The sequence below is a fragment of the Papaver somniferum genome, chromosome 7 (genome assembly GCF_003573695.1).
Source record: "Papaver somniferum cultivar HN1 chromosome 7, ASM357369v1, whole genome shotgun sequence".
Classification (NCBI taxonomy): Eukaryota; Viridiplantae; Streptophyta; class Magnoliopsida; order Ranunculales; family Papaveraceae; genus Papaver; species Papaver somniferum.
In genome coordinates, this window is record NC_039364.1 from 143,518,859 (window position 1) to 143,590,947 (window position 72,089).

A 72,089-nucleotide genomic window follows, 5' to 3' on the forward strand; every position below is an offset into this window, starting at 1 on the left:
GTTGTATAAACTTCATGGTTTGAGTTTATTGTTCTTTTGTTCAGAATTTGATATATATTTCAATGTGATTGAGTTCTCATTTTGATGATGATGCGTAACATGTGTAACTGTCATCTACACATCCAAATTGCATATGTAACTTGCGTCTGCACATCCAAATTGCATGTGTAACTATTGCTTACATATCCAATTAGTTTGTGTAACTTTCCTCTACACATACACTATATATTTCAACTTTTAATTGATGTGTATTTGCTAGTTACACATGCTTTGAAATATGTATGAACTTTGATTTTACTTTTCTTATCTTGAGTCTTAGACTACAAATATGGAGTTTGATTAAAGAATTTGTGGTGGTGTTGATGGTGGAGATGCAGGTTTTGGAGGATGATGAGCAGGCAGTGGTGGTGGTGGTGGTACCGGATCAGGTTTGGAAGATAATTTAGATTTCGAGTTAGTGGTGGTGTTTTTGTATGAAACTAAGAGGTTTGGTATGGATGCTGGAGCTGTAGTGGACAATGTAAGTTGGATCTACTTTACATTCTGCTTGTCTTAGTTTTTTTTTATATACGTTGGTAATCATGATCTTGATAGAGCATGTGTGAACAATCGTAAGTTGATACTGGTTCTTCATGTCGACTATTTATTGGTTTCAAATGGTGTTTTGTTGGTTTTTTTCTGGTATTAATTTTGCAGTTCGAAAGTTCTTGCATATGTTAGACATTGAAAAACACATATTAGGAATTGTTTGAATATCTTTACCGTAGTCGTTCATTTCCTGCAGTTGAGTATTCTTTTCTTTTCACTCTTTGTACGTTATTCTTCTTAATGATTGATGTCATTGATTTCAATTCTATTTTTTGGTCGACTTGTCTGTTATGAAATCTAGTTTTGATTGACTATATAATTTTTCAGTCACTAATCATATGCAAGTGTAACTGAAAGTTACACAAGTCTGATGCATGTGTATCACCTAATTACACATGTTATATGCATGTGTAACTCTCAGTTACACAAGTCAGCTGATGTGTAACTCCCAACCACACTAGCATTACACATTTTTTTAAAAAATTCCTCCATAAAATATCTATGCAAGCGTGACTAATAACCAGATTCAGTCTTACTAATTTTATTCCTTTCTGCAGGTGAGAATAATGCTCAGGCTGAGGCATCCCAATATGCTTCTTTTCATGGAAGCAGTCACACACCATCCTAATCTTTCTCTATTAGCAGATATTCTTCCAAGGTATGTTGTGCTTTCTCAGTTTCATTCCACATATTTCTCCTCAGATTTTCCTTGTATATCTCTCATATGATTGTTATTCTTATACTGATTTTTTTAATTAGTAACTATACGATTACTACTTTGAAACTTACAAACCAGTTTAGTAATTATATGATTAGCCAAAGTAACATGTATGGTTAGAGATAGAGATGGTGACGTAGGATGAATGTTGAATATTTGGTGTGTATAAATTTAAGGTACACTAGCCAAAGTGAAATTAGATTTATGGTAAGATGTATGTGTAACTGCCTAGTACTTTAGCCATATTTTGGTGTGAATTCAATAATTAGTAGACCAGTCATATGCACGTGTAACTCGTAATTACACAAATCATATGCATGTGTAACTTCTAATTACACTAGTTTAATGCATGTGTAACTCCTAATTACACATGCTAAAATGGAAAAATCTTGCACCAAAAAATTACAAAGGTACACAAGGTTTTATGGATGTGTAACTGCTGAGTACATTTCATATTTTATTAGAAGATGCATGTGTAACTCCCAGTTACACTACACAAAGTATGTGTAACTCCTAATTACACTTTCTTAAATAAGTCATCAAGTGTCTTTCTGTGATCTTTGTTATTCTCCTTGTAATTATTCCATAGTTTTGCTTCTATAGATTTTTTTTAATCAAAACTAACCCTTGGATATTTATTTTGTTGCAGAGACACAAGCATTTTGGAATCGAGGAAGATAAGAAGGGAAGAGAACATTTTTATTAGAAGATCTCGTAGATTATTTCCAGGATTTCGTTTTACGTATTTCGTGTTTTAGCTCGTTTATTGTGTTCAATAACAATTGATAAACAGAGAAATTTTTGTAAATGAAACTATTGTTTCAATAACAACTGAATATAGATGTATAACTTTTAGACACACATTTTGGCTAAGTCCTATGGTCTTCTAATCTAGCAGCTAGATTAGCATTCCACGTCAGCTAGGGAAACCTCCTAAGTCTTATGGGAGTGCTAATCTAGCATCCAGATTAGCAGTCCACGTCAGCTGGCACCACTGCCCAACGCTGTTTGGTTCAGCGCTTTAAATTTCAGCAGTCAGATCGAATTTTGTGATTTTTGTGAGCGCTGAACCGTTCAGCGCTAAGGTCACTTTTTGAATGCTGAACCATTCAGCTTCAATCTCGCTGCTAGTTGAACTGCGAGCACATGCTAGGAGAGAGAACTAGTGTTAACTTTTAGGCCACACTTTTTTTTTTAATTGCAACACTTAACTGCCAATCTAGCCCATAGGACTTAGCCTTATTATGGATGTGTAACTTCAAAATACACATGCCATATGCATGTGTAAGTTTTTGTTACACATGCCATATGTCCATGTTAAATGTTTTATGACATATGAATGTGTAACTTTTTCGTACACATGCCATACAAATGTGTAACTTCTCGTTACATATGCCATATGAATGTGTTGGGAGGTGGTGGTGGTGGGAGGCACTGGTGGTGGTCGACGGTGGAGAGTGGTGGTTGGAGGAGGAGGTGGTGGTCGGCAGCGGCGGTTGGAGGTGGTGGTGAGAGGTGGTGGTGATGGAGACATCATTTTACTATTTTTAATAATTTGGGCCTAAATTTTTTTAATTAGGGGCTTGACAATATAACAAGGGTATGAATGTCTTTTAATAATTCAGGGCCTAGATTTAAACTTCTTTTAATCAGAGGCCTCATATTATGGGTAATTTATGGATGGGGCCTTAGCCTAATTTTTCAATAGTTGATTTTAGAGGACCCGATAAATACCCGGACCCGACGGGTATTTAAGGTTTTTATTGGGTCCGTTTCCGGATCCATTAATTTAGAAACCGGACCCGGAACCGACTAAAATTACCAGTTCTGGATAGTGTACTACCCGGACCCGATAGAACTCGTTGTCACCCCTAATTTCAGCCACGGTTTTTGGCCTTGGGAAGAGCCTAGGCATCTCCATAAGACCCAATCTTACACCCTCCCTTCCCTTCTCCTCTTTCTCCCGTTCTTCCTCTTCTCCGTAATTCTTGTTTCCTTCTTTCGTTACTCTCGTAGTCGTAATCAACCAGAAATGTCTTACGATGGAATCCTATTGGGAATGGGGAATCCCCTTCTCGACATCTCCGCTGTCGTAGACCAAAAATTCCTAGAAAAGTAACACTCTCTCTCTCTCTTTGTAAATATCAGCAGTTATCTGTCTTTTAATTGTACGTTTGAGCTAGCCATGCCTAAATGAGTATAAGATGATTTTCGCAGGTGAGCTGTTCATTAATTGATCCCAGGGCATCGTCATCTTCGTGCTGATATCGTTAATGATTAGGCTTATCTATTCCTGAAAATGTTCTATGTTTCCATTTTGTGTCTTTTGAACGTTAATGATTTGTGTCTTTTGAACGCGTTAATGATTTGTGTCTTTTGAACGTTAATGATTTGTGTCGTTGTTTCTGTAGTGAGATTTCTTTTTTTTATAATAGCATTTCTTATATACAGTCGTACAATACGTTGTACTTGTTCTGTTTTGCTCCATTCTAAGTGCACTTCATTTTTGTTTGGATTGTCGCAGTTGTGTAGTATTAGAATATCAGCTTAATCTTGTGATTAGAGTATGTGAGCATTTATGTAAGTGTGTGAATTGAGTGTGAGAGTGCGTGTGTATCTTGAGCATGCGAGACTACTGGCAGTTGGCCGTTTTGTGTATGTTGTTGTACCGGCCAAACAAGTAGCAGTTAAAAGTTGTTTAAATCTCTCAGTTGTCATTCTGAGATTCTTAAGGAAGAAAATCAAAAACTCTGTAAACCTAAAGAAGATTGTCTAACGACTCTTGTCTTCTCAATATGGTATCAGATACCGAATCATCAATCTAAATTCAAATTAAATCAACAAACTCATATTTAATGGCAAAATCAGATAAACGCATTCCATTAACATTCAAACCTCCATCAAAATTATCTGCTACAAATTATCCTCTATGGAAATCTCAGATCGCTCCATTATTACGCAGTTACAATCTACTTCGGTTTGTGGATGGTTTATTTCATTGTCCAGTAAAATATGTTCGCAAAACATCATCAGCTGGTATTGAAATTGTAAGTGCTTCTGATTTTATTGATACTGATCCTGAGAATGAATTTGTTTTCAATCCTATGTATGAATATTGGGTAAATCAAGATTCTGCTCTGTTATCATGGTTATTCTCTGCTTGTACCGAAGAGACTCATTCTCAGGTTATAGATTGCACTTTCTGTCACGAAATCTGGAATCGGTTAGAACAAAATTATAATTCAACTACTAGATCTCGTCTTTTGCAACTCAAAACTGATTTAATTTGATTGAAGAAAAGCTCTGATTCAATGATAGTTTACTTTAATAAAGCTCGATCAATCTCTCATCAATTAGCTCAAATAGATAGAACTGTATCTGATGAAGATCTAGTAATTCATATCTTACAAGGTTTACCTTCTGAGTTCAACGCATTTAAAACTTCAATTTGTGCTCAAAAATTGAAGAATGAGAATCTAATTACTTCATCTTAGCTCTTAGGTTTACTCTTATCAAAAGAAGCTAGAGTTAATGCAGAATCCAAACAAGATCTCAACACTGCTTCTGCCAATGTCACTCAGCAACAAAGGTTTACCTCAGGACCTAATTCTTCCGATCAACAATATACTAGCTCCAATGTTTATTCACACAATACATATCCACCAAATGATTATCCACATTAATCTAATTCATCATATGCTGGTAACTTTGGAAGAGGTAATAATTCTGGTTTTAGAGGAAACGGAAATGGTGGTAACTTCAGAGGAGGTTTTAGAGGTGGATGAAATGGAAATAGAGGTGGAAGACAGGATAACTCCAACTTTTATCCTTCAAGGTACCCTTATTATGTCAAATGCTAGCTCTGTAAGAAAGTTGGTCACTTAGCTCTAGAGTGTAGATACAGATATGCACCAAGTGACTATTCCATGAAAGCTTATTATACTTCCAATGATAATTATGGTGATGATTATGATGATTATTGGTGTCCTGAGCCAGAAGCTTTTGCTGCTTACAATGATGATTATGCATCTTCTTATTCTTCTGGTTGGGTACCTGATTCAAGGGCTACTCACCACATCACTTCTGATCTGTCAAATCTAAATTTACACTCTGAATATCAAGGCACTGATCAAGTCAGAGTTGGAAATGGATCAGGTTTGCATATTCTTATACTGGTTCCTCCATTTTACACAATGATTCTGTTAAATTTACAATTTCCAATGTTCTTCATGTCCCATCTATAACCAAGAATATAATATCAGTTCTTCAATTTACTAAGGAGAACAATTGCTATTTTGAATTCTATTTTGACAAATTTCTTATCAAGGATCTGGTCACACAAAAGGTTCTACTTCATGGTCCTGTTAGAGATGGTTTATATCACATGGAGTTTACTGCCACTCAACTCAAGCAAGCTCTCTCCTCTGGTATCTCTTCTTCAGCACAATGGCATAATAAACTTGGACATCCAGCATATCAAACACTCAGGAATATTCTCGCCTCAGTTCATCGAGTGATTGACACTCATTTGTCCTCAACAATTTGCTCCTCTTTTCAGACAGCTAAAAGTCATGCACTGCCTTATCCTACTGGTACAAGCTCTAATAATGTCTATGGTCCTCTAGATGTAGTCTTTTTAGATGTATGGGTATCACCACTGTGTTCCATTAATGGTTATAAATACTATGTTTCTTTCATATACTCATTCAGTAGGTTCACCTGGTTGTATCCCCTAGCTTATAAATCTGAAGTTCTTGAAACTTTTGTCAAATTTAAGAATCTTGTTGAAAATCAGCTTAATAGAAAAATCAAGTTTGTTCAATCTGATTGGGGTGGTGAATACAGGAATGTGTCTACTTATTTGAATTCTTTTGGCATAGGACACATGGTTTCTTGCCCTCATGATCATGCACAAAATGGTACAATAGAAAGAAAGCATAGACATATTGTGGAAACTGGTTTGGCTCTATTACATCATGCTTCATTACCTATATCATTTTGGTATTATGCATTTGAAACTGCCAATTACCTTATTAACAGATTACCCACACCAAATTTGGACCAATTATCACCTTTGGAGTGTTTATTTCATGTCAAACCTGATTATCTATTCTTACACACATTTGGTTCTGCTTGCTATCCATGCTTAAGAAAGTTCAACCATAACAAATTAGAACCAAGATCTGTTAAATGCATCTTCCTTGGTTACAATCTTATGCACAAAGGTTACAGGTGTTTTAATCCCAGTACCAACAAGATTATCATTTCCAGGGATGTCAATACATTCCCTTATGTTACACTGTTTTCTTCTTCTGGTACTTCTACAGCAGTATCTGTCACACCATCTGTAATACCTATACCTGCCACTTCAACTCCACCGGCAGCTATTTCAAATGAAGTTGATGTTTCATCATCTACCACTACATCTACACCAAGTGACTCTGTTTTACTGCCAACTTCTACTACAACATCTACTGCAGCTTCTCCATCTGTCACTAATGCTCATCCAATGCAGACAAGAGGAAAAATGGGTATTTCTAAACCTAAACCAAGAGTATTTGCATCTGGAGCTCAGAGTGTGTGTGAGGATATCAAAGTACCTACTTTCTATTCTAAAGCTTGTAAGGACCCAAAATTGAGAGATGCAATAGATGAAGAGATTACAGCATTACTTCAGAATGGTACTTGGAAGTTAGTTCTAGCTTCAGATGGTCACAATGTTATAGTTTGCAAATGGATTTTTAGAATCAAAAGAAGAGCAGATGGATCTATAGAGAGATACAAAGCCATATTAGTAGATAAAGGTTACAATCAAGTGGAAGGTATTGACTACCAAGATACATTCAGTCATGTAGTTAAGCCTACTACTGTCCAAATAATTCTTTCTATTTCTCTCTACAAGAATTTGCAGGTAAGGAAATTGGATGTCAAAAATGCCTTCTTACATGGACATCTAACTGAGGAGGTATTTATGGTTCAACCACCTGGATACAAAGATAAAATTCATCCTAATCATATGTGTAAGCTTCAGAGGTCCTTATATGGTTTAAAACAAGCTCCTAGAGCTTGGTTTGAGAGGTTAAGTAATTTCTTATGTTCTCATGGATTTCTACCCTCCAAGACTGATACTTCTCTCTTCTACAGAGTAACCAACAATTCAACACTTTACATTCTTATATATGTAGATGATATTTTGGTAACTGGCAGCTCATTCAAAGATATTGATACTCTCATTACTGCTCTGAGTCAAGAATTTGGAATTAAAGACTTGGGGTTGCTTCATTTTTTCTTGGGTATTCAGGCCATCCACAACTCAGCAGGTATCTTACTTTCTCAAGAGCAGTACATTACCAATTTACTTATCAAGACTAAGATGAATGCTGCAAAACCCACATCCCATATTTCCTTCTAAACCTGATGGTGATACTACACCTTTTGAAGATCCAGTTCTTTATAGAAGTACAATAGGTGCATTGCAATATGCCACAGTCACTAGACCTGATATTTCCTTTGCAGTAAATAAAGCATGTCAGCATATGCAGAACCCTACAAATGAGCACTGGTCAGCTGTCAAGAGAATTTTAAGGTATCTAAATGGCACTGTTTCCTTTGGTCTACAATTTAAAAGAGCTTCAGCATTGCAATTACAGGCTTACTCTGATGCTGACTGGGCTGAAGAAATGTCTGATGGGAGATCTACAGGTGGTATGGCTCTTTTTCTTGGACCTAATTTGATTTCTTGGTGCTCTAGAAAGAAGAAGATTGTATCTAGATCCAGCATAGAGGCTGAGTATCGTGCCTTAGCTGATGTTACATCTGAGATTGTGTGGGTTCAATCTCTTCTTACTGAGCTGCACTTCTCCATACCAAGAGTTCCAGTCCTGCGGTGTGACAACGTGGGTGCCACTTACTTAACTTCCAACCCTATCTTTCACAATAGAATGAAACACATTGAAATTACATTTCATTATGTGCGTGAGCTTGTTACTGCCAAGGCCTTGGATGTTAGATTTCGCTCTACACAGGATCAAAATGCTGATATCTTCACTAAGGCTCTGTCAACAACTCGATTCTCTGTATTGCGGCTCAAGCTTAGTGTCATTGGATTCTCCAGACCCTGATCTTGCGGGGGTGTTAGAATATCAGCTTAATCTTGTGATTAGAGTATGTGAGCATTTATGTAAGTGTGTGAATTGAGTGTGAGAGCGCGTGTGTATCTTGAGCGTGCGAGGCTACTGGCGGTTGGTAGTTTTGTGTACGTTGTTGTACTGGCCAAACAAGTAGCAGTTAAAAGCTGTTTAAATATCTCAGTTGTCATTCTGAGATTCTTAAGGAAGAAAATCAAAAACTCTGTAAACCTAAAGAAGATTGTCTAATGACTCTTGTCTTCTCAATATGTAGATAGTCTATCTAGTTGATTACTTAAGATTAAGATTAGTGTTTGGCCGAAAGCTTGTATTTGAGGTTCAGTGAGTGTTTTCGATTGATCAAGTTAAGATGGTTCTGAGAGTCTTGTATTCATCTGACAGATACGATGTCAAGTTGGCCAATGCCATTGTTGCAGAGGATAAGCACCTACCTATGTAAGTTAACTATTTTGATCTTAGAAATAGTAATGTTCTTCTAGTTTCATGCGTAAGTACATCTGACTAATTTGCTCCTTTTCTAATCATTTTATGTCCTATGATAGAAAGAAGACCTTGAAACCTGTTATCCACACCCAGTTATGCGAACATTGATGGCGAATTTGGATATTCACATTTTGACTATATAGTTCTTAGTATGACTTTACATTAACCTTAAATCTCCAAGTCAAAATAAGAATAGATTATGTCATCATTATAAATCATTCACTAATTATTAGAGCAGATTCCTATGATCTTCAACTGGACTATTGTTGTATTATTGTCCCAAGAATTGTAATGTAACCACATAGCCACTCCTCTTGATATTTTCGTAAAATAAGAATCTTTGTATGTGTATTCTTAGGTACGATGAACTGGCTTCTAAATACTCCGTTGACTACATTGCTGGAGGTAACACAGAGCCTATTTCTTAAGCTGATTACGCTTATTCGATGGGTTGTCATTAAACATAAGTTAACTGAGTTTTACATTATCTTAACATACATACAGGTGCAACTCAAAATTCAATCAGGGTAGCCCAGGTATCGTTACCCTTATGGTGTGTAATCGCTACAGTTGTACCGTAATGCAAGCTGACTAGCTGAGTGAATATACTGTCTTTCGCAGTGGATGCTTCAAATTCCTGGAGCAACTAGTTACATCGGGTGTATTGGAAAGGATAAGTTTGGGGAAGAGATGAAAAAGAACTCCAAACTTGCTGGTGTTAACGTAAGTTGCCTCTCAGTAGTCCTTGACACTTCAATCGTTTTCTTGTATGTACAAAATTAGTGTGAGCATGTTTCGCAATCTCATCAAGGATATCTAATGCCTATTAATATGATCCACAATCTTCAATCAGGTTCAATATTACGAGGATGAGACTGCACCAACGGGTACATGTGCTGTTTGTGTGGTGGCTGGTGAAAGATCAGTTCTGAATCTCACTTCTCTTCAGTTCTTTATTGTCTGATCATGCATAATGGTGATGAGAAATCTGTAGCCGAGGAGTTATTGTAAGATTAGTTAACTGAACTGAGTGTTGTGTTCGAACTTTGAAATTCAGTTTTCAAAGTAGTGATTTAGTTGTAGGTGGTTTTATTAAAGAGGTGTGTCTGGTTGGCTACTTATTTCACGAATCTTATTTGGTCCATGCTATTTTCACCCCGGGAAAAATACTCAAACAGCCATGTGTATTTTTGGTATCATTCAAATCATTGTTGGGGAGCGCAATGGAGACCATGACACAAGGTTGATAGTGCTCTGATTACACGCATGAGCCCTGGTGATGATTTGGATATCTCTGACACGTCTGTAGTTAACATAGAAGGTTTATGTAATGTCAGGGTTTGGTATGGTAGCTGTAAGCCTGTAAATGGGGATACAATTCCGTTTTAGGTCTGAGATAAAAAGTCCTTTTTGTGAAATTCAAAATGGCAAGTGAGTCTCCGCAATTTATTGATGAAACTTAATACTTGAAATTCAAAGGAAATGGACCCCTTGTTTTATTCTTTTTCTTCTTGCGAAGTATAATGTTGAGAAATTTGGATTCGATGCATTGCAATGTATGTGCAGGTCTCTTATTGCAAACTTATCAGCAGCAAATTGTTACAAATCTGAACATCTTAAGAGGCCAGAAAACTGGGCTCTGGGTATTTCCTCTTTACCTGCTTTTCATCACTATTCCTTTCGACTTTTGTTGTACCCGAAGTTATATTCTTATCCCGGACAGTTGAGAAGGCCAAGTATTTCTATGTTGCTGGGTTCTTCCTCACAGTGTCTCCGGAATCCATCCAGCTTGTAGGTGAACATGTTGTAGCTCAAAACAAGGTAATTGCTGATAGGTTAAGTTGCCATCCAGCTTGTTTGTTTTCCCATGTCTTAGTAGTGTTGGAGTATGTGGCGCGATGTAAACCACATATGTATAGCTAGGATAGTCCCACATGGAATAAGAGGAAGTACATGTGGTGCCTAATAAGTTTGGGATCTCCTTACATAGCACCGAGATCTTTTAGATTAAAATTCCACACCTGCTGCAACAGGTGGTCAAGTGGGGACAATATCGGTGCTATGTGGTCGGGCCCAGAAGTAGGGTCTGACGGTCCGTGAAGATCCTAACAACTGGTATCAGAGCCTATGGTTGGTGCTACTGTCTGAACGGAGAAGTGGTTGTGGATGTCACCCGGTACGGCGCAGGTGGAGTCAGACTCAAGGTGGAGCAGTCAAGGCCCAAGGTAGAGCTGGCGCTCAAGGTGAGTTTTCTGAAAATGAATTTGTCATGTGGGTAAAAAGTTAGTAAATAACCTGAGCAAGTTAGGTGTCCTCCCTGAATTTTCTGAAAATGAATTTGAAAAATGTGAATACTGCAGTCAAGCAAAAATAACCAAAACTTCACATAAATCTGTTGTAAGAGAATCCAAACCACTAGACTTAATACATTATAATTTGTGTGAATATGAAGGTATCCTAACTATAAATGGTAAGAGGTATATCATGACGTTCATTGATGATTGTTCTAATTATACCTATGTTTATTTGTTGAGCCATAAGAATAAAGCTATTGAAAATTTTAAGATCTTTATTGCTGAAATTGAAAATCAATTTGGTAGAAAAATTAAGAGGTTTCGTAGTGATAGAGGCACTGAATATGATTCTGCTCCTTTAACTGAAATTTATCAAACTAATGGAATAATACATGAAAGAACTGCTCCATTTAATCCTCAAATGAATAGAAAAGCTGAAAGAAAGAATCGTACACTGACTGAACTTACTGTTGCTTGTTTGCTTAGTTCTGGTGTTGCTTCCCATTGGTGGGGTGAATGTTTGTTGACTGCTTGCCATGTTTTGAATCGCATTCCCAATAATAAAACCAAGATATCTCCTTATGAAATCTGGAGAGATAGAAAACTTAATGTCTCTTATTTTAGAGTTTGAGGTTGTTTAGCTTTCGTTAGAAAACCTGATCCTAAAAGACATAAGTTAGAAAGTAGAGCTTATGAATGTGTTTTTATTGGTTATGCTCAAAATAGTAAAGATTATAGGTTCTTTGATATTAATAATAAGGTTATTATTGAATCTATTCATGTTGATTTCTTTGAAGAGAGATTTCCTTTTAAATCTAGAAATAGTGGGGGTTCTTTACCTAGTACTTTACCTAGTCCTGATTTTGAACCTAGATTAGAAGAACCTAGAAGTGAAGAAACTAGTATCACTGAAGTTGAACCTAGACGTAGTAAAAGAGCTAGGACTGAGACAAAAGATAAAGATCCCGATTTTGAATTTTATGCTATAGAGGAAGAACCTTCTAATTTACAAGAGGCGTTTAGTTCTGCAGAGTCTAGTTTCTGGCAAGAAGCTGTAGATAATGAATGGGATTCTCACATGTCTAATGGAACTTGGCGTATAGTAGATTTACCTCCTGGTTGTAAGCCTATAGGTTGTAAATGGGTTTTGAAAAGGAAACTCAAACCTGATGGAACAGTAGATAAGCATAAGGCTAGACTGGTTTCTAAAGGATTTAGGCAACGAGAAAACGTAGACTTTTTGATACTAATTCTCCTGTTACTAGATTAACATCAATACGTGTTTTGATTGTTGTTGCTGCTGTTCATAATCTTGTTATTCACCAAATGGATGTGAAAACTGCTTTTTTGAATGGTGAACTAGAAGAGGAAATTTACATGGAACAACCTGAAGGTTTTGTAATTCCTAGACAAGAACAAAAAGTATGTAAGCTAGAAAAATATCTTTATGGTTTGAAACAAGCTCCTAAACAATGGCATGAGAAATTTGATAATTTAATGATTTCAAATAACTTCAGAATAAATGAGGGTGACAAATGCATCTATTATAAATCTGAGAATGATGTGTGTGTGATTGTTTGCTTGTATGTGGATGATTTGCTGATATTTGGTTCCAATTTATCTGTTGTCAATGAAACTAAAAGCATGCTTAGTTCGAATTTTGACATGAAATATTTGGGTGAAGCTAGTGTAATCTTGGGAATAAAAATAACTAGAACTGATAGTGGTATTTCTTTAGATCAATCTCACTACATTGAAAAAATTCTGAGGAAGTATGGATATTTTGATTGTAAACTTGTTTGTACTCCGTTTGATCCTAATTTGAAATTGTTTAAGAATACTGGAGAAAGTGTTAGACAATCTGAATATGCTAGTATAATTGGAAGTATGCGTTATGCAACTGATTGTACTATACCAGACATTGCATATGCAGTGGGAGTTCTGTGCAGGTTTACCAGTAATCCTAGTTTGGAACACTGGGATGTTATTGAGAGGGTTATGCGGTATCTGGAAAAAACCACAAACCTAGAATTACACTATAAGAGGTATCCCGCAGTCCTTGAAGGATTTAGCGATGCTTATTGGAACACTCTTTCAGATGATTCCAAGGCCACCAGTGGATATGTTTTTACTATTGCTGGGGGCGCTGTATCTTGGAGATCAAAGAAACAGACAATTATAGCCCAATCAACGATGGAGGCAGAATTGATGGCACTAGCAGCAGCTAGTGAAGAGGCAGGATGGATGAAGACTCTGTTGTCAGACATTACAATATGGGAAAAACCGATACCAACCACTTTGATCCACTGCGATAGTACTGCAGCTATCGGAGTAGTAGAGAATTGTTATAATAACAATAAGAATCGACAGATACGTCGAAAGCACGACACAGTTAGAGAATTTCTCACAACTGGCGTTGTTAGAGTAGATCACGTGAGATCTGAAGGAAACTTAGTTGATCCTTTGACGAAAGGATTAGCAAGATAAAAGGTATGGAATACCTCTAAAAGCATGGGACTTTTGCCCGTTAGAAGTTGATTCATTTGTAATGGATACCCAACCTAGAAATAGGTTCAAAGGGACTAGACGAAGTTATAAATGATATGATAGAGTCATGCATTCCCATAGAATGATATCCTGGAGTGGGAAACATGATGAGATTTTAACTCTTAATGATGTCTATAGCTCTTAAGTTAGAGTGGGATACACAGGAGTATTCTTAATAGACTCACCTATACGAATGTGAAGGTGTGGCCGCCTTCTATGAGAAATTGGGCGTTTCTCTAGATCATTTGTTAAAAAAAGGGGATCAGCACATGGCGTTAATGTGCGAACTTAAGGACTTTACTCTAGATATAGTTGTGTATGTGTTAAACAATCTAATATTAGTTAGAGTTCAAGACGCAAGTCACTCTAGTAACCTGGTACTTAGAAAGTTTAACATTATGAAGAGGTTCAAGTGGAAAGGCACCTTTGCAGATGTACAACTATACAACACTTGCTCAATGTTTTTAAAATATAAGTGGGGGATTGTTGGGAGATATATATATTTAAAAACATAGTTTTTTAATTTATATCAAACTTAGAGAAATAGTGTGGTGGTATCATTTTGAGCTCCCACACTATAGACTTGGGTTCAAGTCTCACCCCATGCATTTGACTAGGTATATTTACATATTTATATTATTTATTTAAATCCGGGAGAGCGGGGCCTTGGGGCCTTGGGAGGTCTGGTGATTCAGAAACTGATTTTTTGTATATTTAACTCTTGATTTCCAAAAACGGTGTTTTCAACTTAATATTCTCCAATTAATTCTATTAAATTTTGGTAATTATATTATTACCGTTTTGTGACTGTTACGGAGGATTTTCAGTGAACACTAATTGCAAAATTGATTTTCATTAAAACCGCATTAATTTCTTTTGAGTTATAAAAGAACAGTTTCTGAAAAACAATTGTTTTTCATCTATTTCGAGTTCCGAGCAAGTGTAGAAAGAGTTGTTGTTGGTTCGATTTCTCACAGTGCAGAGAAATCGAACAAGAGAGTTATTAGCTGTTTTATCCCATAGGGTTTTTGACAAGAATCGACTGCTAGCACACAATCAAGGGGCAGAGTCGCGAAACACCTTAAAGATAGCGACCTTGTCCGCGACTCAGCTGTTTGAGATCCGCTTTGATTTTGTAAATTGTTTCCAACAATTTTAAGGTGTTTTATTTTGCTATGGAGGTTGAAAAGAAGCGCGTTGATGATACCAACAAGACTTTCAAATTTGAAGGGTTGCATTTCAGAAGATGGAAGCTGAAGATGTTCTTTTATCTCAAACTAATGAAGCTGCATATGATTGTGTCGAGTGTTCATCCTGGAACTCTGGAACTCTCAAACTAATGAAGCTGCACAGGCTCATGAATTTCAAAAAATTTACCACGAAATTGTGGCTGAAGGTATGAAAACTGATGAACAATTTCAAGTTTCTGTAATGATTGACAAGTTACCACCTACCTGGAAAGATTTTCGTAATACTTTGCATCACAAGACTAAAGAATTTTCTCTTGAAAGTTTGATTGTTAAGATCAGGGTTGAGGAAGAAGCTCGGAAACAAGATAAGAAGGAAGAGATTCTCATTGTTTCTAACAATAAGACTCATCCCAGTTTGAAACCTAAGAAAAAGTATATGAAACCTAACCCGAACCAGAAGAAAGGAGGAGGAAGGCCTAATCAAAACAAGAACCAACACCCATCAAAAAATGGACAGAATTCCAATTCTGAGTATCTTTGTTATACCTGTGGTAAACCAAACCACATGGCTAGGAATTGCAGGTTTAACAAGGAAAAGAATAACGCACAAGCTAATGTTGTGAGTGACGTTATAATTGCCATGGTCTCTGATCCAGAGTTCTACATGGTTGGTGGATCCGATGGGTGGTGGATAGACAGTGGTGCTTCGCGTCATTGTTGTTTTGATAGGTCCATGTTTAAGACTTATGTTGAAACCAAGGATAAGAAAGTGTTGTTGGGAGACTCTCACAGCACTATGGTGAAAGGTTCTGGTACGATAGAGTTGAAGTTTACTTCTGGGAAGACACTCATGATGAAAGATGTCCTTCACACTCCAGAAATGAGAAAGAACCTTGTTTCCGGCTATCTTCTTAACAAGGCTGGGTTGTTTCAAACTATTGGGCCTGATATTTACACTATAACTAAGAATAAGAGTTTTGTAGGAAAGGGTTATGCTACTGATGGAATGTTTAAGCTTAATGTTGATGTTATGAATAAAATTGAATCTTCTGCTTATATGGTTTGCAATTTTAATGTTTGGCATGGTAGGCTTTGTCATGTGGGTAAAAAGTTAGTAAATAACCTGAGCAAGTTAGGTGTCCTCCCTGAATTTTCTGAAAATGAATTTGAAAAATGTGAATACTGCAGTCAAGCAAAAATAACCAAAACTTCACATAAATCTGTTGTAAGAGAATCCAAACCACTAGACTTAATACATTATAATTTGTGTGAATATGAAGGTATCCTAACTATAAATGGTAAGAGGTATATCATGACGTTCATTGATGATTGTTCTAATTATACCTATGTTTATTTGTTGAGCCATAAGAATGAAGCTGTTGAAAATTTTAAGATCTTTATTGCTGAAATTGAAAATCAATTTCGTAGAAAAATTAAGAGGTTTCGTAGTGATAGAGGCACTGAATATTCTGCTCCTTTTAATGAAATTTATCAAACTAATGGAATAATACATGAAAGAACTGTTCCATATAATCCTCAAATGAATGGAAAAGCTGAAAGAAAGAATCGTACACTGACTGAACTTACTGTTGCTTGTTTGCTTAGTTCTGGTGTTGCTTTCTATTGGTGGAGTGAATGTTTGTTGACTGTTTGCCATGTTTTGAATCGCATTCCCAATAGTAAAACCAAGATATTTCCTTATGAAATTTGGAGAGATAGAACACCTAATGTCTCTTATTTTAGAGTTTGGGGTAGTTTAGCTTTCGTTAGAAAACCTGATCCTACAAGACATAAGTTAGAAAGTAGAGCTTATGAATGTGTTTTTATTGGTTATGCTCAAAACATTAAAGCTTATAGGTTCTTTGATATTAATAATAAGTTTATTATTTAATCTATTGATGTTGATTTCTTTGAAGAGAGATTTCCTTTTAAATATAGAAATAGTGGGGGTAATAGTGGGGGTTCTTTACCTAGTTCTGATTTTGAACCTAGATTAGAAGAACCAAGAAGTGAAGAAACTAGGATCACTGAAGTTGAACCTAGACGTAGTAAAAGAGCTAGGACTGAGACAAAAGATAAACATCCCGATTTTGAATTTTACGCTATAAAGGAAGAACCTTCTAATTTACAAGAGGCGTTTAGTTCTGCAGAGTCTAGTTTCTGGCAAGAAGTTGTAGATAATGAATGTGATTCTCACATGTCTAATGGAACTTGGTGTATATTAGATTTACCTCCTGGTTGTAAGCCTATAGGTTGCAAATGGGTTTTGAAAAGGAAACTCAAACCTGATGGAACAGTAGATAAGCATAAGGCTAGACTGGTTACTAAAGGATTTAAGCAACGAGAAAACGTAGACTTTTTTGATACTTATTCTCCGGTTACTAGATTAACATCAATACGTGTTTTGATTGTTGTTGCTGCTGTTCATAATCTTGTTATTCACCAAATGGATGTGAAAACTGCTTTTTTGAATGGTGAACTAGAAGAGGAAATTTACATGGAACAACCTGAAGGTTTTGTAATTCCTAGACAAGAACAAAAAGTATGTAAGCTAGAAAAATCTCTTTATGGTTTGAAACAAGATCCTAAACAATGGCATGAGAAATTTGATAATTTAATGATTTCAAATAACTTCAGAATAAATGAGGGTGACAAATGCATCTATTAGAAATCTGAGAATGATGTATGTGTGATTGTTTGCTTGTATGTGGATGATTTGCTGATATTTGGTTCCAATTTATCTGTTGTCAATGAAACTAACAGCATGCTTAGTTCGAATTTTGACATGAAAGATTTGAGTGAAGCTAGTGTAATCTTGGGAATAAAAATAACTAGAGCTGATAGTGGTATTTCTTTAGATCAATCTCACTACATTGAAAAAATTCTGAGGAAGTATGGATATTTTGATTGTAAACCTGTTTGTACTCCGTTTGATCCTAATTTGAAATTGTTTAAGAATACTGGAGAAAGTGTTGGACAATCCGAATATGCTAGTATAATTGGAAGTCTGCGTTATGCAACTGATTGTACTAGACCAGACATTGCATATGCAGTGGGAGTTCTGTGCAGGTTTACCAGTAATCCTAGTTTGGAACACTGGGATGCTATTGAGAGGGTTAATCTGAAAAGAACCACAAACCTAGGATTACACTATAAGAGGTATCCCGCAGTCCTTAAAGGATTTAGCGATGCTAATTGGAACACTCTTTCAGATGATTCCAAGGCCACCGGTGGATATGTTTTTACTATTGCTGGGGGTGTTGTATCTTGGAGATCAAAGAAACAGACAATTATATCCCAATCTACGATAGAGGCTGAATTGATGGCACTAGCAGCAGCTAGTGAAGAGGCAGGATGGATGAAGAGTCTGCTGTCAGATATTCCAGTATGGGAAAAACAGATACCAGCCACTTTGATCCACTGCGATAGTGCTGCAGTTATCGGAGTAGTAGAGAATTGTTATAATAACAATAAGAATCGACAGATACGTCGAAAGCACGACACAATTAGAGAATTTCTCACAACTGGCGTTGTTAGAGTAGATCACGTGAGATCTGAAGGAAACTTAGCTGATCTTTTGACGAAAGGATTAGCAAGATAAAAGGTATGGAATACCTCTAAAAGCATGGGAGTTTTGCCCGTTAGAAGTTGAGTCATTTGTAATGGATACCCAACCTAGAAATAGGTTCAAAGGGACTAGACGAAGTTATAAATGATATGATAGAGTCATGCATTCCCATAGCATGATATCCTGAAGTGGGAAACAGGATGAGTTTTTAACTCTTAATGATGTCTATAGCTCTTAAGTTAGAGTGGGATACACAGGAGTATTCTTAATAGACTCACCTATACGAATGTGAAGGTGTGGCCGCTTTCTATGAGAAATTGGGCGTTTCTCTAGATCATTTGTTAAAAAAAGGGGATAAGCACATGGCGTTAATGTGCGAACTTAAGGACTTTACTCTAGATATAGTTGTCTGTGTGTTAAACAATCTAATATTAGTTAGAGTTCAAGACGCAAGTCACTTTAGTCACCTGGTACTTAGAAAGTTTAACACTATGAAGAGGTTCAAGTCGAAAGGCACCTTTGCAGATGTACAACTATACAACACTTGCTCAATGTTTTTAAAATATAAGTGGGGGATTGTTGGGAGATATATATATTTAAAAACATAGTTTTTTAATTTATATCAAACTTAGAGAAATAGTGTGGTGGTATCATTTTGGTCTCCCACACTATAGACTTGGGTTCAAGTCTCACCCTATGCATTTGACTAGGTATATTTATATATTTATATTATTTATTTAAATCCGGGAGAGCGGGGCCTTGGGAGGTCTGGTGATTCAGAAACTGATTTTTTGCATATTTAACTCTTGATTCCAAAAACGGTTTTTTCAACTTAATATTCTCCAAATATTTTTTATTAATTTTTGGTAATTATATTGTTACCGTTTTGTGACTGTTATGGAGGATTTTCAGTGAGCACTAATTGCGAAATTGATTTTCATTAAAACCGTATTAATTTCTTTTGAGTTATAAAAGAACAGTTTCTGAAGAAGATGAAAAACAATTGTTTTTATCTATTTCGAGTTTTGAGCAAGTGTAGAAAGAGTTGTTATTGGTTCGATTTCTCACAGTGCAGAGAAATCGAACAAGAGAGTTATCAGTTGTTTTATCCCATAGGGTTTTCGACAAGAATCGACTGCTAGTACACAATCAAGGAGCAGAGTCGTGAAACACCTTAAAGATAGCGACCTAGTCCGCGACTCAGCTGTTTGGGATCCGCTTTGATTTTGTAAATTGTTTCCAACAGGATGGAAAGGTGACATTGTTCCCCCTGATCTTATCGCCGAACGAAAAGCTTGTTGATACCAATGGAGCAGGTATATTTTCGTATTAAGTATCAAGGGCCTTGCTTTAATTACTGTCGTTTACATCCTCCAGTTTCACGCATCGACCAAGTTGGTGCACTACCCTAAGGACCAAATGAAACACATGGTGATAACCTGAACTCTCTAAACTCCAAATAGAAGGTGGGAACCTTTTCTATGTGGTTTATAACCTAGTTTCAATATGTAAAGCCTGGTCTTTGAGCTAGAAAATGAGCTCCCTGAAATTCTTTTGAAAAAAAAAATGCAGTTTATATCTATATTTTGGTTTGCAGGAGATGCATTTGTTGGGGGATTTTTGTCCCAGTTGGTTAAAGAGAAGCCCATGGAGGACTGTGTGAAAGCTGGATGCTACGCTGCAAATGTCATCATCCAAAGATCCGGCTGTACCTACCCCGCAAAGCCTGATTTTGAGTAGGACTAATATTCTTATCTCTCTATACCTTTGATGTATTAGCTGGTGTATTTGTTTAGCGCGGATGGGAGGGTATAGGAACTGGGTGCAGCTTCATATGTTTTTGGTCAATTATCCTTTGTAGTAACTCTTTGAAGTCCCACATGGGAGTAGCACTTTTTGTTGGGCCACATTCTTGTTTTAACTAGAGAAAGAGACCGTAAGTAATAAAATTAGTATGAACTAAATTGATGAGTCGTTTTGTTTCTATAGCACAAAGCTGCATTGGATGTCTGTCCTCCTCTCTGTTTTCTAGTGTTTGTTGGATTTCAAAATATTAAGACTTCTGATGTAAAATTGTAAATATGATGGGAAATTCAACCAAGCCTTCGTGTCAGTCCTGGGTGGAACTGCAAGACTCCTGGTTCCACATTCCTCTGCTCTATAATCCAGCTGGGCGTAACTGCAAGACTCCAGGTTCCACATTCTTCTGCTCTATGAATCCAGCTACTGAATATGCGCGTGAGATTTCAAATCTAGTCCTGGTACTTGTTATACATATATAAAACCACTGTAAATGACATTGGAGATGAATCCCGTAGATAGGAAAGCTCTAACTGTTGCACTTTTCTTGTCAATTTTGACTTCGCATGGGTACACAGGTGGTGTATCCGTCTGTGATTCGCACTGTGAGGCTTTTCAACTATACAAGCAATGGTCACCTCTTCACAGAAAATCAACATATTTTAGTAATCAAGATTAGCATCATTTCTTGTGTGTTATGAAGTACAGCCAGACAAGTGTCCTAATAATCCCCTCCTGCTGATATAGACGCTAAACGCAATCACTTAGCCAAACTTGGATCAATTGATTATCCAACCTGTGGCATTCTTAATTTATTCCTGGAACGCATTTAAGTCTTTATGAAACCGAAGTAAATGAATTTTCAGAACTTGGGGGATCCAACCAACCTGATTTGGTCCGAATTCATGGATCATGGTCATGACCTTGATCTAGCTCTCTCTCTCTGACTCTGTCAGCTGAATCACTCTTGCATGAGCCCATAACTATGGCTTTTATGAGGGGTGGAAGATGTGATGAGAGTGAGATTTCCCAGACAATAAATATGCTACTGGAAAAGTCTATTGCATTCATTCATTCACGAATGCCTTGAAATTGTGTGCAGACACCTATTAAGAGAGAATATACTGTAGTACTCCTTAAGAATAAGTACGTTGTTAAGGTGCAAGAATAAGTACGTTCATTAACAGTAGTAAATAATTAAGCAAAAATAAAATAGAATTACAATAATTAGTTTAGAATTACAACAGTTAGTAAACTATATGCCACAGTTCTCATAAAACAAGGTACATGAGCATCTCATCACACAACTCTACTACTTAGACTTCGCCTAAGACTTAATCGATCATTAATTAAACAAGGGGTTTTAATAAGAAATATAGATGAAGCGGCCGATCGATCGCCGATGGGTGATAAATATGTTCTGTGACAATCTAGTCCCACATCCTCAAGATCGGCATAACAAAATACTCTGCTTCGCTGGCGTGTTAGCGCAGCGAATAACACTAAGGAAAACTTTCTCTTCACAAGGGATACATAGTTTGGAATGAGGATGAGTGAAATTATATTCTTCTCTTGATCTATCAAGCAACGCCTTAAACAAAGGATGTTTAAGTAAACTGATTTTTATAACAAACCTCTTGTAGTCTTCCCCAACATATACTACCAAATGACCTTTTGGTACATCCTTCGGGATACCAAGGGAGGAGGATGTTCGTTTCATAATGATTTTCTCCTCCCTGATACTGTTCTCTTGATCATCTTCTTCTTCTGCATGGAGTAAAGTATCGTTAACACATGGCCCCCTCAATATTGCCCAACATTGTAAGAAGCAACAATTGTCACCATCTTGATCATAACTGGTTGACGATGAAGACGGAGTAAGTCCTAATGTTGTAGTGCCCAGTTGTCTCCACCTGTTCAAGTATGCTTTGATAAACCTTCCCTTGGCCATTTTTTTCTTTCTTGAATGGAATAACTTCAGGCTAGAGATGTGTTTGTTGGGAGAGGGAGTGGGAGGGACTGAGTGAGAAAGAGAGAGAGGACAAAGGGTGGTACGAAAGTGAAAGTGCTGATGAGGTATATAAAGGTGATGACTCATGATGGGATAGTGATTAATATTGTGGGCTCTAAATTGTTGAAAAATCATTCATGATCATGATAGGCAGCTAAGAGGGTGAGGTGAGGATGATTGTGATATTTTGCTTTGTACAATAAGCAATACTCCACCTGCGTTTTATGACCGAAAACATTTCTTACCCAACAAAAATTTATCTTCCTAACTGAAATACTATGATTGTCAGTCATCGGTTGCACATTGCTTATGTGTGCGACTTGCCTTATACTGGTACTCCTTTGCTATTTTTCTTGACTTTCATTAAGGAGTTTTTGGGACGAAATGAATAAAGATGAACGACAAACGTACGCCTTTGCATATTGCAAAATAACATATATGCAAATTCATCGAGTCAATTTTGACAAAGCTCTTTGTTGAACTTTCTTTATATCACAAATACTTTTTTTACAGCGATGTTGAAAATCACAATAACGTTCTTACCATCTATTTGAGAGTGAAAGATTATTATGCAAATTACAAAAAATAAAACAAAAAAAACAACAACAAGTTTTTACATCTGTATCATGCAAATGCCAACTAGAAATACACCAAAATTATATGATAGGAGGCGCTATAGCTGTTGTTTTTTTCTCTATATATTTCTTTTCGTCATTCGACTCTTTTTGTGTTTTCTATCACGCTGTGTACCGTATATTGACTACGAATACAATTACTAAGTTCGTTTGTGGTGATGCAACGGGATTGTACGTAGTGCACTATTGATACGAAAATGTACGATGCACCGTTACACTTCCATATCTCTGTCAAGACAGAGGTAACCAGCTAACATGTCTTTGATTTCGATTAGGATTTCACGAGATTAAGATGTACCCCAGTACCCCACATTAAGTTGGGAGTAAGAGGATAAGATGATGAACAGGATATATATGCATGATAGAGGGATGGGAAATAGGCCTTCTCCCTCGGGTCTAGTGCTTATTTATCTATTGTACTTGCGATATGCATTCATGCTGACAACAAAAAAAAAAGCCCAAAGATTAAAGGAAATTGAAATAGAAATTTCCAAGAACTCATTTATCATCACAAAAGTCTTTCTTTTTTGTGTTTGCCGGATGCAGCTTCTTTCTTTATCCACACATTTTTGTCCTCGAAACAGAGAAATTCCCTGGAATATTGCAATTGATCAATAGACTTGAGTTTATGATCTCGTATTACTTCAGACCAGCCTCATGCATATCGAGTTATTGAACCAATTTGTGGTCTAGGATCTTCGATTTGGATATTTACAAAAATATCAGAGCGAAGCATGCATGGGTAGAGAGAGGCTGAGAGGAAGGCAAGTCTTTAATGCATCACATGTTGATAAATACACGAGGGACCAATCATTTTAGGTTTTGATTCCATGTGCTTTTAACCTTGAAAGGTAAATATAAGGGAAAATAATCGTTAAGTCTTTTTTTTAGGTGGTCCCAAGTCAGTTTGGTTTTTGGGGAAAACATCTTTATTGTTTGTTTGGTCCATAATTATTTAAAATATAAACAAGACAAAAATACTCTTCCGTGTTAATTTTTACTTATTTTCTTGTAGCGGTTCATTCGTCAAAATGAACTCCTGTTAATTTCTACTCATTTTTCAGAAATCACCTTTTATCAGGAGTTCATTCGTCAAAATGAACTCCTGATAAAAACCTATATAAACCAGAGTTCATTCCAGAAATGAACTCCTGATAAAAACCTATATAAACTAGAGTTCATCCCAGAAATGAACTCCTGATAAAAACCTATATAAACCAGTGTTCATTCCAGAAATGAACTCCTGATAAAAACATATAAACCAGAGTTCATTCGTCAAATGAACTCCTGATAAAAACCTATATAAACCAGAGTTCATTCCAGAAATGAACTCCTGATAAAAACCTAAAAAAACAGAGTTCATTTGTAAAAATGAACAACATCATCATCATCATCTTCATATTCCTCGACGTCTTCAACAGCAGCAACAACATCATCGTCTTCAAATACCAGCAACAACATCATCTTCCATCGTCTTCAAACACCAGCAGCAACATCATCTTCCATCATCGTCGTCTTCGAAACCGAGTTCGTTTTCATCATCGTTATCCTGTTCATCATCTTAACCAGCAGCAGCAACAACAACAACAGATCTTGAAAGTATTCATCATCATCATCTTCATCTTCATCATACAGCAGCAGTAAGAAAAAAAAAGGAAAAAAAAAACATCACGAGTTCATCTTCAATAGCAAAACAACACGAACTCTGTTTCTTGTTTACATCATCTTCAGATGTTTCTTGTTTCACATCATCTCTGTAAATTAAAAACCCAAGAAAAATAAATATTTTCATTGATTCTATGCAGCAACATAAAAGAAAAAAAAAACAGAAAAAAGTAGATCTATAAAGAAAAAAAGAGGCGAGAGAAAGTAAAGCCGAAAATGATTTCTTTTCTCTTGACTTTTCCTATATATATGGTCCTAATCTAAAAGGGTATTTCTGGCACTACAAGATGACAATTACATCACCCATGACATCACCCTAGGACCAAACCATAATATTTAGGACCAAACAATAATATATATATTAAAAAAGGACCAAACAGAAAGTTGCCTCAGTCAACTGGACCAATAATATATTATTTCTATGACCTATTAGTATTTCCTACAATATAATTGATTTTGCACGACACTTAACGAATGAATGCGCATTCGAGTTTCTTTCGTAAATATAATTGATTTTGCAACAGTAATTTTATTCCCGGAAGAAAGTCGGGACCCGAGAGTAATACTAGAACACCGTGTCACGGTGGAGAGGGTCGACCGAAGAAAAACGAAACAAATAACCATTTCCTCCGGGTAGGCATATACTATTTTCATTTCAAGAAAAAAGTGATATTCTCACCGTTTCATTTTTGCCTAAAAATATGCCAAATTGAAAAAGTGAAAATATCACTTTTCCTGAAATGGAGGCAAATTGAAAAGGTGAAAGTATCATTTTTACTGAAACGGAGGGAGTACATCGTTTTATTAGTTGCAACGGAAAATTAGTTGATGCACAACTAACAAAATATGGATGTATAATGTGTTATGCATCCTTTGTGGTGGTTTGCATAATGAGTTAGTATAATAACTGGACTAAAAGGAAGGGGTATTTTGGTATTATCAATTGCAAACTACCAAACCATTTACAATCTTTTTATCAAATTGCACTCGTTATGCTTCATTTTACAAAAAAGTGTCCATAAAAGGGACTCCCTCCCTTAGGGCCCTCCAGTCGGTTGGGCTCAATAATCACAAGGTTCAAAACTTTAAATCCAAACGCTAGATTACGTTTTTATAGAACATGATTTTTTAATTTTTGTTTCCGAGAGAAGTTAACATTGATTTCGTGTGCTAAGGAGGCACAAAAAATAACAAATATTCAATCATCGAAGAGGCTGGAGGTGCCAAAATAAAACCTTGCCAATGGTAAAGTTATATATAAATTTTTTCCACTCTACTGTGAACCATATCATCAAACTACAAACCTTTAAAAACTCGATAGAGAAGTCCGCATTAAAACACTTTATAATGATAATTATATCATTTGGTTCATGATCTTCTGTTGTGTAAAGTCTTTTTGTTTTTCTCAATTCATAACGCCTATTAGATCGCGTAAAGAAGGTTGTTCCATATAAAGTAATTATGAACTATGTTTGGAAATTTCTTCTTCCAGGACTTAATGTAGACTTTTGTTATCTCTCTCGTTGCCAAATTCATTTTCCAGTATCCAAAAACACATAATCACACACCTTATACGAAAACATACAATGAAGTAGCACATGATAAATTGCTTCGTCGTTAGCTCTATAGAAAACGCATTAACGAGACATCACTCTAACACTTATTCGTGCTAAGTTATCTAAGATTGATGTGGCATTCCATATGATAGTCTCAATAAAAAGGAGACCTTGGGAGGTACAATAGCATTCCAAATCACTTTTGGATACGTGAAACCATGAGTATCACTGGTCGCCATTTGAATTTCATGGAATGACTTCGTGGGGAAGCTACTTGAATTTGAAGGAAATCAATTTCTATCGTCTTCTTACGTAATGATGAGATATGATTTCCTATATGTATGCTCTACCATGTTAAATGCTTCGAATGCTTCCAAAACCTCAAATTTCGACCGAAGTGAAAATTACATGCTGAATTCAAGTGAACCTATGTTATTGCTTGATTTATTGCTTCTAGCTCCACTTAGCCCTTATAAAAGAGGATATTTTTCATTAACCATCATGTGGAAGTTATTTTGAATTAATTGCTTATATTGCATAATCCCCTTCCACATCCCACAACCATCCGTTATAGAAACGTATTTTGGTAACCAAGGTTCCACAATATTATCCCCATACTTCCTATGGATAAGCTTTCTCAGTAATTGATTCGGTTTTCCCGTAAGGATTCGACCATCCATTGATATTGTCCCCACGTAGTCACTGTTGCCATCCGGCAGTGTGCGGTTTTCAACATGCACCACAATGGTCATCCAACAGCAGCTTCGTAAGAGATCACCCATCCGTGGATAACCTCTGCCTGAGCACGCTTAACTGCAAAGTTTTATGGTAACTTTGGAGTCGATAATCCTAAAAAGGCCTCGATATAATGTATACGTTCCTTGCCTCTTGAGACAATAGTATCTGGCATAACCTCCCAGCACATTCTCCCACCTGAGCACAAGCGACCTGTCCCTAGTTTTATCCCAACTATCTCTCATATTGTTCCCACTTACTCACTACGGTTATCCAGCAGTGTGATATTTTAACGAAAATACTGCAGTCATCCAGCAACAACTTCTTGAGAGGTTCTTAACTGAGAAAATTTTCCTATGACTCAGTCAAAGGTATCTATCAGTCCTCGGTGTTAGTAAAGGAAAATCCATTACCTACATTCCATTCGGTGAACCCTACTTGCTGAATCGGGATATTACAATACCACCACCTTAAATTGGAATTGTCCATGGGTTCGGAATACATACAAGCCCATATCTACGGCGTTGCATGTCACTATGATACTAGTACCTTACCTTACCCTCCAGCGTACTATCTCAGCCTCCACAGGTGACCCATCGTCGATTCTGATACCATTTATAATGACCCGACCTTCCACCGATATTACCCCACTTAGCCATTGCGGTTATCCGACCGTGTGGGGTTTTCAACGAGAATCACTACGGTCATCCAACAACAACTTCCCGGGAAGTCACCTATCCATGGAATTACTCCCGCTTGAGTGTATATAGTTTTCTACCAACTCTGGAGCCAATTGTGCAAAAAAGACCCTGGTGTTAGGAAATGACAAACCATTACTTATATTTATTCGAAGAACCATATTTTCATAATCGTGGTATTAAATTACCTCTGAAAAGATTAGGGTACCCAAATACACCATAATATTTTTGTTTCAACCTATAATTCATCTTACCAAGTGTGATCGTCTATAGACAAAGTCGAGACACTACAACAACTTCGGTATTCACACTTTGTGTGATCGTATGTGGATACGAGATCGAGACAATACAACAAAAAAAATGTGATACTTTTTAATAGGTTCAGTAATAACCAAACTCTATAGGATCACTATAAAGTATAACATAGTTAACGTTTATGTATTTTACTTTATTATAATAGACAATTATAATGTGAAAATCAAAGTAAAAGACACAACAAGATTTTGTTAACGAGGAAACGGCAAATGCAGAAAAACCCCGAGACCTAGTCCAGAATTGAATACTCTCAGAATTAAGCCACTATACAAATTCTAAACCAACTTCGTATAGTTGAGACCAAGCAACTACCCCTAGCTCATTTAGTTTCCTCAGTATCCCTGCGCTTCCGACTTCGAAGATCATGTACTGGTACAATTCCTTTGGATTGCATTCCAAACAACAAAGGAACAACGAATCTGTTTGGTAACAACTTCTTAGATTCTTTTCAAGATAAAGATATCTCAAGTAATACGCAAAGGTTCTTCCGTTTAATCTAATAAACTCCTTTCCCTGGTTAGATCAATCTAACTTTATCGAAATAGTCAAATCTATATTCGCACTCAATCAAACTAAATCTCAAAAGTGAAATATCGAGAATGTCGATCCACGCAACTAATCAATCGAATAAATCTGATTCTAGTTGGATCACAGCCGATCAAGGTTTGTGTAACATAAAGATATGAGAAACCAATAAGAAATCTTCTCCGTCTTCAAATCTTCTTTAATCTTCAATTGAACACATGCACAACACCATTTGAATCTCTTGTGATCAATCACGCACTGAACGGAGTCTGTTAATAATGGATTATCACAAGATGTCTTAGATCTACATACAGTTCTAAAGATCCCGTCGATACTTCAATCTATTTTGAGTGAATCTTATATCAGAAGAGAAGATTCTCAAGAATAAACTAGGTGCAATCAAAGTTCAACAACCGTTAGTCAATCAAATCAATCGAAAACTAATAACACTACAATTATATAGTTTCCCACCAACGGTAATCATAGAGCTTCTTGATCCCACAGAAGTCTCTAAACGAGCGGTCGTAAGATATTCCGCCTAATTAGGGTATTTTCCTCTCCGGATAGACGGCTCCACCAGAAACAACAAAAAGATGAATTTTTCCTGGATCTTAGATGGTTTGCTAGAAATGCAAACTTAAGTATTTATAGACCAAGGATCTTTGGACATCAAGGAATTTCCAAAACCGAAAATATTATCAAGATTTGCAATGAATGGCAAAATTCGGTTTTTCTAATTCAAACAAATGCTTGTCCAATATTTCCGAAATCTCTCAATAGAAAATCTCCAATTTGTAAATGCAAATTACTAATTTTTATTCTATAGATGTATGCATTTAATTGCTGGTAACTAAAGCATATAAAACCAAAAACCATAATTAAAAGATTCTCAATTTATTTCGGTACATGATCTCCTTGAGTACTAAGGAATATCTTTGAACGATAAATGATAAGAGTTATTGCTCGTGTTCAAAGTATGTTGACATCTTTTCACTGCAAATCCTTATTTCATATTCACATGGATTTACATTCTTGGTATCGGTCATACCATACTTCCAAACAAGTTTAGTATTGGTTTCCCTGTATTCCGAGACAACTATGTGGTTGATTATATACCGAATCACATACATGGGTTCAATCGGTTCTACCAATCACTAGGATCGGTTATACCTCAATATGGAAATACTTGTGATCGGCCACACAAGTTACCAGGACCGGTTACAAGGTTCGACTCCATCTACACATGGTAATTCTTGTGATCGGTCACACCAATTACCAGGACGGGTTACCAATTACAAGGATCGATTATACAACACTCGTGATCGGTCACACAAATTACTAGGATCGGTCACACCAATTACAAGGATCGGTCATACCATACATGGTGATTACTTAGGATCGGTTACACTAATTAATAAAAACCAGTCATACCAAATCATAAGTCAGGCATTGTGATTAGTTATACCAAGATACATAACATAGTTACGATCGGTTCTACCATCTCACACATATTGGTCATCCAAAGATTTGCAATGAATAGCCGGACCAATAAGCTTAATAATTTCCCTTTTGATTCACGAAACAAGTTCATGAACGTACTTCCTTTAAACAAATGTAAAATATTATTTCATAGGATGAAATCTTCACCATAACCCATTCACATAATCATAACAATGTATACAAGATTATGTCGATGTCATATCAAAGAAGTTCAAAAGATAAGCGTTACACTTCGTAGTCTAATTCCCTAATACTATGATCATACTATTATGATCATGTCACGTCACTAGAGTATTCTACAATATGTTCAGTATATACAACTTCACAGTTATGTTTTCAGTATAGCACGACTTGAAAGATACGTTAGGAATGAAACAGTTCAAGTCAATATTACTAACCTCAAGTGGAAGGATGATGTTGTCGTCGTAGTTCGCTACTTCTTCACATTCTTCAGGTTTTTGGAATAATACTTGTATATCTCAACATTCCTAGAATTTCTAGTCTAACTTAAACGAAGTTGACTCTAGAATTTAATCAAGCGACTTTAGATGAGTTTTGACACACTAAAATATGACAACCAAACTTGACATACCAACGCTTGGTGAGTTCAACCGAGTTATGCTCTAACGACCTTCATATCGCCACACCCACTTTGCCTCTATTTAAAAACCTCGCTATTAGAATCAACAAATTCCCAAACCATCACCAAATTTTGTAAATGTGCCTTAAAGTGAAAAGATACGCTTGGTTTGTCCCACAAGAGATGGCAAAGGAAGACGGGGTGGGGGGTTAGAATAAGACTTTGAGCGTAGTCATATCTTTAACATATTTGCGTTTCCCTATTAATTTTATTTTGAATTCTTTTCGATAATTCCTTGCAAACTGACCTCACATGTGATTGATGCACTGAAAGTCCCATTTTTTTTGTCAAATCAAACTAAATATTTATTTGCTCATCACTAATAGTTAGTTCATCAGATTTCGAATCAGAGACAATTTCTCCCTCAAGTTGTAGCGGTTTTGTCTTGGATGAAATATAATTTAATAGTAGTTTTAAAACTGAAAAACAAACGACTTAAAGGTATTGGGTGTTACAGAAATTTTTTGTGGACCGAATCATGAACCACTATTAGGTGATAGTAGTGTTAAATATATGCGTACCTGAATGACTATGACTGAAGTGGTCCTTTCATATTATATTTAGTGTGTATTATGCGATATTATCCCCACCTCCCCCACCCCACTCCCCACCACAATATTATGAATCCAATCAATAGAGTTAATTCTCCAAAAACATCATCTTAACAAAAAAAAAAAAGAGTGGGATTTGAAACACGGCAGCAAAAGGGCCATAAGTCGAGATGGAAAACAAGTGGATTTATACCAGCGTACATAAATTTTTGATAAATAAGTTAAGAACTACCTAGAAAATCAAATCTACTCTGAAGGCAAAATTCGAAACAAATAAGTAAATAAATTGGCTTTTCTAACCAGACAAAGCCGTAAAACAGTGGAAACAACCAAACGAGTAAGGTGGGTTGAGTGCCGAATTTGTTAACTTTAGTTTTTCAAACCTTAATTGATTATTTGGTTAAAAAAAACAACCTTAATTGATTAATAAACTAAACTAAGATTTACAAGTAGATATTCTGATAAGCTCTCCAACTTTTCATTATCTCCAGTTTAAGCATGATCACTTGTTTATCATTTCAAATATGACTATGCATGATATGTCACCTAACGTTGCTACTCTCTGGAATACAGCACATAGTTATCTTTTTCTTGTTTTTTTGTATACCCAGGAAAAAAATAAGTTGACTCCATTACTGTTTACGGTCTAAGCAAAGGAATGTTCGATAAATAATAATCTCACCAAATGAATAATTTCATTCGGTCCCTATTTGGATAAAAGGGTAAATGAATAACCTCATTAAATATATGAATGAATAATCATTGAATTTCATATAAAAAATATATATAAATAAACCAAAATATCTCATTCCAGTCAACAATGTTCTTATAAAAAGTCATTTTTTTCAAAAAAAAATGTATCTGTTGATTGTTTTTTCCTTCCACCAAAACTAAAAGGCATCTCATCCTTAACTTTTTTGTAATACATGTATAATTTCTGGAATATTTTGATCGTATTGTAGCAAATCCCTTTTTATGATACTTACTGCTTGAAATGCCTCATTTGATGACACATTTCTTATGGTGCTACTATCATCTAGTTCATGATCATTTTCAGGATTTAATACTGACTCTATAAGTTCTTCGTTCATAGGCGATTCCATAACTGCATAATTCTCGTTAGGAGACTTCAGAAAATGTTCGACATCCATCACATTTTTTTAGCGTAAGTTAGAAATGACATCAGTTAGTTCTTAAATATCTTCTTTTAGGCTGCGTTTGGCATGGAAGTAGTTTGAATTTAGGGAGTTCGAACTACCTAGAATTCAAACTACCTAGAAATTGAATTCCATCCTTCTAAATTTATGTGTTTGGCATGAGCCGCATGATTATTAATGAAATTGGTGATTACGTCATTCACCTTTTCCGAATGTTTATTTGTCCAAAGTATTTATTTATAATATATTATTTGCTGATAAATTTATTCCTGAATCACTAAATTTCTTCAAAAAAATTATATTTAATTATTTTTAAATAATTTTTAATTTAATTATCATTAATAATGTATATTTTAATAAATAACTACATAAAAGACTAGTAAATTAATAAATGTGATATTAGTAACTAAATAAATATAATATTATTTATATTAATTTTAAATATATTTAAATATTTTAAATATAGTATTAATTAAATATGACATAAATATAATATAATATTAAGTAAATATATTAGCATATTAATATAATATAGTATAATATTAATATAATATAGTAATATTAATATTAATTAAATATAATATACTATTTATTTTAAACATAATATTAATAATATAAATGTTATTTTGAAGTGAAAATGTTATTTAAATTACTATTTTAAGTAATATAATATTAATAATAATCAGTCTTGACATTGTTTAAATAAAATTACTATTTTTTAATGAAAAATAATTTATCAACAATAATAACTAATTATTTCTATAAATATAATTTTAGTAAATAATTTTATATTTAATTGAAAGTTTATTTAAATTATTAGTTCAAATAAATATAATATTAAATAATAGTCAGTGTTGGAATTTTAAATAAAACTATTATTTTAAATTTTAAATTAATAATTTATCAACAGTACTAATGTTGCTTCAAAAAAAACAGTACCAATGTATTTAAATAATAAGAAGATATTTTATTTCCATTTTTTAACATGCGAAAAAACAAAATATTATTAAAGTATTAAATATTACTAATCAAAAAATATTATAAATTTTAAAATAAAATATAATTACATTTTAATTATCATAGTAAATTTATAAATATCGGAAATTAATTATTGTTTAAAGAAAAAAAAAAGAAAACAAAATGTCAAAATGGTCAACGGGAGGAGTCCGAAGGATGGAGTTCGAAATTCCATGGGGAGGTGTCATTTGATTTTCCACTGAATGAAGGAGTTTCAACTCCCTGGAGTTCCAATTTCACATATGCCAATCTTGGAAATCAACTCCATCCTTGACTGCTCCCGTTGACTGAACTCCACCCTCAATCACCTCCGTCCCAAACGCTTTAATGGACAAACTTCTGGTTCGGAAGTGTCAAGATTATATAGATAAAAACCTAAACATACTCTCTAAGTAAATAACCAAACCAAACAAATATTTTTTTCGGATCCCAAGAGTACTCATATATCGATGTCAGGTCAGATTGTATCTTATATTGGCCACGGTGCTCAGTTATCATTTTGATTAAATAGAACTAATGACTAACTAGTGTATCATAGTTTGACTCTTATCTTTTACGTATATCTCATCATTTTTATTATTTTATTTTTTTTACATTCTCCAAAAGGAACAATAACAAAACTTTCAAATATTGTTGAAACTCCATTGATTAATACTTGATTATTTAATAAGCTCTCAAAAATAAAATTCCCTGATCTAGCTAGGCTTACAAAAAATTAAATTTTAACTAGTTTAACTAATGATCTCGTCCCATTAACAAATTTTGTTGGTCCCAAAGACATTAGTTTACACAGTTTCAACTATATCAGAGCAACTAAACTAAATCTAGCGTTTCGTTTAAATTTCACAAATTATGTTGCTTTTATATGACCCCATATGCATTCTGTAGGGTTTTTTGGCGATGTAATTCGAAAACTCTATATATGGGACAAATTTTATGGTCCAAATTTGGGACAATAAATCTAGATTCTTGATCATTTCCATCTCCAGCCCGCTACTAATCCAATACCAGAGTCATTTCCCTTTCGACCATTTAGATTGTGCCACGTCTTGTCTCATTATTATCCCAAACACTGTTATCCCAGTTGTACGAGAGTTTGCTAGAACGAAAATGCTAGACCCACCGAAAAAGAACCGAAAACGACATTCAGAAGGATCGAAGGGACACAATGTTGCGTTCTCAGCATTGGGATAAAAAAGGACATGAATGGACCCTACCACCCTCTGACCCGGTGCATTCTTAAAAAAAAAAAAATAATTTCCAGTCAATCAATCATCTCCGTGCTGGAAAGCACTGTTCTTACTATAAACGGATAAAGCTTAGTTGCTGTAAATTTCATTTCAAGGTTGATTATTTAAAGGGAAAACTGCACGTACGCTATCAGTGTCTGATGTGATTTTGAGGTTTCTGTCGACATTTTTTAATTTCCAATTAACAGACAAATATTATTTTATGAGTGCACGATCATTTTTATACTGATGCAATTTGTTTGCTAATAATAAGGAGATGCACGGTTCTATGTCTTCCTACCGAACTACTTTCCGCCGAAGGACTTGCGTATACGCATTTCTATAGCGCATCCATTTAGTGAACAATGACGATCCCATAAGCATTGGTTTGTCACTGCTTTGTAATGTGCCAATGTTTGTGGTGAGCCAAACAGAATCAGACTCTCTTACCTTTTTGTGTACGGCATCCAAGACTTTTGCTACACAAAAGAAGGAAAAACACCATGCAGGATAGTTTGAGTCTTTGAGATGCGATTTAAAATGTGTGCTTGAAACTGAATTGTCTCCGAGTTCTGCAATTCTCGGATTTTAAAAGAAGTCCCATGTACATCTGAATTGACTACCCGATTCACGTGCACTAAGCTAATTAGCGTGTGAGCATCATCGGATTTCCAGGCAATCATTCCAATAGATTATCCATTCACCTGTGTATGACTAGTCGATTGGGTGCTAAAATGGATAAAATGGTTATCTTAGTGAAAGTCAACCTTGTCCTTCCACCCATTTCGTTCCATGAACGCCGAAAAATGGTTGGATATTGGAAGTTGTTCCGTAAGAGGCGAAATATGTTAGGGTGGTTTAACGCAAAGCTGCAGGTCGGGTTGTTAGGGAGCTTAGTTCTTGGGAGAAGGCTAGGCACATGAAACGGGGCCTCCAACCCATTTGCCAAAACAGTTGGTTTGGTGACCCCTCATACCCTTAAAGCCAGGACAATTCAAATCTATTTCAATCATGGCCCAGTTTATCATTTGATTTAGTTTGGTCTTAGTTGCACGTGTAGAATAGGCCATCTTATAGCTGGCATATACTTGCCATGCCTTCTCATCTTGATCGAGTTATCGATTTCCTTTTTCTTTCTTTCTTTTTTTCTGTTTTTTTTTTCTTTTGAAACATTTTATTAATAGAAGATTAGGTTACAATTTTACGTGGGTATCGAGTCATGGAAAATAATCTGACTAATAAAAATTGGAATTGTCTGGTTCCAAATTTCGGTTTGGTCCCAAATTTCGGTCGGAAAATTTCATATTTGACTTTCATCTGTCACATGATTGGCTAAGCCATTTGCTGCTTGATCTCCTTCTCTGTATCTGCGGAATCTATCGTATTCTATTCTTTATTTTGTTTAACCAGTTGTTCTTTCCTTCTTCTTTTTTCTGAAAAAGAAAAAGGGTATATATAAAAAATCAAGGTTATTTTTATGTCTTTACCCTTAGGTCCTCTTTTCTCTATGTATCGCGCAATCAGAATGAGTGAACTGAGTGCTTAAATCTTTTTCAGTTTAATGATCTTTTTTTGGTTCCATTAAATTTTTGTTGTTGTTCTTGATATTTTCTTTTCACTTTTCCTTGTCTTTAAGTCTTTGTAATCACTAATGATGCTTATTTAAGTTATTTAGTTTTCAACTATCTTTTGTTTCTCCAATTTATAAAATCTTATTTTTTTCGTGCATTATGAGTAGCGAACTTTCTTTGTTTCTCCATTATGTGTATGCAGTTTGTTATATCTTTACTGGCATTTTCTTTTTTGTATGTTGAGTATGTCATCAAGCTTTTGCTAAAAAGAGTTGTCTGTATTGGTACCTCTGGATTATGATGTTTTGTGGAAGAAATTACGGCTTCGGTTCAACTAATTGATTCAGATCTTTAATTTATCCAGCGTCCTATCCAGTGCAAAAGAAAAAATCAAAATTCAAAAGGAAAGTTTATTTCATGTGTTTACTCGGTTGGTCAATAGCCAGTTGTTACACTTACCAAATAAACAAATATCTTGTCCAATTTGCTTCCCTGATGATAACCAAAATATTTGCACATTTCCATATCAAATGTCTTCTTCAATCCTAATCCTTATAACCTCTCAAAACTTATACTTCTTTCTCATCATTCTAGTTTCAGAACCTTTAAAAAAAATTGCGGAATGAAAGAAGGAAACACCAGTCAAGTGGGTGACTTAGTCAACAAGTTTAAGCAGGCAAGTTTGGATCTAGGAGACTCCAACAAAGTTTTTGGTATTTCAGCAAGATAACAATAATGGAGATGAGGAGGAATCAAAATGGGAAGCAAGTGCTATTGGGAGAGTAACTATTGAAGGAAGAATGAACTATCAGACCGTAGAGAAATATATTAAATTTACATGGCCTTTCATGGCAGTAGAAGATTTAAAGATAGTATAGGTTGAACCTAACACAATGATCTTTAAGTCAGCAACTGGAACCTCTTGAATAAAGTTATCGAACAGAGACCATGGAGCATCAATTAGCACATACTAGTTGTCCATGACTATATCCCAGACTTGTTTTACACTGAAAAGCACTGGGGTTTTTAACAATTATGGTTTCAGCTCAAGTATCTTCTGCCAGAGCACATGAATGTGGTCTCTGTCACTAATATGGGGGAAGTAATAGGAGAAGTCACAGGAATTGAACCTAAAGATGTTATACCTGTTGGTAGTGACCCCGTTAAGGTTTGTGTAAACATTAACCTCTCTGTGCCAATTAAAAGAGAAGTCAAATCTATAACTAATGCAGGAGTTACTCGTTGGCAGAAATATTTCTATGAGAGACAACCTTACAACATATGCCCAGAATGTTACGCTCATCAATCATTCTAAGGGGGTATATAGAGATGCAGCAATTTTCCTGGCCAAAGCTCATGAAAAACCATATTTTTTGCGGAAAGCTATCAACATCAAGAAGAACATTTCGATTATCACTGCCAATGCTGCTCCTGCATCTAATAAGAACCATAAAAAATTTGTGAAAAAAACTGTTTTTGTACCTCCTAAAGACGGTACAACCATCAATATGGATTTCTTACTCAACAAAGATTTAGCAGAAAATACCGATGATACCAGACTTAGAAAAAAACATAGAATTGCTGATGACTGCACCTCCTCTGGTAATGAAATCTCTCCATGCTGATAGCAACACAGATATTCAGATTACTCACAGGGTCACAACTTGAGATAAGCAAACTACCAGCACAAAAAAGGAGAATCAAGTATATACCACTCTTTCTAGTTTAAACTTTTTTCATTTAATTTTTCATCTTTACACTCAAGCGCCTTTATTAAGTTTAATTTCCTAGTTTTCTCTATTATATGCTTTGTTACTAGGGCTTAACCCGTGCCGTAATGGCACGGGCATAATTTTATTTAGTTATGCATTTTCCGACATATGAATACTAAATATAATATTTATTAATATCAAGCTTACCCTTCTTATCATTACAAAAGTAAAGAAAAATACGATAAATATTTTTACTCTTCACTCCACAAATCTTTTTCATCATTTTTCGCCTTGACATTCTGGTATACCATGCCCATTCTTTCTCGAGTTGCATCCTCAAGCTAGCCATGAAATTATACGGAATTAATTCTCACATATTTTGTCCCCCCAAAAAACAGTATTTTATATGTTTTTTAGTTTACAAAGATATCTTATTGATCCTTTGAAATGGTATTACCTTTCTGCATCTTTCTTATTTTAGTGAAACATGTTACCTACTATATATGGGCCCAACCACATAACACCGATGCTATCCTTACTTGACCACTTTGGGATAAGAGGTATTCGGTTTTATAAAAGGCCTCGGTGCTACGTAAGGAGATTCCCAAGCTTATTAATCTCCACATTTACTCCTCTTTCTTCCATGTGGGACTATCCCTAGCTATACATATGTGGTTTATCGCGCCACATACTCCAACAATCTCCACCTTGGCGAGATTTAACCACTTCACCAGTCCAATCAGACTCAATCATATGATTACCATCTGTATATGCTACCCATCGATCATGATTATTGTCACTATGTGTCCTGGAATCCTACTTCACCTTCAGTTAATGAGAAGGCAAGTACTAACTCCACCCTGAGCATTTTGTTGCCCACCTAGAACCCTGCTCCACTTGAGAATTAATGTGGGAGACACTAACTCCACCTTAAGCATCAGTTCAACCTTGAGCATCTCCTTGCCGATCTAGTACCCTGCTCCACCTGAGTTAATGGGTGAGACACTAACTCCACCTTGAGCGCCAGTTTGATTTTGGGCCTCGTCTGCTTCACCTTGAGTCTGACTCCACTTGTGCCCTAAACCGGGTGACATCCACAACCATTTCTACATTCGGACAGTAGACCAACCATGGGCCTGACCTGATACTAATTGTTAGGATCTTCACAGACCATCAGACACTACTCATGGCCCGACCGCATAACCCCGAACCCCACTTGACCACCTTGGGATAAGAGGTGTGGGGTTTTTGACTAAAATGCCTTGTTGCTATGTATGGAGATGCCCAAGCTTATTAATCTCCACATGTATTCCTCTTTATTCCATGAGGGACTATCCCTAGCTATACATATGCGGTTTATCGCGCCACATACTCCAACAACCGAGCGGAACCAAAATATTAAACTATGTAAGCTGTAAAAAAAATGCAGCACCTGAACTCATTCTTCTCAAGAATAATTATGTAGATATTAAAAATGTAAGGATCCTTGTTGTTTTTTCCCCTTTAAGTATAGTTTGAAAAGAGTAAAACTCGAAATTGAATCAACAATACATAACGTATTTTATGTTCTTACTATTTTAATGACATAATAAAAAGCTCTCATTCACTTAAGCTATTATATTTTAAAATGTTAAGTCATTTCCGATGACAACCATTTTAATCATATACGATGTAGTTCTAGTTTTTCAAATTTCCCAGATATATTATGTACATAATTCAATTCGTCAGGAAGAGTTCACCGAATGTAATATAGGTAATGACTTTTCCTTTCGTAAGATTGTGGAATTTTCAACATAGTTGGATCCAAATTTGGTAAAAAGCACTGTATTTTGCGTTCTCGGTGAGAGTAATCTAGGTATGGATACCTCCCAGAAAACTACTGATGGATGACCGCATCAGTGTCAGTTGAAAATCTCAAACTGTCGGATAACCGCAGTGACTAAGTGGGGATAATATTCACGGAGGATCGGGTCCTTACAAATAGAATTATAGTCGACCACGGGTTACCTGTCGAGGGTGAAAGAGTATGCTTGACGGATTGTGTCGGGAAAGGGTCTCATGAGTGAGAAAAAATGCCAGAGTCAAGGATTTAACATATTCCGGAGCCGAGGATGGCTCCAAATTAAGTTGGTGGTATTATAGTACTCCGACTCGGCAGGTAGGATTTGTCAAATGGAATATAGGTAATGGTTTGTCCTTTCCTAACGCCGAGATCTTTTCAGCATAATTGTTTCATATTTGGAGAAAAATCTTTAGAGTTAAGCATGCTCGGTATTGAGTAATCCTGGGATGGGTGATCTCCTGAGAAGATGTTGATGGATGACCGCAACGGTGGCCATTGAAAACCACATACTGTCAGATGACCACAGTGGCTAAGTGAGGACATTATCAGTAGCGGGTCAACCATTGTGTTCTACCACATTACGCTTCCAAATGTGAGGCGATTCGTTGCATAAAAATAATAAAATCATGATTAGTTAGTAAGTCAAATCGTTAAGTATTTAACCTAATAACAATACGCTCTACTAAGAATAAACTCTGTTATCCATCATCATTGAATAAAAATAACGTGAAACCATTTATCAAGAAATACGTGAGACGATGCGAAATTACTCACTGGGCACCAATACTTTCCACCGTCATTATGGCCCACTTATATAATTGTTAGCTAATCTAACTAAGTTTGGTACTGCTTTTTTCTTTTAAAAAAAAGTACTTTGAAAACATATTTATAGCAATATTTTTGCATCCTAGTGTTTAGAAAAGATTTCATAAAGTGTTTTTTATGCAAAACACTTCCAAAATCTATAATTTTAAAAGTGGGGGAGGATGAGCTTTAAAAGCTTCAAAAGCAAATGTTGTAGTTCACCCTAATTTCATATTTTATTTTCCAATTCTATCCCTTTTTTTATAACTGACAACAATTATCCTTGATATTATCACCAATTTTTATTCGTTATATTTTATTCTTTAAAGATAATTAGTTTTTATTTTCAAGCTATATTTTATGTTATACTTTATGACTGAAATATACTTTAATTTATCAAATAAATATAGAACAATTATTGATTTTTAAAAAGTGGTTAAGAAAAATAATACTTTTTAGTAATAATAGTAATTAGTAAATTTAATATTACATATATGTCTGCTTTTGTCATTTTCTCACTAACTATAGCTAAATCTGATATTGTCCTATTAGAATAAATTTTAGCTTTAGTTTATAATTTTCGACCATTCAATTGATGTTTTCTACAGAGCTCGGCACAGTAACGTACATCGATAACCATTCAATTGTTTTCTTTTTACATAGGTCGGCCCAGTAACGTACATCGGAAAAGCACTTTTGTAAAGCTCGCAGCAGCAATACCAAACTAATCCTGAGTATAAAAAATATATTTATTATCATCATTAGTAGAATAATTTATATATTATCATTTTTAATTTGACATTTAATATAATATTGTCATGGCAAAGTAATAGAGTATTTATTATGAAGAATTATGGAACCTTAATGACATGATAAATTTTGTCCGTTAGATTCATTTTAAATCCCAATCACAACTATCACTTATGACAAACGATTACATCCCTAGCTAGATTTATCTCCTGTGAGGACAAATCTGAACCACCACTTACATAGAAAAAACTATCCAAACTGTGATTTATATTTTTGATGATAATAATAAGAAAGTGAGTAACAAAGTATTAGTATTGATTTTGCTTAATGGGATTGCATAAACAAAACATAAATTGTTCCATTATATGAGTTACCGGAAAATCCATGTCTCTTGTACTTGTTCCTTAAATTAGTGGTTATTTATTTGTGTATAGGGCTCAACCCATGCTGTAACTAATATATACTGATAATATTAAATTAGTGATTAATTCGACCTCCGCCACCGCTTCTACAACCTACTATCGCAACTAATATCTATTGATATTATCAAAATTATATATTAATAGAAATACAAATTTATTACTTTAATTAAGAGAAATATCTATTTATTTATTTATAAAAAATAGGATTTTACACATTGTTGGTGGGCAAACATTATTTATTATGTTTAATAGATTATTCATTATGAGCAATTAGTGAAGAAACATTATTATGAGCAATTAATAAATCATTTATTATCATCAATTAGTGTGAAATACTAATTAGTTAGGTACTTATTATATTAGATTTCCATTAATGGGTCATTAAATGTTAGTTTTATGGGAGAAATTACAACGACAGATTTATTCATTGGGAGATGAAATTTTGGCCACCATTTACACGTGCGAGATGAGGGTGTGGTCAGGAGAACTACTACCGTAGATTTATCTTTTTGAGGACAAATCTGGATCACCACAAACACAAGCTAACTTAGCCAAACTTTTTTTTGTACTTAAGATCTTCCCACATAATTTTAGTCTTAAATCTGCATACAATTACTCTGCATCTACTCTTTATTATTTGTTTTTCATATTATTTCTTACTTTATCTTTTTCCTTTGGTCTGTCTAATTTTTCTAACACTGACTCCATGAAGATCATTTCATGGAATGTTCAAGGGTTCAAGTCCTCTTCGAGTGGTTTAACCAGATCTCAAGATCCTGACATTATTTTCCTCTATGAAACTAAAATTAGTCAAGTAAAAAGTAAACCTTTGTTATACCAATTTCAATATCCCAATAGTGTTTTTATTGAACCTGTAGGTATCTCTGGTGGTTTACTCTTGTTATGGAAAAATGGTTTCACTTGTGACAAAGTAGGTGATGATAACAATATGTTTAATGTGCCGGTACAAGCTGACCGTAGAAAACCTGAATTTTTGCTCACTTACATGTATGGTCTTTCCAATTATACTAAAAAGAAAGATCAATAGAATTATATTAATCAAATTAGTAAAGCTAGCAATAATCCTTGGATACTTCTAGGTAATCTTCATTTTCATCTGATGGATGATGGTAGTAGTAATTCTTCCTCAATTGATAATTAGGTCAACAACATAGTTTCTAGTATTGGTCTTGAAGATATTGTTTATGTTTGAAACTTTTTTACTTGGAATAGTAATAATTTAGGTATTGGGTCTAGGAGATCTAGAATAGATTTTGCTACAGGAAATGGTTACTGGAGTATAAATTTTCCTAATGCTAAACTTATGCATCTCAACCAAGTAGGAAGTGATCATACCCTGATTATGCTTGTTGCTGATGTTACTGTTTCCAATTGCTGGAAACCATCTATATTATTCTTTACTTGGTTAAATGATAAGTCATGTGCTAATTTTATTTCTATGCTTGGAAGATCGATGTCACTGGCTCTCGTGCCTCCCAATTAGTTAATAAATTGCATTCTGTAAGGAAAGAATTATCAAACTAGAATAGGCAGCATTTTGGTAACATCAACCAAAAAATAGATGATCTTCAACAAGATTAAGTATTCTACAAGACCAACCTCCATATTATGTTAATAATGACAAAGTCATCACTATCAACAAGGAGCTGAATAAGTGGCATAAAGTACAAAGTGAATTCTATCAGCAGAAATCAAGAGACCATTTCATCAAAGACATGGATAATAACACCAAGTACTTCCATACCAAAACCAACATGAAGAGAAAAAGAAACAACATTGATTCCACTCAAGACCATGACAAACATTCCCATCTAACACAACATTTTTAATTGAGGATTTAAGAATATCCGAGGAGAGAAAATGTCCGTTTTTCTCGCGGCAAGGATGGTTCAGGATTTTTCTTCACGCAGTAACAGAAAGGAACATGGGTATGATGATCAACAAGGTCGACAGCAAGAGAAGGAAGGTGGTTTGAAGGTTTCGAAGGCAAAGGATTGGGTATCAGTTGTTCAAGGTGATCTGGCTTCAATAGACAAGATGTATCAAAGTTCTAATGAAGAGGAAGGTTGGATCTCGATTTCTCACAAAAAGAAAACTGCTTTAACCTAGGTAAGGATTGAATGTGAATATTAGTCTTTTATGATCTCAAAGTCATCTGGTGATTTTCTTTTCGTCAAAGAAACCAGAAACATAAAACTTTTGATTCAATTCAAGATCTCCAGATCTGCTTTTATTTGGTTGAAAAATATTTTGCGAAAGGAATCACAAAAGGATTTTTATGGTGCATGGCATTTGATTTTTGATAAAGGATCTAAGCATATTCTTCTGGTTAGAGACAGAAAAAAATATGGGGAGTTTTTTCGTCTCTCTATCACCTCCAACAAGAATAAACATCTTACCATAATGCCTGCTGAAAAAGGTATGAACAGATGGAATACTAACAATGTTTTGCCAACTCAGAAAGAAGGTGAAGCTTCCGTTGTTAATAAGATATCAAAGACTGTTTCTAAGGAACAAACAAAGGAGAATGTGCATGATACAGTGGGGCTTAAGAATAGTTGGGATCAAACGATTATTATTGAGTCATCACACTTTGTTGGCTAATGGTACAGATTGGGAAAGGAAATCTCTGATATATTTAATCTAAAATCAGATTTTGATATCTTCCCCTTTGAAGAAAAGAAAGTTTTCTTTTTTTTCCTCTACAGATGATAGAAACATAATGCTTAGTAGGGGTCTGTGGATTTTTGAAGGATCTAATATCCGTCTATTTCCTTGGTGGTCATCTGTTAACACCATTATTGTTTCAAACAAAGTAACTGAAGGTACTTTGATTGATGTTCGTGGAGTTTCTTTTTATCTTTGAGGTGATGAATTATATATGTTTCTTGGAACTAAATTTGGCGGTTTAATTGAAGTTCATTCATCAACACTTTCACGGGAAGATGCCTCAGCTGTTCGTATTAAACTTCAAAGTCATGATCAGGAGGTATCCATTTGCATAATCAACTTCAATGGTATAATTTTTCCTATTCAAGTCAAGAAAATGAAACTCATCAATGGAAAAACAGATTTGTCCCTAAAGAAAATTAGGGTTTCCAAAAATAAGCCAGATTTGGAAATACATGATTCGGTGGTGAACTTGGAAGAAAATCCCACTTTCCATCTGGGATGGCCGAGTATTCAGCAAACTAAATCAATAATGCGCAATCCTAGCAAGAATATCTGCATGGAAAAAATTTCGCGCGTGGAATTAGGAATGAAAATATCCGTTCCTCCAAATTTGAAAATTAATCCTCCATTTCAACCAAAAAGAAAAGCTAGAAGGGTTCAAATTTTGGATAAGGGCACCAAGTTCAATAGCAATTCCATTGTTAAAGGCACTGGATTCCACAAATATCGAAAAGTGTATTTTGGGCAGCCATCCTATAACGGCTATTTCACCCACTAACTCTTCTGAAGATGATATCAATGAACTTTTGAAAAAAGCAGTTTCTATTCCATATCTTCAAAAGATGGATGTTATAGAGGGGGCAATTATCGAGGTGGAGAGTTTGGATTCCACATCGAATGATATTTCAGCAACACCTGAATCTTCTAATCAATGGAGAAAGATGAAAGAGACTATTGATCTAATCCTAAAAAAACAGTTTGAAGATCTAGTTTCTCAGATGATTCAATTGGGTCCAAGATTGGGTCTTTTCTTCAAAGGAAATCAAGAATAAAATGTTGATGCTATGATGGATACAATGAAGTCTCATCTAAAAAATTTAGAGGCGGAGAAAGGTAAACTCACTTAATTTTCTTCTGTTCCTTTCAGGGTTTCTTGGGATTCATTATTTTTAATGGATTTTAAGATAGTTTGTTGGAATGTAAGGGGTTTAAACGACCTAAACAAAAGAGATATAATTAAGAAAAAGATAAGAGACTGGAAGCCTAGTATTCTTCTTCTTCAGGAGACTAAATTGCAACAATGTAATTATCTTTTGGTGTGGCAAACTTGGGGAAACAAATTTGTAAAATGGTTGGATGCTCCTTCTAAAGGAAGATCTGGTGGAATTCTTTGATGTTGGGATGATTCAAAGGTTGAAGTTCTGGATTCTTTAGTGGGACATTATTCTATCACTATTCTGTGTAGAATGAAGAACTCTAATTTCAATTGGATTTTCACTGGTATTTATGCTCCTAACGCCAATAATACCAGTGAAAGAATTTTTTTTTGGAGGGAGATAGAGGAAGTGAGGTGTTTTTGGAATTTACCATGGGTAATTGGTGGTGATTTTAATGAAATTCGTTTTACTCATGAGAGGTCTTCTGGTGGTGAAGATTCAGCTAGTATGAGGAGATTGAACAGGTTCATCTCTCAACATCAACTGTTTAATTTACCTTTACATGGAGCTACTTATACTTGGACAAAACAATCAATTTAACAGCATAAAAAGTCGCATTGATAGAATTCTGGTTTCACCTGAGTGGGAGCAACAATTTCCTAATCTCTTACAACAAGCTTTGTCAAGACCTTGCTCTGATCATAGTCCCATTGCTCTTTCATGTGATGGTGTTAAGACAGGTCCAGGGCCATTCTGATGGGAGTATTACTGGTTCACTAATCCAAATTTCATTAATTTTATCACCCCTACTTGGATGTCTTTCAATATTTCAGATAATGCTGGTTTCTCTTTTTGTAAGAAGCTGCAACTATTAAAACCAATTTTAAGAGAGTGGAGCAAATTGGAATATGGAGATATGGATAGGAGACTGGATGAATTAGAGAATACCTTTATTTCTTTAGATGCTGAGGAAAATCTCAATGATGGGCTTTCTGAGGAACAATGAGACACTAGACTGCAGGAAAGACAAGAATTCTGTAACATATCAATTCTCAAGGCAGAGAAGTGGAGAGCAAAGGCAAGAGTAACTCACATTCAACAGCAGGATGACAACACCAAATATTTTCACAGACTAGCAACAGAAAGAAGAAGAAGGAGTTATATTGGTGCAATTAAAGTAAGAGGGGAAATGACAACAGATGACAAGGAGATAAAAGAAGGCATAGTTGAATTCTTCCAAAATATCTTTCAGAATCAATGTGCAAGGTATGTCTCTATTGGCACAATGCATTTCAACACAATCTCAGAAGATATGAAGACTTGGCTGGAAAATGAAATTACTGAAACTGAATGTTTATCTGCTATGAAGAGGCTTGGTCAATCTAAGGCTCCAGGGCCAGATTGTTTCCCAATTAGTTTATATGTGCTTGTGTGGGACATAATAAAAAATGATTTGATGAGAGTGTTTCATGAACTTCAAGGATTTTTTTTTTAAATTGGAGGCTCAAGAATACCTTTATTGCTTTGATTCCAAAAAAAAGAAACCATTGAGGAGATTAAAGAATTAAGACCTATAAGTCTTATTCATGGTGTCTATAAAATCATTTCTAAAGTTCTTGCAGACAGGTTTAAAGCTACCCTTCCAGGTATCATTTCAACTCATCAAACTACTTATATTAAAAAGAGACAAATTTTAGATGGCGTGTTAGTGGCAAATGAACTCATTGATTCTAGAATATGATCTAATAAACCTGGTTTGCTTATCAAAGTTGATTTTGAGAAAGATTTTGACTATGTTAACTGGTATTTTTTGGATGAAATGCTGCACATTATGGGATTTGGAGAAAGATCGAGAAGTGGCGGTGTTGCAAAGTAGGATAAGGTGATTGATAAGTTTAATGGTTGTTTACCAGGTTGGAAGAAGCCATATTTAAATAGATATGGAAATACACTTATTAACAGTGTACTCGCAAGCTTGCCTGTATATTACATGTGAAAAAGAGGGGGGTCTAACAACCATACCCAATATTTCGCTTAGCAATCTGTATGGAAAAACTCCAATATACTTTCTAGAGAATCAACTAGACAGTCAGACTCAATCTAGACAAAAAGTATATCAAAGTGTTTATATCTCAATCTTTCGATTTGATATATACTCAAGCAAATAGAAATCTGCGAGTCTTTATCATATACTATAGAGATAACTTGGATGGTACCAAAGACCAATATCCAAGTGTCAATCAATTTAAATCAACAACCAAAAGGTTGGATATTCTAATTGATTGAAAAACGCACAACCTGTGATGTTTCAATTATATAACAAAATATAATGCAGAATAGAAATAACACAGACACCAGAATTTTGTTAACGAGGAAACCGCAAATGCAGAAAAACCCCGGGACCTAGTCCAGATTGAACACACACTGTATTAAGCCGCTACATACACTAGACTACTTCAAACTAACTTCGGTCTGGACTGTAGTTGAACCACAACCAATCTCACACTGATCCAAGGTACAGTTATGCTCCTATGTCTCTGATCCCAGCAGGATGCTACGTACTTGATTCCCTTAGCTGATCTCACCCACAACTAAGAGTTGCTACGACCCGAAGTCGAAGACTTTAATACAGAAATCTGTATCACATAGAAAAGTCTACGGTAATAGATAAATCCGTCTCCCACGAATATACCTATGAGTTTTGTTCCGTATTTTGATAGAAATCAAGGTGAACAGGAACCAATTGATAAAACGGGCTTATATTCCCAAAGAATAGCCTAGTATTATCAATCACCTCACAATAATCTTAGTCGACGCGGCGGAAGAAGATATTGTGGAATCACAAACGATGAGACGAAGTGTTTGTGATTACGTTTATATCTTGCCTATCGGATATAAAAATCTTAAACCAATTATTACAATTGTACTCGTACGATATAAACAGCAAGATCAGATCACACAACTACAAGAAAGAAGTATCGGTCTGGTTTCAGAATCCCAATGAAGTCTTTAAGTCGTTAACCTGGTTTAGAAGAAGAAACCAACGGTTAAAGGAGAATCGACTCTAGCTTATCACAAATAGTATCACACATAATGTGTGGGGATTAGGTTTCCCAGTTGCTAGAGTTCTCCCTTATATAGTCTTTAAAATCAGGGTTTGCAATCAATGTTAGCTTGGAAACAACGCATTCAATATTCACCGTTAGATGAAAACCTGATTAGATTCAAGCTAATATTTATCAACCGTTCGATCGAAAACATAGCTTGTTATACACAAATGAAATGCACGTTTCTAATCTTGTGTAACCGTACCCAAACTTGTGATAAACCGGACTTATATTCCCGAAGAACAGCCTAGTATTATCAATCACCTCACAATAATCTTAATCGACGCGCGAAAGAAGATATTGTGGAATCACAAACGATGAGACGAAGTGTTTGTGATTATGTTTATATCTTGTTTCCTATCGGAGATAGAAATCTCAAGCAAATTATTACAATTGTACTCATACGATAGAAACATCAAGATCAGATCACACAACTACAAGAAAGTAGTATCAGTTTGGCTTCACAATCCCAATGAAGTCTTTATGTCGTTAACTTGGTTTAAAAGAAGAAACCAACGGTTAAAGGAGAATCGACTCTAGATTAGCACAACTAGTATCACACAGAATGTGTGGGGATTAGGTTTCCCAGTTGCTAGAGTTCTCCCTTATATAGTCTTTTAAATCAGGGTTGCAATCAATGTTAGCTTGGTAAAAAAGCATTCAATATTCACCGTTAGATGAAAACCTGATTAGATTCAAGCTAATATTTATCAACCGTTAGATCGAAAACATATCTTGTTATACACAAATGAAATGCATGTTTCTAGGCTTGTGTAACCGTACCCAAACTTGTACATTAGTTGGTTCAACAATAGTTAACTAAATGGTTAGCCATATGATCACTTTCATATCAACCATATTCTTCTTCACCACAACTAGTTCAAATGACTCAAATGAACTAGTTAGAGAGTTGTTCAATTGCAAGGAAATCTTATATACTACACAAGACACAATTGAAGCAAAAATGATGTGATTCACTCCAATCGTTTCATGAGATATATAGATACCGTTTGCAATTGCATTCCTTAGTTTATATAAGAATAAGTTCACACTCATTGTTTTTAGATATAACCTACTCAAGTTCGCGGACTGGGTTCGCGGACTTAAGTTCCCGGATGGAGTTCACAAACTCCATAAGAAATTCTTGGGTCGAGAACTTCCGCCAGTTCGCGGACTGGGTTCGCGGACTTAGCTCACGTACTACTCTGGTTCTCTTGATCAACAAAGTTCGCAAACTTCGGCTCAAGGAATAAGGACTTATACATATATGTGTTTCCACAACAATGCTTATATCCTCTAATGGTTATATAATCTAAACTCTCATTTCAATCATTTGGAACATTCTTAGAGGACTTTATTATATAGTTGTTATTCACAAACTATTTTTCGTCAAAGTAAGTAATTCCCAAAGTGATTGAAACTTGTCATGACTTTCGTCACGAGGCAAAGATGAACTTGGCTAAAGCGAAAGCTTTACCAACACATATTTCGAGAAGTAGATAGGCGAGATAAACTCGGCTCGAAATACCAAATGTGTATAATCTAAGTATATATAGCAAAACAACTTTTGTCTCAAAATAGGAGATAAATAGACTTTTGAGTGATAGATAAGTTCAAGTCTCTACATACCTTTTAGTCGATGAAGATCCACCAGTTCCTTGAATAGTCCTTCGTCTTGTATGATGATTTCCATGGAGTTCTTGAGCTCAACTACACTTTTCTATCCTAGTACGAGACCTTAGCTATAGTAGAATAGAAATCAAGACTTATAGTTTTGATCACTAACGAGTTCGACCAAGCAATGCTCTAACAACATGTCTCTCTTTGTTAAGCCTGTTTCAGTTGCAATAAAACTTGAAAAGCTCATGAGGGATTTTCTTTGGCATGACAAGACAGGGAAGAACAAATCTCGTCATGTCAAATGGAAAGCTGTTTGTAGAAGGAAAAAGTTTGGTGGTCTTGGAGTTAAAAGATTACAAATAATGAACAAAGCTATTTTTATAAAGTGACAGTGGAGATATGCAAAAGAAAAGATACATTGTGGAGATAATTTATTCATGAGAAGTATGGAGCTGAACAGAATGGTTGTTTTTCAAAAATCCCAAGAATAACTTATGTTACTTCAGTCTGGAAAGGGATTATGGAATGTAATTCAATTTTCAGAAAGTTTGTCAAATTTAAAGTTAATTCTGGCAGTGATACAAGATTCTGGATGGACACTTGGTTAGATGAAGGCCCTTTATATATGAAGTACCCAAATCTTTTTGCAGTTTCAAGACATAAGGACTTTTCAGTTGCTGAGATGTTTTTGGAAGAGGATGCAGTTTGGGATTTAGCAATTCGTAGAAGATTAAACAATGCAAGGAGGGTGGAGTTAATAGATTTGTAAAACAAATTGAGCTTGGTGAATTTTAACAAAAATGCAAATTATGAAATACATTGGTCTATTGGAGTTAAAGGAGGTTTTTCAGTCAAGTCTACCTATGATGCAGTTGCAGGCATTCCAGATGATCAAAGTCAAAGTTATATTTTCAAGTACATTTGGCAATAAAAATTACCACCCAAGATTTGCTTTTTCTTGTGGGGCTCATTGCATTTTACCCAAAAGAGATATGTTAAAAAAAAGAAAGAATGGAAGTTCCTAAGACTTGTCTTTTCTGCACCCAAAATGAGACTGCCAATCACTTGTTTCTTCACTGTGACTTTGCAGGTAAGCTCTCGTCCTATTTTAAAGAGAAACTACAGTGGCAATCACTTGTTTCTAAACCCTAAACAATGTACTGCAAGGGAGTACTTTAGATTCGAGAGATCAATCTGTATAAGTCCGGCCTAAACCAAGCAATGGCCGTTCCAGACTTGCTTCGGTCACAAAGTGAAGGAGAAGGGTTGGTTTTGGGGAGGGAAGCATAGAGAGTGCTGAGACCAGAATAGTTGATTCTGGAAGAGTAGTTGCTTTGAATTGTATCAGAAAGTGTAAAGATAACAGATGGGAAGCTAGCAAATGTTTTCTGAGTGTTGTATACTCCTGACCAGAACTTGTTGTTCGGTGGAAATAGGTAATTCCTATTTACACAAGTCGAAGTGAAACGTACTCTGGTCTCATTAAGAAATGGAAAACAGGTGAGTAAATGGGAGGAGGTGGTAACCGGTAACGCTTGGAATTGATGTTCCATAAAAGAAAGCGTTTCACCATTACTCCCTATATTTACTAGCCTCCTCATCCTTATGACACTTTCTAATAACGAGCGTAGTGTACGCTGCACGCTGTAAACCGCCAAACCAATACCCAATGAGCATCCCCCACTTTGTGACATGTGTTGCTGTCACGATTGTTTTCGTGGAAAACATGTAACATGTTGTTGTTTTCTGGAAGGTTGAGCTTGGGAGACTTGCCGTCTCGGTGGTAACCTTCAACGGTCGAGATTTTGCATCTTAAGAGGAAGGTAGCCGTTGATTATTGCAACCTTTCGTTTGGTAGCAAGAGGCATGAAAGTATGGTAAGTATGGCTTTAATATGAACCAGTTTAGGCGCGGCCAAAATTTAGGGTTTTGGCTTTGTTTAGGTGCGACCAAACTAGGGCCAAAGGTTTCCATGCATTAGCTGGTAACCTTGGATGGCTAAGATCTGCATCTTAGATGAAAAAATGGCCGTTGATTGTTGCAGGCCTTCGTTTTGGTAGCCGCATAGGGAAGGCCGGCATGGTATGGCGCAACAAGGTGGTTGGCATGCCATGCCTTGGCGCGGTTTGGCGTAGCCAAAACCAGGGTTTTGGGCCAAAGGTTACCATGTGTTGTTTGGAGACCTTGGACGGCTAGGATTTGCATCTAGGATGGAAGGGTGGTCGTTGATCGTCGCACGTCTTCTTTTTGGTAGCCGCATGGGGAAGGAAGGTATGGCGCGGCAAGGTGGTTGGCATGTCATTGGCACATGTGGCATGGCATGACTTAGCGCGGTTTGGCGTGGCCAAAACTAGGGTTTTGTGCCAAAGGTTACCATGAATTGTTTGGCGACCTTGGACGTCTAGGATTTGCATCTAGTATGGAAGGGTGGCCGTTGACCGTCACACGCCTTCGTTTTGGTAGCCGCATAGGGAAGGTCGGCATGGTGTAGCGCGACAAGGTGGTTGCCATACCATTGGCACATGTGGCATGGCATGCCTTGGCGCGGTTTGGCGTGGCCAAAACTAGGGTTTTGGGCCAAAGGTTACCATGCGTTGTTTGGCGACCTTAGACGGCTAGGATTTGCATCCAGGATGGAAGGGTGGTCGTTGGTCGTCGCACGCCTTCGTTTTGGTAGCTGCATAGGGAAGGCCGGCATGGTGTGGCGCGAAAAGGTGGTCGGCATTCCATTGGCACATGTGGCATGGCATGCCTTGGTGCGGTTTGGCGTGGCCAAAACTAGGGTTTTGATCCAAAGGTTATCATGCGTTGTTTGACGACCTTGGACGGCTAGGACTTGCATCCAGGATGGAAGGGTGGTCGTTGATCGTCGCACGCCTTCGTTTTGGTAGCCGCATAGGGAAGGCCAGCATGGTGGGGCCAAGGCCAATGGCGCGGATGGCTTGGCATGGTACGGCCAACGCAAGGTGCGGTTGGCTTGGCATGGCGGGGCCAAGGTTTTTCCATGCCATTGGCGCATGGTGCGTCTAGCATGGTTGGGGCCAAGGGTTTGGCATGCCATTGGCGTATGGTGCGTCTAGCATGGTTGGGGACAAGGAAAGGCGCAGTTGGCTTGGCATGTTGGGGCCAAGGGTTTGGCATGCCATTAGCGCATGGTGCGGATAACATGGTTGGGTCCAAGGAAAGGTGCAGTTGGCTTGGCATGGCGGGGCCAAGGGTTTGGCATTCCATTGGCGCATGGTGCGGCTAGCATGGTTGGCATGCCTTGGCGCGGTAGACGTGGCTGGCATGGTTTGCTATTGGCACAGTGGTGCGGCTGGCATGGTTGGCATGCCTTGGCGCGGAGATGTGGCTGGCATGTTTTTTCATTGTCACAGAGGTGTGGATGGCATGGTTTGCATGCCTTGGCGCGGAGATGTGGCTTGCATTGTTTGACATTGGCACAGTGGTGCGGCTGGCATGGTTGGCACGCCTTGGCGCGGAGATGTGGCTGGCATGGTTTGCCATTAGCACAGTGGTGCGGCTGGCATGGTTGGCATGCCTTGGCGCGGAGATGTGGCTGGCATGGTTTTCCATTGGCACAATGGTGCGGATGGAATGGTTGGCATGCCTTGGCGCTGTAGCATGAGAATTAAGGTTTGGTATGTACGAAGATGATGTCGGTCAATACTAAGGGTTCTACCGTGGAACATGACACATGTATAAAAAAAAGGTACCCTGGTAATTCTTACGTGGTTATGCTGAATGATTCAATAAATACGATAGCGGTTGTAGTGACGTCATGTCAGATATAAGGTTTCACGATTTTAACCCTAAGCTAAAAACCACCATCGACATTAAGTCCCCTGCTTAGCTCGGAAAAGGAGCATTGTTGCGAGGTAAGCATAAGATGGTGACACGCCAGGACAAAATCGAAATGGAAAGTCATGAAAAGATGGTCAGGAAGACCCGACTAACCTTTTTCGAGAGGTAAGAAGAATTCGTGATTCTTTTGTTGGCGGCTTGCGTAAATTCTACACGTGTTGTTGCTGGCTAGACCTTGAAATGGTAGAGGCGGTTGCTGGTTGAGATGCATACTGGCGTCATCTTGGCTGGGATAGGGAACCCGGAGGTGCTGAATTAGCGAGTTGTCGGTGTTAGTGAGGCTTGAGCGGAGCCGCAGGCATTGGTCGGCTTGGAATGGGAGCCGCAGGCGTTGGTCGGCTTGGAATGGGAGCCGCGGGCGTTGGTCGTCTTGAAATGGAGATGCTTGCGTTTCTCGTCTTGGAGTGGAGCTAGCTTGAGTTCCTTGGAAGGATGACGACTGACTTCAGTGCCGTGGAAGGATGACGACCGGCTTCAGTTTCATGGGATGATGGCAACTTTGTCTGAATTAGGGTTTGGCATTCCGAAACCCTAATTAGCGCCCTTTACTGTAATCGTTGTAGAATTCTTGTACGAACTAGGATTTTGACGGTCCGCCCCTCCATTATGAACGGAAAAGAATTTCCTATCTCCCATCTCGGGAATATTTAGGTTTTGAGCTCGTTCGGGAGGTGAAAACAGCTCGACCGTAAAATTCAGGAAGAATTACGGGCCCGTGGAATGATGAAAGCTTGCTTTAGTTCCGTGGGAAGATGACGACTTGCTTTGGGAAGATAACAACTTGCTCCAGTTCCCTGGGAAGGTGACGACTAGCTTCGGGAAGATAACAACTTGCTTCAGTTCCCTGGGAAGGTGACGACAGGCTTCGGGAAGGTAACAACTCGCTTCAGATTTTAGCATGCTGCAAACTTAATTAGCGCCCGTTACTAGAATCGCTGTAGAATTATCGTACGCACTCGGATTTTGACGGTTCTCCCCTCCATTCTGAACGGAAAAGAATTTCTTATCTCCCCACGAGGGAATATTTAGGTTTTGAGCTTGTTCGGGAGGTGAAAATAGCTCGACAGTAAAATTCAGGAAGAACTCAGGAGGGATGTTGCGGTCCCGAGGTGGCATAGTCGCGCCCAGTCATCCGTTTCATGGAGCAAGAAGGAATCTTTATTTTGTTCAAACTCTAGAAACTCCGTCTGCATGAAAAGAGATATTGACCTTCTTCTGTTTTCTATTGCTCGTCCGGATCCGTGCTTTCGTCTGTAGTGTCTCTCTAGTGGATTCCAAAATTTATCAAACTCCATTGCATTCTTGGGACGGATGGATGTGGTTGCATTTTCGGTTCATCCTTGATTTTAGGTTGTTCAGTGCCTGGACCCTCTGATCGCGATGACAATATGTTGTGGATGCTTGTATTGGTCGAAATCTTCCGGAGACACTGGATGAAATAGATGAGTTGGGAGACTTTTTGTTGGCGATGTGCTACTATCAAGTATTTAAGGACTTGGTTCCAAGTGGCATCCTTCGAACCATATTCCGAATCTTGGACTATCGTGTGGAATGGGATGTGGTGAGCAATCCCCAGTTATGCTTCTGTTAGATCCGATGGCTTGGACGAATATGTGAATGTATCTTTGTGGCGTGCATTTGGAGTCTTCGGTGCACATGTACGGCTTCATGTTGAGAAATTCCTGCGGCTCGTAAAACTTTGACGGTGATGATGTTGAAATCAGAAATAACCTGGTTGAATCCATGTGTAGCCTACTTTCATTGCATCTCCTTGAATCCACGTCAACGGGATTTGATATAAGCTTATTGTACTCTTCTGGATGTGACACTGGGGTGATCAGAATATCACATTATGAAATATCCTGGATAGTGAAGTGTTAGGAATGAGAGGGTTATGTTGTTTATCATGGATCCCTCTGTTTCTTCAAGAAAACGTCACAGCCGCGTTTCTGGAGTTATCTCATGAGTCTTTGATGGTCGTCGGGATGGACTGCGTTGAGCAGTCCCCAATCACATTTTTCTTCAGTTTCTGAAGTTGTTTTCCTCTGAGCAGGCTTGGGATCCTCCGCGGCCTTGTAAAGTGTTGAAGGCGTCTTCTGGACAGATACGTGATGATTTTCTTGCGCTGCACCCTTGGAGAGTAGATGACCTTGTTGTGGCTATGACCTTTTGGTTGAACGTGTCTTCTGAGCTTTGACAGTGAAGGGATTCCGTGTATATCCTCAGTCCACAAGTATGTTTTACATGTTTCCATCTTGTATGGTCAGTGGGTTGACCATGATAAATACATCACCATCGTGCGTTCGTACTGGTGATTTTGTTACTTCTTCCACGTGGAACTTAAAATATGGAGGAGTACAGGTCACTTTTGTAGTGATTATTGCCGTGGTGAAGCTCTGGCTGGTAACAATAAATGAGCGGCAACAGTTCTTGGTACCAGATGTAATCAGAAGAGACTACATTGTCGTGGTAACAAAGTAGGTTGGCTGGAATTGTATGGGCATCCATGGAAGTAAAAGTATTGGCTGGACGCGTAAGCGAGCAAACTGTCCATGATCACAAGTTTTGGCGAGATGGATCAAAAGGCTCATGACTACGAAGGTTGGCTGGCTGTGATCATGATCCTTGACATGGGTAGCGTGGTGATATGACCCTTTGCAGGAAGAAACGGCGTTGAAGCAGCTTCGTCTCTTGGAAAGGATGTTGAAGCTTAATGAGCCAAACGCTGAAGCTTCGGATTCGGATTCTGGAGAAGCTTATGGAGAGAACGCTGAAGCGGAGCGGCTGCTTGAGCGAGCGTTGAAGCGGAGCCGCTGATGGAGGACGTTGAAGTGAAGCGGCTGTTGGAGCGAACGTTGAAGCGGAGCGACTACGTTAATCATTGTGCTATCAAACTGGACACCCTTCAAACAAACAATGGTTAGGAGTCCCAAGTTTCATCTATCAATCGTGCTTTCCAGGGGAGGTTGGGGCTTGGGAATGACTCCTCTGGTTGGAAACAGCTGCTTCCCTGATGCAGTGCGGTTGAGGGCTGCGAATATGACTTGACGCTGCGCCTACAAAATCTCACATAAGTGTTTCATCATAGACTACACGATTTTTTGGCGAAGTCCCAGGAAATCATGCAGCTCCTGACAGGAAGAGAGTCTTTGTGAACTCAGGGGGGTTGTTTATTTTTTTTGCTTCGATTTTGGAGAAGTCATTCCTGATATTTACGTGCGATGAAATTAGATTGCTTATTCCCTTCTACCGGGCGTCCAAAAGGCAACGCTGGAAGGATGCAAGCTGCAGGCGCTGGGAAGATACAAGCTGTTAGCGCTGGAAAGATGCAAGCTGCTGTAAAGATGCAAGCTGTTAGCGCTGGAAATGATGCAAGTTGCTAGCGCTGGAAAGATGCAAGCTGTTAGCGCTAGAAGGATGCAAGCTGCTGGCGCTGGAAAGATGCAAGCTGTTAGCGCTGGATCGGCTTGGAATGGGCGCTGTATTGGCGTGGACGCTGGCTTGGATTTGGTATGGTGCGGACTGTTGGCTTGGCACGACGCTGGATTGGCGTGGCGCAGACTTGTTCTTGCGGGCCCAGTTGCCTCTTTCCATACGTAGCTCAAATAGGAAATCATTTCCTTATTCAAATTCCAAAAGTGTTATGCGTATGAAAGGGGTTGGCTCTCCCTTTTATCTCGTATTTTTTTTCTCACGTCCTGGTGTTAGCGGTAGCAATAAAGTGGGAAAGCGTATATGTACTCCAGCGTTTCTCTTTTAATTTGTTTTCTTGTTTTAGGAAAAATCCTAGCCATAGGTATGCCTTCCATGAATCTGTAGAGATATTGTTCTTCTCTTTGAATATCACTGTAGTAGCGTCGGCTACCTCATGAATAGTGACTGGTAATCGTTATTATGCAAAGTAGGTACGTACGGGTAGGTGACAGATTCCACGAGGAACTGGGCGTTAGGGTTTCTCTGAGATCCAAAAGTTGCAGGCCAAGGTGTCCGAAGGTCCTTCTGCGGACGTGGTCAAACAACAAGAAGCGGAGGTCGAAAGGCTGTCCAAAGAGTTGGATCTGAAACAGGAGGTCCTCCAAATGACGAAAGACGCCTTCTTTGAGAAGAGCAAAACACCGTTGAATGGCTTCCTTTGAATGCACTTCTGTCTTCTGAAATTCTTCTGTTTCGTTTTTTTTTTTTGAAAGGCAAATGAAACACGTGGCTATATGGTTTTTATTTTCTGGATTTTTGGGTTGATAAACAAGTGTTGCCTATCAGGGTTTTGGATTATTATTCGGGATGAACTATTTTAGGATGATGCCGTTTTTGGTTATGATTGTAAGTGACATAAACATCCCAGGGAAGATATGGAACCGTGAACGTTGTGTGTCGGTAGATGACATGGGATGAAACATAACATGGCTATCGCTTTTATCATTCCCGTGAAAACTTGAAATAGTAAACCATGTATTTTTTCTAGGCAAGACTTACTCGGTTTTTTGGATCTGCTAACGAAAAATGAGTCAGGTGCAAGTCCGAGTTTTGTGAGAAGCACCGCAATTGTGGAAAGTCCCCAGTCGTCCCTGAGTCACTTGATAATCGAGTCGTCAATCCCTGGGCGAATCGTTTGCTTTTAACCTCTGGGAAGTCCCAAGTCGCCCCTTTCCGTGTCATGACTGGTAATCGGGTCGTCTGGTAACTGAGTCGTCGATCCCTAAGCGGATCGTATTGGGCCGTCTGGTAGATGAGTCGTCGATCCCTGAACGGATCGTTTGCCTCTGCCGTCCTGACGTCTGGGTCGAAGTATGAGATCGAGGATTGAAAATTGACATTGGAACCGAAAGACCAATCTCCCACTGTGGTCCCCATTTGTTTGAGGGTGAAAACAGTTTCTGCTGGTTTCGGTAATTTCGTGTGATGTGGGTGAGAAACAAGTCTAAACCCTAAACAATGTACTCGAAGGGAGTACTTTAGATTCGAGAGATTAATCTGTACAAGTCCGGCCTAAACCAAGAAATGGTCGTTCCAGACTTGCTTCGGTCACAAAATGGAGGAGAAAGGTTGGTTTTGGGGAGGGAAGTGAAGAGAGTATTGAGACCAGAATAGTTGATTCTGGAAGAGTAGTTGTTTTGACTTGTATCAGAAAGTGGAAAGCTAACAGATGGGAAGCTAGCAAATATTTTCTGAGTGTTGTATGCTCCTGACCAGAACTTGTTGTTCGGTGGAAATAGGTAATGCCTATTTATACAATTCGAAGTGAAACGTACTCTGGTCTCATTAAGAAATAGAAAAAGGGTGAGTAAATGGGAGGAGGTGGTAACCGATAACGCTTGGGATTGATGTTCCATAAAAAAAAACTTTTCACCATTACTCCTTGTATTTATTAACCGCCTCATCCTTATGCACTTTCTAATAACGAGCGTAGCGTAAGCCGCACGCTGTAAACCGCCAAACCAATACCCAATGGGCATCCTCCAGTTTGTGACATGTGTTGATGTCTCGAGTGTTTTCGTGGAAAACATGTAGCATGTTGTTGTTGTCTGGAAAGTTGAGCTAGGGAGACTTGCCGTCTCGGTGGTGACCTTCAACGGTCGATATTTTTCATCTTAAGAGGAAGGTAGCCGTTGATTATTGCAATCTTTCGTTTGGTAGCCAGTGGCATGAAAGTATGGTCAGTATGGATTTAATATGGCCCAATTTAGGCACGGCCAAAAGTTAGGGTTTTGGTTTTGTTTAGGCGCGACCAAACTAGGGCCAAAGGTTTCCATGCGTTAGCTGGTAACCTTGGACGGCTAAGATCTGCATCTTAGATGAAAAAGTGGTCGTTGATTGTTGCAGGCCTTCATTTTGGTAGCCACATAGGGAAGGACGACATGGTATGGCGCGGCAAGGTGGTTGGCATGCCATTGGCACATGTGGCATGGAATGCCTTGGCGCGGTTTGGCGTGGCCAAAACTAGGTTTTTGGGCCAAAGATTACCATGCGTTGTTTGGAGACCTTGGACGGCTAGGATTTGCATCTAGGATGGAAGGGTGGCCGTTGATCGTCGCACGTCTTTGTTTTGGTAGTCGCATGGGGAAGGACGGTATGGCGCGGCAAGGTGGTTGGCATGCCATTGGCACATGTGGCATGGCATGCCTTGGCGTGGCCAAAACTAGGATTTTGGGCCAAAGGTTTCCATGCGTTGTTTGGCGACCTTGGAAGGCTAGGATTTGCATCTAGGATGGAAGGGTGGCCATTGATCGTCGCACGCATTCGTTTTGGTAGCCGCATAGGGAAGGCCGACATGGTGTGGCGCGGCAAGGTGGTTGGCATGTCATTGGCACATGTGGCTTGACATTCCTTGGCGTGGTTTGGCGTGGCCAAAACTAGGGTTTTGGGCCAAAGGTTACCATGCGTTGTTTGGCGACCTTGGAAGGCTAGGATTTGCATCCAGGATGGAAGGGTAGCCGTTGATCGTCGCACGCCTTCATTTTGGTAGCCGCATAGGGAAGGCCGGCATGGTGTGGCGCGGCAAGGTGGTCGGCATGCCATTGGCACATGTGGCATGGCATTCCTTGGCGCGGTTTGGCGTGGCCAAAACTAGGGTTTTGGGCCAAAGGTTACCATGCGTTGTTTGGCGACCTTGGAAGGCTAGGATTTGCATCCAGGATGGAAGGATGGTCATTGATCGTCGCACGCCTTCGTTTTGGTAGCTGCATAGGGAAGGCCGGCATGGTGGGGCCAAAGCCAATGGCGAGGATGGCTTGGCATAGTGGGGCCAAGGGTTTGGTACGGACGTCTTGTATTGGTGGGGACAAGGCAAGGTGCAGTTGGCTTGGCATGGTGGGGCCAAGGGTTTGGCATGCCATTGGCGCATGGTGCGGCTAGCATGGTTGGGGCCAAGGAAAGGCGCAGTTGTCTTGGAATGGCGGGGCCAAGGGTTTGGCATGCCATTGGCGCATGGTGCGGCTAGCATGGTTGGGTCCAAGGAAAGATGCGGTTGGCTTGGCATGGTGGGGCCAAGGGTTTGGCATGCCATTGGCGCATGGTGCGGCTAGCATGGTTTGCATGGCTTGGCGCGGTAGATGTGGCTGACATGGTTTGTCATTGGCACAGTGGTGTGGCTGGCATGGTTGGCATTCCTTGGCGCGGAGATGTGGCTGGTGTGGTTTTCCATTGGCACAGTGGTGCGGCTGGCATGGTTGGCATGCCTTGGCGCGGAGATGTGGCATGGTTTGCCATTGGCACAGTGGTGCGGATGGCATGGTTGGCATGCCTTGGCGCGGAGATGTGGCTGGCATGGTTTTCCATTGGCACAGTGGTGCGGCTGGCATGGTTGGCATGCCTTGGCGCGGAGATGTGGCTGGCATGGTTTACCATTGGCATAGTGGTGCGGCTGGCATGGTTGGCATGCCTTGGTGCGAAGATATGGCTGACATGGTTTGCAATTGGCACAGTGGTGCGGCTGGCATGGTTGGCATGCCTTGGCGCGGTTGCATGAGAATTAGGGTTTGGTATGTACGAGGATGATGTCAGTCAATACTAAGGGTTCTTCCGTGGAACATGACACATGTATAAAAATAAGGTACCCTGGTAATTCTTACGTAGTTATGTTGAATGATTCAATAAATGCACTATTGGTTGTAGTGACGTCATGTCATATGTAAGGTTTTACGATTTTATCCCTAAGCTAAAAACCACCATCGACAGCTGGCTTTTACAAGAGTGAATGGAATATTGTGGGTGAATATGAATGCATGATAGTTTCCAAGTTCTTTGAGACAAAGTATATTCTTAAGCAAATCAACATAACTTATATAATTCCAAAGAAGAATAAATCTATATATGCTTTAGACTACATACATATTGTGTTATGCAATACTTCTTACAAATTTATGGAAAAAATTCTGGTCAACAGGATGAAACCACTCATGGAAAGTGTTATCTCTCCTTATCAAGCCGCATATGTGTTAGGCAGACTCATTAGTGACAATATAGTGCATTGACTCAATGTCACTTTATAACTATATATGACCCTATAATATCTCTATTTTACCAATATATTATCCCTACAAGACCTTCTTTTTTTTTGCCAGACTAGATAAGTTTTGTAGGTGGCTTGGCCATATTATACTGAAGCCAAATCCACACTTATTACTTCTTCTAATTTGGGTAGGAGTTTCACTAAAGGTACGTCTAAAGCTTTTAATGTTCAAGTGCCATCTACTCAAGAATATACTTAGGAATTCCGACGCACTTGGGTAGGATTAGTGAGAAAAATTATCTAGACTCACTGAAAAAATAGAGATATGTTGCAAGGCTGGAAAGCTAGGGAGTTAAATTTTGCTAGTAAAGCAAAACTTTTTAAATTTGTTCTGAAGCCTGCCACCAACCATATCATGTCCTTATTAAAGTTGAAAAAAACGCTTATATAACAAACTTAACAGATATAAGAGAAAATTTCTATGGGGTGGTGATAAGGAGAGCACTAATATGCTTAAAATCAAATGGAATACAATTTGATATCCCATTGAGCATGGTGGTATTGGTTTGAGGTAGGGTTTAATAACTTAACTTTGCTAGATAAAATAGCTTGGAGTATTTTTGATAACCCCACAACTGATATGTCTAGATTATTACATGCCAAATATGTTGAGGAATGGAATTTCTGGTCTTCTACTGCTAGCAATGGTAGCTATACCAGCTGGAAAAGCATTATTAAAGATAAGAATGCTATTATAAAAAGTCTAAGGTAGAGTATTGGTGATGGTAAGGATGTGAATATGTGGCATGATTCTTGGATTGGAAGTTCACTCATCTTTGTTGTATCGATTTTAATGGTGTTTTTATCCCAAACATGAGACTTACTAACATTATCGATACTATCTCTAATGATTGAAATTTAAGTAGGATTGAAAACTTGTTTTCGTCCTATCTCTAATGATTGGAATTTAAGTAGGACTGAAAACTTGGTTTCTTCCCGGATGTGTGAGCAAATCAGGTCAATTCGATTGACTATTTGCGAGATACTAAGGACAGACTTGTTTGGTATGACAGTAGTGATGCTAAATATATTCATCATTATTTGAACTCCAAAATCCTATTCTTAATTTCAGTTAGGAATACAGACTGGAAGTATTTGTGGAAGCTTAAATGATCACATAAAATTAAATTCTTTCTGTAGTAACTTTATCACAAAAACTTAATATGAACAGATCTGTTTATAGGAAAGGTACGTGCAATCATCCAGGTTGTTTGCTTTGTGATCAATATTTTGAAACCACATATCATCTTTTCTTTAATTGCACCGCTGTTGGAATGTGTGGAGTAAATATTTGAGTTGGATTAGTTTTATACCAGTAAATGATATCTTGTCCCCATTCTCTTTTAAATCCACGTGCTCCCTTAAATATAGAATATGAGTTATAGATTAGTGTTTGATATTTTCGTTCTTTCTTTGGAGTATTTGGGTTGGCAGGAACAAGTTTTTGTTTGAACAAATAGCATTTCATGCTGAGCAAGTTCTTGCGAAGGATATTAAAGTATGCCATGGAGTATTATTATGTTGTTAATGGCGGGGAAGGAGGTAATCATGGTTATGAGGAAATTCACATTCCATATTAATGGTTTTTGTAATCTACATACTGATGGCGTTTCTGCTAGTGGTATTAATGCAGTGGCTGGAAAAGTTATCAGAGCTGATGATGGGAAGTTTTTGGCATGCTATTGCAAACTGAAAACACAGAGGTACAAAGTACACCAACAACTTTTTCGTTCGAAACCTGTATATGGATCGAATCTACCCTCCAAGCGATTTAATTACAGTCGCGTTCCTTACGTCTCTTGAAACCTCGCAAGGCTCTATGCAATTGATTCCCTTAAGTGACGTCCTTTACGACCTAAGAGTTGCTTCGTCCGAAGTGAATACTTTTGATACCAATCCGCTTCTAACAGATAAGCATATTTGATTTCCTTAAGATCGAAGATCAAGGTGTGAAAATATGTTCGCAATAGACAAGGCTAGCTAACCTAACAAATCCGGAACTTACAACTTCCAAAGAGCAGTCTAGATTCTTAACTACCTCTCAAGAACAATTTTCAGAAGATCACTTAATATCAACTTTCAGATATCTATCTTGAGGAATCACAAAGTTTGAGACGAAGAGAACTTTGCGATTACTATCTATCTTGCTTGAATGAGATTACGAAAACCTCTCGATAACAGAAAAGCAAGATCAAGATACACAAACTATCAAGATAAAGATAGTCAGATTTTGCTTCACGAATCCCTAATGCGAAGTATTTTGGTCGTAAACCTAATTATGTTTCTCAGATGAAATCTAGGTCTATATATGACGACTCTAGAATCAACTAAGACACAAAGTATCAGGGATTGAATTTCTCAGTTAAATGAGCATCTCTGTTTATAGTTTTCAAATACCAGGGGTTGATTGGAGTTCAAGATAATATAACTTGAGAATCAAGAAAATACTTTTAGGTATTGAAAATACAATAGAAGAGTATACACTATGGTCCGGTTACGGAACCATGTACAATGACTGTTCGGTTTGGCAAGTAGGCCATAAGAACTAAAAGAAATTTGATGTTCATTAAAGCTCCTAAGAATTTAATCATGACACATACACATAGGTGTTTAAGTGATTAATGAAGTCTTACACATGTTTAAGAGATTTCTAGCAATGCTAGAACATATTAAAAAAAAGTCTTTGAGTATCTGCTAATGGTTCATGAACCGGGTTCTCCAACCTTGCTAGACTACCGAACTCAGTTAATCACGGTTCGTGAACCGGGTTATCCAACTACTAGCCTAATATACCAACTTCAAAATCCAGTTCACCATGGTTCGTGAATCGGATTCGTGAACTGTTCCCAATTGAAATTCCGGTTTGCAAACTGGTTTCTCTGAAACTCAGATATCTATGGTTTGCGAACTGGTTTGCCAATTTACTTTGAGCAGAAATAACATAAGTTCTAAATTTCTCTCTTTTGATGATTTAAACATTCCCAAGTGATAAAATCATCTGCATGGGAAATTTTCAATTGATCCACAAACAATAAATTGCTTTGAACTAATATTATTAAGGACTGTTGAATATCTTTGCTAAATCATATTTCGAGATTTTTAACAAGTCAAGCTTGACTCAATTTTTTTTTTTATAAACCTATACTAGAAGTGATCATACAACATAGTCTCAATAGCTAGAACGATAAGATAGTGAATAAAATAAAATGGTTCAGTTTTCATATACCTGACACAAAAGTCTTAGAATTTCTTTGTTGATCTTCAGTCTTCGAGGGTGTTGCCTGATATTCAACTACCAAATTCTAACCTAATCCGAGACTTGACTTAGTAGACTAGAAATTAAGATATAGTTTTGATCATCTAACATTGACAACAAGCTTGATATAGCAAAACTTGTGGGTTCAACCGAGCATTGCTCTAACACAAACATATATACTTCAATGGGAATAATGATGCTGAGGGTATGGACTGTTCATGATGGTCTCAAATTTGCTGTTGCTTTGGGTATTTAAAAGTTGGAGGTCGAAACTGATTTCACCTATATTGTTGTTTGAGTGGGTGAGAAACGAGTCTAAACCCTAAACAATGTACTGCAAGGGAGTACTTTAGATTATAGAGATCAATCTGTACAAATCCGGCCTAAACCAAGAAATGGCCGTTCCAGACTTGCTTCGGTCACAAAGTGAAGGAGAGGGGTTAGTTTTATGGAGGGAAGCGAAGAAAGTGTTGAGACCAGAATAGTTGATTCTGGAAGAGTAGTTGTTTGACTTGTATCACAAAGTGAAAGCTAACAGATGGGAAATCTAACAAGTGATTTCTGAGTGTTGAATGCTCCTGACCAAAACTTGTTGTTTTGTGGAAATAGGTAAGACCTATTTATAAAAGTCGTAACCCAAACGTACTCTGGTCTCGTAAGATAAAGAAATAGCTGAGTAAAGTGGAAGGAGGTGGTAACGGGTAACGTCTGGAATTGATGTTCCATAATGAAAGAAACATTTTACCATTATTCCTTGCATTTACTAACCGACTCATTCTTATGACGCTTTCTTGTAACGGGCGCAGTGTACGCCGCACGCAGTAAACCGCCAAACCAAAACCCTAATGAGCATCCCCCAGTTTGTGACATGTGTTGATGTCTCGAGTGTTTTCATGGGAAAGCGTGTAACATGGTGTTACGTGTGGCATGGTGGCATGCCAGTGGACATGGTAGAGTCGGCATGGCTTTTCCATAGAGTAGGCGCGACCAAAATTAGGGTTTAGGTGCAAACCGTGGTGTTTGGCCTTGGGCCGGAAGTTTGCCATGCGTTTGGTAGCAAACTTGGAGGGCCGAGATCTGCATCTCAGATGGAAGGGTGGTTGTTGATCATTGTAACCCTTCGTTTGGTAGCCAGTGACATGGTTTAGGGCCGGCTTGGCTTTGGCATAGAGTAGGCGCGACAAAAGTTAGGGTTTAGGTGCAAACCGTGGTGTTTGGCCTTGGGACGGAAGTTTGCCATGCATTTGGTGGCAAACTTGGAGGGCCGAAATTTTCATCCCAGTTGGAAGGGTGGCTGTTGATCGTTGCAACCATTCGTTTGGTAGCCAACGACATGTTTTAGGGCCGGCCTGGCTTTGGCGTAGAGTAGGCGCGGCCAAAGTTAGGGTTTAGGTGCAAACCGTGGTGTTTGGCCTTGGGCCGGAAGTTTTCCATGCGTTTGGTGGAAAACTGGGAGGGTCGAGATCTGCATCTGAGATGGAAGGGTGGTCGTTGATCGTTGCAAACCTTCGTTTGGTGGCCAGCGACATAGTTTAAGGCCGGCATGGCTTTGTGGTGTGAAATGCAAAGACACACAAAAGCTTGCAAGTATACAAGGCCAAGTTATGATATAGAAGGTAAGCAGGGGGTCAGTCCACAGGGAGTGGGAGCATACAAGAGAAACCTAAGCTAGCAAATGATGTAAAACAAGGCAAAGCAATATGGCATACAGACAAGAACCACAGCAGCAAGGAAAGAACCTAGTAAAAAACCACAGCAGCAAGGAAAACAGACAAGAACCAAGGCTTGGAAGCCAAGGGCAAGGTGAGGATTGTGCACTGACTTCAGTGCACAAAAGGCTTCAAAGTGCAAGAAAAAAAAGGCAAGAAAATAAACTGAATTGAAAGCACACAGAACTGAAAATGTAAGTGACTGAGAAGGGATTGGTGGTTAAGCCAAGGCTTAGGATCCACCTTGTGTCCTAATCAAATGACATGTTTCTAGGTTGAGTTTGATCCTATGCATACATCTAGAAATAGAAGAATACTAAATTGCTCAATAGTCTGCCCCTAGCATTGGCTGTCTTTTGACAGCACAGCCAATCACAGGCACTATGTGCATTGGTATCTCCCATTTGCTCAAGCAAAACAGAGCATGGAAGTAACTATCCTAGCTTCTAGTCACTTGACAGTGCACAAGGCTTCAGCTGAGCCTTGGCCTGATGCTGTTTAGCTCATGCTAACCATGAGTATAACTAAAGCATTCATACAACAAACTGAATTCAAATGCAACAGATAAACAGGATACACACATACACACTATCAACTGTTGCTAAGACAGAAATTGAAAAAAATGAGAATTGATTCAATAAATTGTTCACTGGCTAGCCCAGAGATAGTCTATAACACAACCCAACAGATTAAAATTAGGGTTCTTCCCCCTTTATACCCACAGATTAAAATTAGGGTTCTTCCCCCTTTTCCCCAAAAATCAGAAATTAGGGTTACCTAATTTGTTGAAAATTGAGCCTTGAAATCGAGCACCCATGCTTTGAATCGTCCTTATGCTCCCTCCTGAATCTTCTGCTATCATTAATTTCCCTAAATCGAGATGTTTTATCAACCTCACCTAGGACAGTTGGTGAGAGAGGATAAAACAGCTAGGTTTAGGGGGATTGTTTGGGGGTTTGTTCTGTCGGGTGATGGTGGAGGTTATGGTGATGGTTGAATGATTTGGGGAAAGGATGGTGGAGTGATTTGGGGGAGAAGATGGTGGAGTGATTTGGGGGAAGGGTCACTGTTGCAGGAGAGGGGAAGAAGATGGATTCGATGGATTTGGGAGAAGGGTGTGTTTGGCTAATGGGTGTAGGGTTCGGGTACTAGGGTGTTGAGCAGGTGTAGAGGATTTTGATGTTTCGCGAAGCTGGACCGATGGATGGGAAGATGGTAGGTGGATCTGACGGAGATGCGGAGGCAGGCGATGAGCGACCGTCGGATGAAGAGATACGACGAAACGAACGGTACTTGATGGAGTTAGGTACTGTAGTGTAAGGCGGAGATATCAAACTTCGATGCACAGCAAGGGAGCGACCGTCGGATGCTCCTGAGAACTGATCTGACGGCTGAAGACGCAAGCGGGTATGGATTTGGGTTTTAGGCTTTTGGGTATAGAATATGGGTTTGGGAAATGAGTTTGGGCTTGGAAAACCTTGAGCCCACTTCTTCTTTAAGAACAACTTTCTTCTTCTTGAGCCCATTTCCAGCTTTTTGGACGTGCGCTCCATTCTTTGCGGCTTCCTTGCGTAATTTCTCCCGGCTTTTCACCACTTTTCTGCTCTTTTTGCTCCGCAACTCATCCAATCTTTATTTATTACCTAAAAATGCAAAATTAAGTAAGAAAAATATTTATTCTTGAAAACGATGAAAATACAGAATATGGGATAAAATGTAGAATTAATGCACAAAAGATGAGTTAAAATGCCAACAAAAAGGGATAAATATATACAATATTTGGCACTCATCAAATACCCCCAAACCTGAATTTTACTTGTCCTCAAGTAAAACAAAACTAAGGAAATCCTAACTATACCACTGTCGCTGGTCTCTCGAATGCATTTAGCGTATGCACTGAGCCTTTTAAACCACTAAGTGTCCCTAGTGGACGAGTTGAAGTCTCGTGAAGGTTTGCTTAGAACGTACCTACAAAGTTCTAGGTCAAAATATAAGCTCAGATTCCATCAAATGTGACATGTGCAAAACAGTTAAGCTCACAGCAAAATGGAGATGTCAATCTAGCTATCGAAGGCACAATCCTAGCACTGATAAAAAAAGACATGTGATAAGAGTGTAAAGTGTATCTACACATGTGTAAAGAAAGATCTGAAGTTATGACTACTAATCACCAAGAGATAGTTTCTCAGGCTAAGAACTGAGGTCGAAATCTAGCTAGCTGTCCGGACTTTACGAGAATTGTGAATGAGTTGGAGGTATTTCACAATTACTCGCGTTGTACATCAATGGCATACACCCTCCTTGCTTATTACAATGAAACAACAAAATGACTATTTACATGACTCTTATTTACATTGACTCTCTCTTTTTTTTTGGAACAAGAGATGATGGAATTGATAAATACTTGATTTTTTGTATTTTTCTGATATTTTTTTTTTTTTTTTTTTTTGAATATACATCGTTTTTTTTTTTTTTTTTTTTTTTTTTTTTTTTTTTTTTTTTGATAAGGAAACACTTTTGATACATATACAAAAGGAAACAAAAGATTACATGACACTTTGCAAGAGGTAGCCCTTTTTGATGCACCCAGTTAAATTCGATGGTTGTCTTTCTTAATGTAACCTCCACCTTCTATCCCAACCAACCAAAGAACAAGCTAGTCAAGTTTCGTTCAGTATTCTAAAGTGATTGGCAATCGTAACTTCCTATCAAACACCTTGAAGATCGAGGCCATACATGTATTGGTAGATCGTGCGCGTGCAAATTTCTTATCACTATGTGAATTGTGCTAGAATCAGGGTGCCTAAATATCTAGACTAAGACTCCTAATAAAATACATATTTGCACAAGAGTCAACATTTCAAGGTAAATGAGCTCCATTTTTATGATTTTTTTCATTTTTTAATTTTTTTATTTTGATTTTCAATTTTTTTCAAAAGAAGAAGGAGTTCGTTTTCAATTATGGCAAATTATCATGGTATCTACTCTATACCCCCAAACCTAAACTAAACATTGTCCTCAATGTTTCAAAATATGGAAAGAATTATAAAACAATATATGAAGAGGAACATGCTGAGTAGAGTAAAAGGAGAGAGAATACCCGATTGTACGGTGGCTCGATTAAAACTCCGTTATTCAAGGCAAAAATCCATCATATTAGGAGTCACAATGGATGAGCACAAAATATACACAAAGGAAATTTAACTAACACATTATCTACAAGAAAATTTGGTTTTTAATGGGATTGGACTTTTTGGAAAAAATTTGGTTTTGTTGGGAAACATTTGGTTTTGATGGGAAAACGAAAAATTTTGGTTTTTAGGGAAAGATTTGGAAAACTTTTTGGTTATTTAGGGAAAGAGTGGACCAGTTTAGTCCACATAGACTGGGTCCTCCAGGTTGGTTGTTTCAATGTCGGGTGGAAATGGCTCAAGGAATGGCTTTAATCTCTGCCCGTTGACTTTGAAAACGTTCTTGTTGGAGACATCCTCCAGCTCTACAGCTCCATGAGGAAAAACTGTGCGTACTAGGTACGGACCCTTCCATCTGGAACGCAGTTTTCCTGGAAAAAGATGTAATCGGGAGTCATACAGCAAGACTTTCTGACCAGGAGTGAAGGATTTGCGTAGAATACGCTTGTCATGAAATATCTTCATCTTTGCTTGTACAGCTTGGCACTGTCATAAGCCTCATTTCTCAATTCTTCCAACTCGTTGAGTTGAAGTTTCCTTTGAATTCCAGCTTCGTCCAGAAAAGTTCAGCTCTTTGATTGCCCAGTAGGCACGATGTTCTAATTCCACAGGTAGATGGCACGGCTTTCCATACACTAGACGATAGGGGGACATGCCAATTGGTGTCTTATAAGCTGTTCTATAGGCCCACAAAGCATCATTCAATCTCAATGACCAATCTTTCCTGGACGGGTTGACCGTCTTCTCCAGAATGTGCTTAATTTCCCTATTAGACACTTCCACTTGTCCACTAGTCTGAGGGTGGTACGGAGTAGCAACCTTGTGAGTTATGCCATACTTGCGTACTAAAGACTCAAAGTACTTGTTACGAAAATGTGAACCGCCGTCACTGATGATAGCTCTAGGGGTACCAAAACGTGCAAATATTTTCCTTTAGAAATGAAAGTACCACCTTGTGGTCATTTGTTCTGGTTGCTATGGCTTCTACCCACTTAGAAACGTAATCAACTGCGACTAGGATGTACAACTTGCTGTCAGACATGGGAAATGGACCCATGAAGTCTATCCCCCAAACATCAAAAATCTCCACAATCAAAATGGGGTTCAATGGCATCATGTTTCTCCTCGAAATGCTTCCTAGCTTTTGACAGCGTTCACAAGCAACACAATAATCATGGCAATCCTTGAACAATGATGGCCAATAGAATCCACACTGCAAGATCTTTGCAGCGGTTTTCTTGGCACTGAAATGGCCTCCACATGCTTGGTCATGACAGAAAGATATCACATCTTTCTGTTCAGTGTTGGGGACACATCTCCTAATGATTTGGTCTGGACAGTACTTAAACAAATATGGGTCATCCCAAAGGAAATGTTTGACTTCAGCCAGGAATTTAGAGCGGTCTTGTCTCGACCAACGTGAGGGCATCCTACCTGTAGCGAGGTAGTTAACAATATCAGCAAACCAAGGAAGGTCTGAGATAGACATCAGCTGTTCATCTGGGAATGATTCTCTAATCAGCTCACATTCATCAATAGACTCTAAAGTTAATCTAGACAAATGATCAGCAACCACATTCTCACAACCTTTCTTATCACGGATTTCGAGATCGAATTCCTGTAATAAGAGTATCCATCGAATAAGGCGAGCTTTAGCATCCTTCTTGGAAAGAAGATACTTCAAAGCCGCATGGTCTGTGTATATGATGATCTTAGACCCTATCAGATAAGATCTAAACTTGTCTAATGCGAAAACGACGGCAAGCAATTCCTTCTCGGTAGTTGAATAATTGAGTTGGGCATCATTAAGG

At 37.7% G+C, this 72,089-nt stretch overlaps 1 protein-coding gene and 1 long non-coding RNA gene across 2 annotated transcripts; one reads left to right on the top strand and one right to left on the bottom strand.

Annotated features, from left to right (window-relative positions):
- Nucleotides 1-9,295: 9,295 nt before the first annotated feature.
- Nucleotides 9,296-9,848, top strand: LOC113293033. The gene is made up of 4 exons (XR_003332009.1): nt 9,296-9,342; nt 9,442-9,473; nt 9,559-9,660; nt 9,791-9,848. It is a non-coding gene; the product is annotated as an uncharacterized LOC113293033 (long non-coding RNA).
- An 11,685-nt stretch (nt 9,849-21,533) lies between these two features.
- LOC113293032 lies at nt 21,534-22,364 on the bottom strand. Its single transcript, XM_026541811.1, has one exon. It carries the CDS (start codon nt 22,285-22,287, stop codon nt 21,781-21,783), a length of 507 nt encoding a protein of 168 aa, XP_026397596.1. The 5' UTR covers nt 22,288-22,364; the 3' UTR covers nt 21,534-21,780.
- Between the last annotated feature and the right edge of the window lie 49,725 nt (nt 22,365-72,089).

Coding starts and splice junctions, on each gene's coding strand:
- LOC113293032 (XM_026541811.1), bottom strand. CDS start 22,287: ATGGCCAAGGGAAGGTTTATCAAAGCATACTTGAACAGGTGGAGACAA.